Source organism: Neomonachus schauinslandi, chromosome 7 (assembly GCF_002201575.2).
Source record: "Neomonachus schauinslandi chromosome 7, ASM220157v2, whole genome shotgun sequence".
NCBI lineage: Eukaryota > Metazoa > Chordata > Mammalia > Carnivora > Phocidae > Neomonachus > Neomonachus schauinslandi.
The window spans coordinates 20,066,030-20,138,118 of NC_058409.1; the positions used below are offsets into that span (position 1 = coordinate 20,066,030).

The 72,089-nt window shown below is 40.3% G+C and overlaps 1 non-coding gene across 1 annotated transcript; it reads right to left on the reverse strand.

Annotated features, from left to right (window-relative positions):
• Nucleotides 1-28,538: 28,538 nt before the first annotated feature.
• TRNAR-CCU lies at nt 28,539-28,611 on the reverse strand. The gene has a single exon. It is a non-coding gene; the product is annotated as a tRNA-Arg (tRNA).
• Between the last annotated feature and the right edge of the window lie 43,478 nt (nt 28,612-72,089).

Sequence of the window (72,089 nt, forward strand, 5' to 3'; positions counted from 1 at the left end):
CTACTTTATAGTATTGCTAAAGATCTTCAAGACCTAGTTCAAGGCCCCTTCTTCCTCTGAATCTTCAATTTTTCCCTGAATTATTTTGTTCATTCCCATGACCTTAAATATCACTGATAGCCTAATAATTCTTAGATTGTAACTCGCGTTCTCTTTCACTCTTTGACTCCAGATTCATATGCTTGCAGGTGACCTTTATATTTCCTCTTGTTTATCTAACCTTCCAACTTAACTGTGCTTCAAACATGGTCTTTCCCTATCTTCTCCCATACTAGGCAATGGCATCACAACCTACCCAATTGCTCAATCAAAATACATTGGTAAGAAGAAAAGCTACGGATTGAGATCATTGCAATAAATAAGTGGAACTCTATGATATAAAGTAAAGGTTGGAATAGAAGGGAAGAAGACGTTGATGAGGTAGGTCAGCAAAAAACTGTTTAAGAAGGAGAGGACATTTCAACTGAAACATGAATTATAAGAAAAAGTCAAGCAAGCAGAGAGGCAGAAGAAAACACATTCCAAAAGGAAATCACAAGGTTTTCTTTCTTTCTTTTTTTATTATTATGTTCAATTAGCCAAGATATAGTACATCATTAGTTTTTGATGTAGTGTTCAACGATTCATTAGTTGTGTATAACACCCAGTGCCCATTACCACCCATGTCCTCCTTAATACCCATCACCTGGTTACCCCATCCCCCCCAACCCCTCCTTTCTGTAACCCTCAGTTTGCTTCCTGGAGTCCAGAGTCTCTCATAGTTTGTCTTCCTCTCTGATTTCTTCCCATTCAGTTTTCCCTCCCTTCCCCTGCAGTCCTCTGCACTATTCCTTATGTTCTGCATATGAGTGAAATCATATGATAATTGTCTTTCTCTGCTTGACTTAGCCTAATCCCCTCCAGTTCCATCCATGTTGCTGCAAATGGTGGGTATTTGCAAACGGTGGGCTTTTAGCAGAATATCATTATTAGGAATGGGAATAAAAAATGTTATGTCAGGGCACCTGGGTGGCTCAGTCAGTTAAGCATCCAGCTCTTGATTTCTTCTCAGGTCATGATCTCACAGTCTTGAGATCAGTCCAGTGTCAGGCTCTGTGCTGAGTGTGGAGCCTGCTTAGGATTCTCTCTCTCCCTTTCCCTCTACCCCTCCACCCGCCACTTGCGCACACGCACACTCTCTAAAAAAAAAAAAAAGTGTTATGCTAATTACTAAGTGTAAAACAAGCCAAGTGGCTATGAAGAATGGGTTTCAAAAATTATTTGAAGACGTTTAAGTTCTTTTTTTCTAAAGATTTATTTATTTTAGAGAGAGAGAGAGAGCACACAAAGGGCAAGGGAGAGGGGCAAAGGGAAAGAGAGAGAGAGAATCTCAGGCAGACTCCCCTCTGAGTGCAGAGCCCGACCCCAAGACCCCAAGATCATGACCTGAGCCGAAACCAAGAGGTTTCGGACACTTAGTGGACTGAGCCACCCAGGTGCCCAACTTAAGTTCTTTATTATCAGAATTAAGTTGTACAATTATTTGATGTCATTACAGTTTTGGAGCAGTGGAGAAAGCCCCCAAGTTACAAGTAAACATCATAGAACCTTGTTATCTCAAGAGAAAAGGTAGACAATCCTGAGATAATTAAGGGACTGTGTTTTGCTCTTGTCATTGTTTAGTTTTGTTACCGTGTAAATCTAAGCATCAGAAAGATCAAGTCCTGGATGGACTGAGCAGTAGAGAAAATACAGATGTAGTCATTTCTAATTTATATCAAAATTGGTTTAGTATCTAAGTTTCTCACCTTAGTTGAGATGCAGCTTAGATTTCCAAATGCCTTAGAATAATCTATGTGAGCTTAATATGAATTCATATTATAATTAGAAGTACTTTCAAGTGCGTACATAGATTTCAGATACATCAGTGATACAGAGAGAAATTAATCTCCATCAATCTAACAGTTCACTTGGCAACTTGCAGTGGTTCTCCAAATCACATTATCATTGTTATCCAGTCTCATGAAGATGTAGCATTGTTTCATGTGATGTTCTAAAAGAACCTAGATAATTATGGATTTTTAAAAAAACTTAGAAATCTGTATGAGAGTTGGTCAAATGTGCAAATAAAGATTTAAAAAAAAGTCAAGAGTCTGGTTAAATATAAACCCATGGCTCAGGGTTAGGAAAAGAAACAGTAGAGAAGTAGGTTTATGTGAAAATAAAAGAACAGAGAAAATAATGCTCTCCATTGTTCAGAGTGACAAAGAATTGGCAGGCACCCAAATGCCATGGGAGACAAGATTAATACTAAGTATATCTGTCAACATCCTGTTTGAAAATCTTAGCCAGGATCAGAGGTATCTGAAAACATCCAAAGGGGGTTTTGCCTAAGAATGAGTCATATTCTCTGCAGCACAGAGCCCTAAAATATCAGTATAGGATGTTAGAAGTCAAACAGAACTTAGTGATCATCCTGTCCAATTCCTATGTTTTACAGATGAGAAAAATGGGGCCTAGAAAACCCTTTCTCCACTCTGCAGCGCTGGGAGGCACCAGCAAGTTATGTACAGAATATGGACTTTTAGAGCCATACAGAATTAGGTCTGAAACCCAGCTTAGTCACTCAGACAGTCCCTTACTATCTCTGACCCTAATTTCCTCAGCTACAACATAGGAGTAACTATTCTGGAGAGTGGCTGTGATATCAGAAATAAAGTGCACAAAGCATCTGGCGCCTAGAGAATCAACAAATGCTAAGTCTTATTCTCCCTAATCCTGGGATTAGTGGCAGAACAAGGAAACCCACCTCAATCCAAGTGTATCCTCAATATACCCTCAGAGATCCCCAGTGACACTTCCTCCCACCTCCCCCACCGAAAAAAGAATGAGTGCGGTAAGGGCAATACACCATTCTATAAATACTTAGGCTTTTAATAATCTGGAAATATTTAATGAGTCACTACTGTATAAAATGTCAAATGGAACTTTCAGATTTTTCCAGTTCTTAAACATAGCAAAGGACCGTTGAACACAAGGGGCAGAAATCTAATAACTTGGTGCAAACATTCTAAATACTACTGAGGGAATCTTTTTGAACTGAATCTTTCACACATAAATATGTGTGGAGATGGGGTGTCAATGTTTCATATATGGATGCCAAACTTGTTTTCTTTTTTTTTAAGATTTATTTATTTATTTTAGCGGGGGAGGGGCAGAAGGAGAGGGAGAAAGAGAGAATCCCAAGCGGCCTCCACGCTGAGGGAGCCTGACACGGGGCTCGATCCCACGACCCTGAGATTATGACCTGAGCGGAAATCAAGAGACAGACACTTAATCAGATGAGCCACCCAGGCCCCCAGGATGCCAAACTAGGTTTTCTAAGTACAACGGCCTTTTTTTTTTTTAATTCAACAAGATTGTGTTAGATTTATCTAACCTCTAAGACAGAAAAAAGAAAATTCAAAACTTCAAAGACTGAATGAATTTATAGGAAGGTAAAGGAAGATTTCTAAAGACTTAATGATTTGCCAAAGAATGAGACACAGCTAAAACGTGTATCTGTCCTAAATAGCTATCTCCATTGTGAATGTACATAACATGGAAATACAGGCCCACCACTGAGACGGTAGACTTAATGAATCACAGGCAATCTGATTGCTGAGACCTTTTGGTCCCATCTAATTCTAACCTATCTGTATAGACACAGTCATTAGTCATGACATATTAAATGAAGAGGGACAATTAAAGTTTCTACAACCAGGCATCTGCTCTGTTGAACACCCTCTTAGGCTCGCCCTTTTAAAAATGAATATGAGTCTTTTAAAATGAGTCAGGATTACGTCTTTAGGGAAATATCCCATAACTAGTTTCTGCTAGTTACCATTTAGGTAGTCACCTGGTGCCTAGAGTTGCCAATATGGTAGTTTAGATCTGGGTAGCTGAGAAAGGTAGGAGATATAAAGGATTTCATAACTAGAAAGGATCCTAAGGAGGCCTACAGGCTAAATCTCATTAACCAAAGTGCTCTATTTACTCCTTAAAGTATGGGCCTGTGCTATATGTTAGATATTTTGCATTAGCTTCAATCATTTAACAATCAGGAGATTTCCCATTATTTTTTTTTTTAAAGATTTTATTTATTTATTTGACAGAGAGAGACATAGCGAGAGAGGGAACACAAGCAGGGGGAGGGGGAGAGGGAGAAGCAGACTCCCCGCTGAGTGGGGAGCCCGATGCGGGACTCGATCCCGGGACTCCAGGATCATGACCTGAGCCGAAGGCAGTCGCTTAACCGACTGAGCCACCCAGGTGCCCGAGATTTCCCATTATAAGCAGGACTTCCAGCTCCCCTGGAAAAGCAGGACACTGTGGCAATTCTGGGTCTTGAATTCTTGCCTGCCAACCTTTTGTTAGAACTGAACAGTCATGTTCCCCTTAAATGCAGTGAGTTCGCTCCAGTGGCCCATCTCCCATCACTCCTGATGGGCTTACCCAGGTCAGTTCCACTCACTGGCCTTCCCTTCACAGCTCCTGATAGAGTCCAAACCATATCTGAGAGGCGAGAAAAACCAAAGCCCAGAGAGATCAAAAGACTGATACTGGCTCCAAGACCTAGTTCTCACAGACAACTATATCTTTTCCCATTTAGGAAAGTCTTTGATGGGTAGTAGAGTGTTGGTTACTTCCTAAGAGATCAAGTAAACAAAAAAATACAATCCAGAGCAATATCTATAAGGAACAAAAGACCTAGGTAAAAAGTAATGGCACCACAGACAAAATGTTACTAATTATAATCTTAGGTTACAAATGTATTCTTAAAAGGAGGCCTAATTATTATCAGGCAATTGGCTCAAATAATTTTTAATTTCTAAACTGGCTTTAGTTGGGTTTCAAATGTTAACATACACTAAGAGTCACATGGAGTCTTAGGGGAATTTAAATTTCTAGGCCCTTTTTTGAGGAGGTCCTGATTTAGTAAATCTAGGTGAAATGCAGGAATTTGCATTTTTGATGAGTATCATAGGTGATTTATTATACTTACTTGTCATAGTAAGAGGTCACTTTCAGATACTCAGTTCTGATCTCAAGCTCCAGACCTTAAGCATGGGACTCCGTCCTCTTCACACAGAGGAAGTTTACCATGGTCCCTGCATTATTTTCCTTCTTTCTGTGTTCTCTGTGTTGTGGTTTATGAAAGAAAAACCCAAAGAAGATATGACTGACAGAGTATGGGGGCTCTGAGTGTAATTACCTAAATATAATTGCTCAATTGAATGTTTTTTCCATGGTGACTAGGTTAATAATTACAGTATCTCCTACCCACTCTATGGACTCAGCTCCTCTTCCTAAAGAAAACTTCCTTTGAATTGAAAAAAATTCAACTCGAATTGAAAAAAAAAATGTCCTTTATGAACCAAGTCTACCATGAATTTTTAAAAATTTAGTTTGAAACACGAAGTCAACTTGTTTTGTGTTTCTTCCCTAAAATTTGTATCTTTTACAGGTTTTATACTTTGTCTCCTATGCCTGTTAAACAGACTTTTAATATAACCAAACAAGCAAAATAAATATTGTTACACAGTAGTTCCCTCCCATGTAACCATCATTTGATTCCACCTAGTTGAACTAGATCTCATATGCTATATTAGAGCAGAATCCACTTAAGCTTAACTTACTTAAAGCAGTTTTGAAGAGAAAATTTCTTTAAAAAAAAAAGATTTTATTTATTTATTTGACAGAGAGAGACATAGCGACAGCAGGAACACAAGCGGGGGGAGTGGGAGAGGGAGAAGCAGGCTTCCCGCCGAGCAGGGAGCCCGATGCGGGGCTCGATCCCAGGACCCTGGGATCATGACCTGAGCCGAAGGCAGACGCTTAACGACTGAGCCACCCAGGCACCCCGTAAAGTAAGGAAAATTCTATATTCAGTCTAAAAAGGTAAAAAAAAAAAAAAAAGTGAGATAAAAAAATTAGTTTCTTAGAGAGGAGAGGTTGCCAAAAAGGAATATAATATCTGTCTCCAATTAATCCATACTGAAAGTCTGCAGAAGTAATACCACGTTACAGAAGATAACGAGAAGGAAGAAGAATTTCATAGAAGCAGAGCTGAATTCCCAGTAAGGTAGTTTTGAATGTGTAAGTTCAGGTTCTCAGGTTATAAGTGCAAACAATAAAGCAATTCTTGACATAAAAGCAGGCATATCTAATCAGGCCACTCTTATAAGAAGAGATAAAGGCCTTGGAGGACTTTTGATATCATTTAATGGAAACCAACCTTATGTATATATGGAATAATACGGTTTTAAGAGAAGGGCATGGGGGCACCTGGGTGGCTCAGTCGTTAAGCGTCTGCCTTCGGCTCAGGTCGTGATTCCAGGTCCTGGGATCGAGCCCCACATCGGGCTCCCTGCTCCTTAGGAAGCCTGCTTCTCCCTCTCCCACTCCCCCTGCTTGTATTCCCTCTCTCGCTGTGTCTCTCTCTGTCAAATAAATAAATAAATAAATAAATAAATAAATAAATAAATAAAAAGAGAAGGGCATGTATAATGTTTTCTCTTCTCAGTTTTTCTCCTAAGAATTAACTTTAGAGGATTTTCTCATTCCTTTGTTATCTTTCAAAATTTTGCTTTAGAATAGATGTTTTACTTTAGGAAAACCCTTTTAAAAATTACTTGAGAATGTGAAAATATTTAAGAGTCTTTCAGCTTCTAATGTGTTTTACTTCAAAAGTAACTTTTATAATACTAAAACATAGGTTAATGTGCTTCAGAGATAATTAACTGACACGATTCTATCCAGTAATTTAACCCCTCCCTGATATCAAAGAAGTTTAAGGTACTGCGTAGTACCTTAAACTAGTAACTGGGTTAGTTACTAGAATCAGAGTTCCCTATGTAATAGAGGGCTTGTTTATAGGTGCAGAATTTATGAAAAGAAAAGAAAAAAAATATGCCCTACTTTAGGCAACATTAAGTAGCCCTGTTTTGCAGGAATGATGAAGTGGGGGAAGAAGGTCCAAGTAGGATAGACTGGGAGGAGATGGGCATTAACACAGCACAGCAAGCAGGAAAGGTTGCTGGATCCCATGAAATATCCAGGATATGGAAGGACCAGCCTTACAGGGGAGCCCATTTCCAGATGTGCATCCTCAGCACTGTCCTACCAGCTGACAGGCTTGGGGTGGGGTAGGGGGATGGGGTAGAAGGATGGAGGCTATTGTGGCCAAAAAAGGTTGCAGGGTAAATCGTAGCAATTCAGTATTTAGGACAGAATTATGGTTTCTAAACAAGACTTGGGGCTCTGGGGCACGTGGGTCACATCCGAGAAGGACAGACTTGCTCTGTGAGCAGGGGTCCCTGACCTCAGTTTTGCCTTCTCTGTGGTGCCTGCTCTGGATTCCAGGGCAGTGATAACATCCAGAGAGTGGGTTTCATAGAATCAGCTAGCTTTTTAGGAAGAAAATAAAAATTTAATAAATGACTCATGAGTCACGGATGTGTTTTGAAATTGAGTCCCAAATGTCACAGAATGCTGATAATTTTAAACTCTAGATTAAAAGTTAGAATTATGTCTTTATTTTTCTGTGCTGCATTTTTTTTTTTTTTAGAGGGTAGAGGTGGGATGGGGGAGACTTCTTTCCAATAAAACAAAAGAAATGGTACAAGACAGGTTGAAAGAGGGCTAAAAAGCAACCATTCTAAACTGACATTTGCCTGAGGAGAAAAGATGTACAAGACAAGCAGTGGAAAGATGAAGACACCCAGAAGCAGAGACACAGGCCCTGCTCTGAGGCTGCTGACTGAGCCTCCATCAGCTCACACAACATTTGCAGAAGAGGAAATGTTGAGAGAGTTTCTGGAACAACAGGGGGCTGGCTTAGTCATAAAGCTCCCGTGTCAGCAAGCAGAAGGCCTGCTTCGGAATTTACAAGGCATATATACAACTTCTCCAATGCCAGCCATAAATATGAAAGGTGGTTATACACGACCTCCCACCAAAGATAGAGAAATAAACAAGAAAAAGGATCAAGGAGAAAAAGGAGACCTCGGCTATTGTCCATTCAAACCCAGTCACCCAGCAGAGACCCTGCAGATTCAGAGCTCATCTGTGAGCTTGCAAATAGCCCCGCTGGAGAATTCGGGCCTGATCGTGATCTTGCAGGACCAGGCTCATTATGTGCAGTGTCTTCAAAAATATAATGAGTTCTCAAAAGAACCCGCAAGTTTATCTTTGAGTATTTACCCAAATATCATGGATGTGTGTATGTTCCAAAGGAAATGGAATGGACATAATAAGGAGGAATGGGCTCTAAATTCCATGTGGGATGGCAGGTGTCCTTAGTGGTTAACCTCAATCAAGTTCACGTTTCCACTGATGCTCAAGTAGTAGCTTCAGATCCCCAGAGAGAAGTGTCCAGCCAGATCCAAGAAGCACCTGCATTCACAGGTGTTTAGTTGAAGTTTTTCATTATTTGTTAGAGACATTTTAACATTTGTCTTGTATATCTAATTGTCTTGTATATCTAATTCTGAATCCCAGCTCTGCTAATCCTAATAGGTTGGCTGTGCCTCAGTATCCTCATTGCTCTAAAACCGAAATAGCGTTGTAAGAGTTTGTTGGAAAAAACATACAGAAACTTTCACGCCACTTCCTTTTCCTGGACGTGTCTCTTCCTCTTAGAGATGCTACACCTATAAAGCAGGGTTGCTTATTTCAGCTCATCCTAAAGTCAGATGTACAGGTAAAATGGAATTGTGTTTATTCTACTAGTTACCGGAGAGTCCCTAAGGCTGGTCCAGTTTTGAGGGGAGGGAAATTAGATTCCACCTCTTGATAGGGGGTAGCCAGTTCACAGTTCAGCACAGTATGTGAGACAGGATCTTTGGAAAATATGGTCATCCACACGCAGCTGGCTGCGTAACATAATTTTGAAGGTCAAAAGCGGAGTATAGTCTGCTGGTATTTTCTCTGTAACAAATTCCAATTATTCCTCAGGCAGATACATACTTAGAGTGGATGAGTACAAAGGATTTTGGGGTCAGGAAGACAAAAGAGAAAAGCACATTAAATATTGTAAAACATTCTCACAAGTGCACCTAAGACTCAGATAAATTGATAAGGATCCTGAGCCTCAACCTCTTGGACATATTTGATCGGCCTCCTCCAGGCTTAGCTACCAAGTAAGAGAAGCAGAGCAAGCTCTTTTATTTAATTGGGTTTTCTTTCAAATTATTTTTTATTAAAGCAGTATTCTGTATAAAAGATGATACTGCTGTGTGGCTCAAGTCTTACTAAATAGCTGGTGTCTCGTCTGCAAAAGACTGATTTGAGAAAAAAACTTAAACTTCTGGATTCAGGATAAAACTTTTTTCCCAGACAACATACAATTTGGTTAAAAAGTATGTTTAAGTCTTGAATAGGTTATTTTTTTTTTAAAGATTTTTTTTTTTTATTTGAGAGAGAGAATGAGAGAGAGAGAGAGCACATGAGAGGGGGGAGGGTCAGAGGGAGAAGCAGACTCCCTGCCGAGCAGGGAGCCCGACGTGGGACTCGATCCCGGGACTCCAGGATCATGACCTGAGCCGAAGGCAGTCGCTCAACCAACTGAGCCACCCACGTGCCCCTTGAATAGGTTATTTTTTAAGGAGAAATATGAATTAATCTAAACAATGAGACATGATTATCAATTTTATTTCACACAATAAAAGAAAGCATCTACTTGGAGCAAACAAAAAACACACATTCCTTGCTTTCGTGAAGCTTATTATGTAGTGGAACTCATTCCATGTTGTTTCACTGAAATATTCCTCAAGAAATTAAACTGTTTTGTTAAATTATAGCATTGCAAGATAATGGCATGAAAAATCACTCCATTCCACAGGCGCCTGGGTGGCTCCGTCGGTTAAGCATCTGCCTTCGGCTCAGGTCGTGATCCCAGGGTCCTGGGATTGAGACCCATGTCCATCTCTGTACTCAGTGGGGAGTCTGCTTCTCCCTCTACGGCTCCCCCCAGTCCTCCTGCTCTCTTTCTCTGTCTCTCCCAAATAAATAAACAAAATCTTAAAAAAAAAAAATCGTTCCATTCCAAATGGCAAAAAATCAATCATTCCAAAAACCTAAGTGGCATGAACAATCATCAGTAATTCGCAGTTCTTCTGGATAGACCTAGGCCAAAGGAGGAGGGCCTAGGAGGCTGGTGCCAAACCTGTGGATCGTTTGCCTTTTCATGAATGATTAGTAAAAGGTTTTGCTGATGAGAAAAATATATATGTGAGGTGCCAGACACCTTATAAAACTATATTCACGTCCCTACTGAATTTAATTGATTAGAAAAGTAAACAAATATAAACAGTCCGGAAATTAATAGAGAAATCAGAGACATTAGTTTAGATATGAAATGCAAACACAATTAAAAATAAAACCAAAAATAATTAAAAGGTGATGGAAGAATTGAGAGAAGAGAAGGAGGTTGTTTTTACACCAGCTTTGAAGAAAGATAAGGGAAGCCAAGAATCTTCCTTACGCTCTAAATCAGGCCTTTTTTACCTTTTGTATATCCCCAATCACACACAATTTTGATGGTTCATCTCAAACCCCACCACCGAAGCAACTGCAACATTCCAATCCTACTTTAACTTGGTCCTTCCCTGACCTATAGTCCTGATCATACGCTTTGTATTTGACCTGTGTTTCTGCTCTATTCTCTACCACTTCCTAATTGTCATATTTGTAAGTTTTGTCAAACCAGCCCCAGTGCCCAAAGTACGCAGTCTACCTACAGGACTAGTCGGTCAATCACCGAGAGTTAGAGGAGCAGTGAGCAACCTTGTTTTCTCAACGTGGAAATGTGCCAAGTGGAATGAGGTACAGATGAAGAGTATTGGAGTAAACATGAGGATGAAACGTATGAACTTTTCTTCAAGGTATTCTTTTTATAAAGGTCCTTGGAGCACATTCCTGCACCAAGGCCAAAGTCGCAAGTGGGCAATACTAACCGGGCACCATCCCCAGCCTTAGTCCAGCAAAAATAAATAAAACTCAATTTTTCCTGACCTCCCTGCCCACACACATCTTACTCAGGGAGTTGGAGGCCTGGGGCTGCACCACAGATAGATAATGGTCTTAAATGGTTTAGGCAGGGTGGTCAAGGAGCTGGCAGAGAATTCATCCCTCAACTAGGTGAAGACTAGTTGGGGGGCGGTGGGGAGCTATTCCTCTACCCTCTTGGGTTTTGTAATCGGAGCCTGTAAATTAAACTGAAACAAGATGATTAACAGGAGAAAAGCATACAAATATATTTGATGTTAATATTTTTACATGACACGGGGCTTCGCAGGAAAGAAGTGAAAACCTCAAAGATGTGGTTAGTCCTGGGAGCTTAGACCCCATTTTAACAAAGGGTGATACCCTGGAGACAAAGAACAGAGGGTTTGGGCTTTTAGAAACAGTCAGTTGTGGAAAGGTAAATGTATAGGGAAAATTAATGAAGGATTAGAGTCATTTAGTAAGGTTTGTTTGTACAGATTCCGCTCAGATCAACTCCACATTTCTAGTGATAAGGACGGTACAAAGAGGGTACCTTTCTCCTGGGAGATTTTCACTCTGCTCTGGGGGAGAAAGAGGGAGGGGACAAAGCCCTTCCTGAATCTGCTGTTTCTCAACTTCCTTCAGCTCCGAATAACCAACATGCCAAAGTAGCATATTTTGGGGTAGCACGTTCTGATCTCCTTCACTAGCTACCAGTTAAAACCTGAGAAGTTCTGTTCAATCATTCAGTCTGTATCTTTCAAGAGTGTTTTTCAAAGAAGGATTCTGGGATCCTTGGCATCAAAATTACTTTGGATGAGAGACACAAATACAGAATCCTGGGCCCACCCCAGACCAGTCAAATTAGACTATCTGGGGTGGGCCTGGAATCCACATGTTTAACAAGCTTCCAAACAATTCTCAGATTTTGTGTTTTTTTTCGTGCACGGGGCTGCTTTCACGCACAGAGAGGAATGGCAAGAGCTGTGTGTCGCCTCCTTTTGAGATTGCGTGTGTTCCAGAGTCCAACTACAATCCTCACTGGCCCCCTTCACTCACTCACATTTACCTCACTGGCCTGTATAGGAATTCGTATTTTCAACCCATGGTTGAGGAGACTTCTGGGTTTTGTGATGAGGGAAGACCGGCAGCCTCTGGTAAATCTAAGAGATGTTTCTGAAAACCTCTTCTGCCTAGTTTACTTCAGTTCAGAAAACAAAACAAAACAAAACAAAACAAAACCCCAAATTAGAAACATAGGGACTCTAATATGGCAGACAGCTACATTTATCCTCTTGGGACTTGAGGAAGGCTTATGGCCCTTCTCTCTACACCAAATTCTTGTCAGGAAGCTAAGAACTAATTCCCAGAGACTTATTCTTGTTTCAGGGCTGGAACAAGGGGATCAATACAAAGTATCTTTATGTCACTTCTTCTACAACTGCTCAGAAGTCATGAGGGAATTTAAGAGGCAAACTTAGGACAGTTTCCCAAGACCATGTTCATTCTGACCCTTAGGAAACAGAGGTCAGGGGAAAATGTCATAGGAGTAAGAGAAAGGCAGCACTGCTTGAAAGTTAATGATAGTCCACTTTAAATCAATGACCCGTGGAACTGTTACATACATCCAAACAACCAGAGCATATTTAGATATCATTCTTACATATAAGCTGATTATTCTTATCTCTACCAAAAAATATAGTACTTAACAACTATTTCATTTATAATATTAACCAAATTTTTAAGATAAAAATAACTCATAATCTGATTGTCCCAACAAAATATTATTTTTTTCATATTAGCTCTTTCTAAATAAATATACTTACATACATACACAGTTTTATAATTAAAATACTGTGTTATATATTCTGCTATTTTAATAAGATCTTTTAAACTTCAGTACTATGGGGATCCCAAATATAGTGACTAAATTATATATATATAAGAGAATAATCACCAAGGGATATAAATCTTTCTTTTAACAATAATTAAAAAATCTAGCAACAGCAGGAAATAGAAAACAGTATATTCAATTCTTGAATCTGGGTCTTGACATTGACAACATACTTGTTAAAAAAAAAACTTCCTGCCCTCCTTCAAATAGTTTACTAAATGCTCTTCAAATGACTTTCATAAGCATCGCTTACTTGATCATTACCCCATTTCAAAATGCCTCCTATCTCTATGTGTTTGTGGAACACATATCATACTTGGCAATGAAACTACTGCTGGACTGGTCGTCAACAGAGCATTCAACACCCCACATGAGTATAAAGAGAGAAGTAAATGCCCACAAAGATTGCTGACTGCCACGGCTGTAGACAATTTTCTGGGTCTGTGTGGCATTGCGGAGAGAATTATCAATGATGACACGAGTTATTCTGGGCAGGCAGAACCGAGGAAGTACCCTAATGCCCCAGTGATTATTTTAAGTGTGTGAGTCAAAGTTGTTAATTACCTGAAGTTGTTCTGGAGAGTGTGACTTTAACTTGACTAACTATTCAACTCTATTGGCTCATTAGTCAAGGCACATGTGGTTGCAAGTGTCAGGAACCCAAATTAAACTTGTTTAAACAAAAAAAGAGCAAGCTTAGACTTTTGTAATAAAAAAATCTCAAGCATGGCTAGATCCAGATGCTTGGATAATGTCAATGGGATCCGGGACTCTGTGTCTTCCTACCCTGCTTTCCTCTACAGCGGGGTGTAGACTGAGGTGGACACCAGCAGCATCACACTTGGCAATGTATATGCTTAGCAACCCCAGTCAGACAAGAACTCCTTTTTTAGAGCTGTCTCACCTAAGTCCTGCAATTCACTCTCTTGGGGGAATTTTTTTAAATAAATCATTAAAATTGGATAATGTAAAGTTTTAGATGGGTATGCTCGGTCTATATGGGCACCAATGGAGCCTCCAGCAAGGTCAGCTGCACCCGAGTTATGTAGCCTGAGAGCAGAAAAGGGGAAATTACCCAAAGTTAAACTGGTTTTACTAATAGTAGTATCACTAAAAGGAACAAACAAAAAATAGCTGTATACTGCAAATAGACATGATAAAACCTTGGTCTCAAGTCCTATCTTATGGGACCATATTTAAACCAGTAGGTTTTAAAAGAAATAAAATCCAGGGACATGGAAACTTCTACCGAAAATTGTATTGTTCTAAGATGGCAACCAGTTATTAACATTAAATTTAAATGAGTGAATTTCATCATGACAAAAAGTGGCTGTGATAGATAATGACTTGCCCTGCTCCCGACCACCTGCCCATGATATTCTAATCCTAAACCCTGGAACCTGGGAATATGTTACTTTACATGGCAAGAGGGACTTTGCAGATGTGATTAATATTAAGGTCCTTGAGAAGTGGAGATTATCCTGGATGATCCAGGTGGGCACTGAGGACATGACTCCTTAAAAACACGGTACTTTGCTTGGCTGTGGTCAGAGGGAAATGTGATCACAAAGAAGGGTCAGGGGGATGTAACATTAATGGCATTAATGTTAGATAGAGAATGGGAATCAGGAGCCAAGGAATGTGGACAGCCTCTGGAATATGGAACATGTGAGAAAGGGATTCTCTTCTGTAGCTTCTAAGAAGGAACACAGCCCGGCTATCACTGTGATTTTAGCTCAGTGGCACCTATGTTAGTCTTCTGACCTCCAGAACTGTAAGAGAGTAAATTTGTGTTGTTTAAGCTGCTGTTTGTGGCATTTTGTTAGGCAGCAACAGAAAACTCACACAACTATTTTGGCACTCAGGACGTAGTCAGTTCACACCACTTGGAATAGCTCAGGCTGAAGAACCCCATTTTGGCAGAGACATTTCTTACTCACTGAAGGTGCATGCATCAGCCACCTTTCCCAGGCTCTGTGCAGTCGGGTAGGGTCCTATGATTTTGAGTTTAAGTAGCATAGATCACATCTCGGGCTGAGACAAGGAAATGCCCCATGCTCTTCCCCTGCCCAGCTCTTTAGTTCTCTGCCTGGGCAAATTGGAAGGCTCTTGAAGAAATGGTGGTGCCCAAGACACAAACATCCTGCCCGGACCCCTGAGACTCTGCTGGAAAAGGAGCTGACTGGAGAACTACTTGCAACAGATTGTTCACGAGTGAAAAACAAATTTTTGTATTTTAAGCTACTGACATTTCCAGGTGTATTTGTTCCTATAGACTAATCAAGACTACCCTGACTGGTATGCTTACTCAGAATAAGGCTATCTCAGGAGCTGAAGGATCAAAGCTATCTAGCTCAACATGGAAACTACTTTGCAATTCCCTCTCTTATTAACCTATTAAGTTGTATCATTTATGCTTCAATTTATCTGTACGAACGAATGGGAGATAAGTAATTTTATACAGCACTTGGGAAAATATTCAATATTCTATAAATGACTATTCCTTTCATTTGTGTTGTTTTCATCAGACAATAATGAATTTTAATTTAGAAAATAGAAAGGAATTTTGTGTTTTGTTAAGAAACATTAGTCTTGTTTTTCTGTCATTGGCTGGTAATGATAATGGAGATTCTACACTTTCAATGTTAAGCTTATATGATAAAGATTTATATTTGTGTGATGAAAATCGCTGTTTCCTATCAATATTTTACATTTAAGACATCTGCCAAGATATTAAGGAATTTTAGCAGAACTGCATGCTTATGGCCATCAAAAAGTATAACTGACAAGAAAAAGTAAACTCACAGTCTGAGATGCTTTCCTCAGACAACTGGAATGCAAAAAAATTAAAACTGAAATACAGTCCATTTTAAATAGAGTAATGGCTTAATATTTTCCATTCAATCATCCAGGGTGATAATAACAGCTCAAGGAGAGCCAGAGATTACCGAATTCCTCTCCTTTATTTGATAGAAGACAAAACTGAGGACTATTAATTTATGCCAGTAACCAATAGGGACAGAGATCATACCTGAGGGCAAATCTAAGCGAAGTCAGAAAGTAGCTATGTTGTTAAGGCTAAGCTAGATTTATATGACCAAAATTCACATCTTTCTAATTGTGGTAAAATACATGCAATATAAAAATTCACCATTTCAACCATTTTCATGTGTATAATTTGGTGGCATTACATATATTTGCATTAAGTGTAGCCAGCATTACCACCATCCATCTCCAGAACTTTTCCCTCATCCCAAACGGAAACTCTGTGCCCACTAAATTATTCCCTCCCATGGCCCTTGGTAACCAGATTCTATTTCCTGTCTCTATAAATGTGACACTTTTACATACCTCTTCTAAATGGACTCAATCACTATTTGTCCTCTTGTGACTGGCCTATTTCTCTAAGCACAATGTCTTCAAGGTTCATCCATGTTGGAGCATGTGTTGGTATTGCCTTCCTTTTTAAGGCCAAGTAATCATCTGTCGCAGGCATATACCACATTTCTTCAGCTATTCACCTGTCCACAGAAATTAGCTTGTTTCCACGTTTTGGCTATCATGAGTAATGCTGCTGTGACCAGTGGTGTATAAATATCTGTTGAGTTTTTCCTTTAATTTTTTTGGGGGGGGGGGAATGTATATCTAAAAGTGCAGTTGCTGGATCATACGGTAATTTTATTTTTTGTTTGTTGAGGAATTGCCATACCGTTTTCGGCAGATGCTGCGCCATCTTACATTCCCACCAACAATGTGCAAGTGTTCAATTTCCCCATATCCTTGCCAACATTTGGTATTCTCTGGGATTTTGGGGGGTGGTTTTCTTTTGTTTCATAGTAGCCATCCTAATGGGTACGAAATATTATCTTGTTGTGGTTTTGAAAAAAATCACATCTTCTTACCACTGAGAAATCCTTCCACTGGCTTTGTATGTGTGTGTCACTTGTTTTTTGAATTTGAAAACGTCTGACTTGCTGCTTACAAGAGGAATCATACCAATGAACAACGTCAAACTAACCCACAAGTTAGCATTTTAATCCTTTTAAAGCAACAGAAGTAAATAATTCATTTATGTAGGGGCAAATTTTTTCTCAAATTTTCTCTTTTAGAACAAATTGAAGTGTTTCGTTTATCTTAAAGCCTTAGATTTAGATTATAAATTTGTCTCAAGTCATTCACATTGAAAACTTCTTTTGCACATTATAATTTTTTAGCTAGTATAATTTAGTGTATCACAGAATTTTTAGATACATCCCAAAATCTTTCAATTGTTTTTTTTCTTGAAAGATTTAGATACTTAGATGTTAGTCTAACAACTATTTCAAATTTTTACTTTAAATTGGCTCTATTTTAATCAACGATTTCAAATAATTAAATATTTAACTTCAATTTTACTTCAAGAGGTTTTGAGTTTCCATTAACTATACTACCAGCAGCTAAAACCTGTAGGCACAGCATGGAAAAAAAATACGTCACCAAAAATCTTTGGTATTGTGGTGACTCTTCACTAAATGGCACAACCAACGAAACCTATAATAATCCTTATCCCCTTTGTAATCAACTGAGTCAATATGAAATGACCGACGAGATACTTGATTCAGTGACCCACAGCATTCTGCCCTTCTAGACACAATAGCAATAGTGTATAAACTCTGCAGATATAGCAGCCAGATTGTAATAAATAGGAAGTATATTTGTGAAGGAATGTAGGTGCTTATTGTCTACTTAGGGTTGGTGCTTTCTAAGAATATGATCACAATTCAGCGTGGCTTAATGTCATCATTTTGTTCTTCTGAAGAAGAGTCACGCCATCTGATGCCTCATCTTACGCACACACTGCTGATACACATCTCATTGCTTTTTCATCTCTAGGACAGCAAACTTTATGGTTCTCTCTCAGGACAGATGATTTTTTTTTTAAAGAAGGAAATATTTAAAACATAGTAAAACTCTAAGCTCAGTCATTTCCCCGGGTAATGTAATTTGAGAGCTCTTTGACTTGGACCGGATCAGGTTTTCCCTTAGGAACTTAAAGGTCTAAGGATTTCTACTAAGAACTAAATGAAATAAAGTTTATATGAAGATGTTTTTCTAAATCTGAATTTTTACAGAAGTATAAAGGAATATTACTCATGGACTAACATTATCATTCATTCTTGTCTCATCTTTCACTTTACCAAAACAGAATAAAAACTTCAAATAAATTAGGTCAGAAATAAGTTTTAACAACACTTCTCCCTGATAAAATCTAAGTACATTAGTGCTATCATATCACTTGCTCAAGGAACTTAGAACTGTTATACTGGTTTCTGATTTGAATTTTTGTAGTAGTAGAAAAGTGTTTTGAAATATCCTGATATAGTTTCTAGTCTTAGTAACTTATTTTTATTTTTATTTCTCCTCAAATTTCCATTTGCCATTAAAAGTGGGACCTTGAGACAAAGACTTACTCCTCAAAAGAGGGCAGAGTAACAACTCTATAGTACAAAGAATAATTGTTTCACTGTGACATTCAAAGCGAGATTTTTAAAGCTCCATAAGAAGATAATAGTTTTGGGCACCTGGGTGGCTCAGTTGGTTAAGCAACTGCCTTCGGCTCAGGTCATGATCCTGGAGTCCTAGGATCGAGTCCCGCATCGGGCTCCCTGCTCGGCGGGGAGTCTGCTTCTCCCTCTGACCCTCCCCCCTCTCATGTGCTCTCTCATTCTCTCTCTCTCAAATAAATAAATAAAATCTTTAAAAAAAAAAAAAAGAAGATAATAGTTTTGAAAATCAGGCTTTGAAGAGGAAGAGTAATTTTTTCAGACTCTCAAAATCATATTCTTTCATAGGTTAAATCACATGAAACTTCTAATATTCAATCATTTTTTACCAATAGGAATGGAAACCTGTTATTATTCATCCTATAACATATTTTAAGAACACAAGCTTGGAGAGCTGGCTCAAGATTGTACCACAGAAAAAGAAAGGAGATTAGGTGATGTGACATAAAGAAAATTCTTACTTTACTGTCCCTGGGAGGAAGAGCCAAAGAGAGAAGAGAAAGAAAAAGTCTGTGAAGACAGACACAAGGTCAAACCTCTAGGAGAAAGCAATAGGCAGTAGTATAAACACCCCGTTAGACTGGGGCAAGTTCACTGCTTTACCACGTAGCCTGAAACAGTGTGCCCTCCAAGATACCCCATGCTGAATGGCTGGAAGTGGGAGCACTTCTGATCCTCTATGTCTTAGATATTAGTCAAGGAAATACAGGCGTTCTCTTGTGCCCCATCTGGGGCGAGGAGTCAGGGGCAAAAGAGCTGAGAGGGCTAGGGCTGGGGCAAGAAGACAGCTTTGACATTTAGAGAAGAAATCAGGGAATAGATCCAGTGCAATGCCCAGTTCCACTGCAACATCTGAAAAGCAGGCGAAACCAGCTATATCTCAGCAGACAGCCATCAGCAAAGGACACAAGAGAGCAGTGAGACCACAGTGACCACAGCAGGACTATACAAGTATCAGGCACCTTTCTGTCAAACCACAGCAATGGGGTAGTCACTATGGCAAAGTATGAAAGAAGGAGGTGAGAAGACCCCAGAAATGACCTGAATCCTATAGGGACAGAGAGATGACTGTTTTCACCTGCAAGGAAATAGCAGCTCTGAGTGGGCAAGATTAGGTTCACTATTCTTCCCTGGCTTCCAAGTGAGAATGGGAGATCAATAAAAACAAGACATCAATTAAATTTTCAGGCATACCACACTAGACATGGATAAATAGGTTCTTCAAGATTCGTTGCATTTAGGAAACATTCTTTCTATTTTTATCCTATTTGCAACCTTTTAATTTGCTGCCTTCTTTGTAGTCTTCTGTGCCCTTTGTATTCAATGGTCCCAATCTCAACAGCTATACATGCTGGAAAGTTAAACAATTTGTCCATCGTCATATGGCTGGTTAATGAAAGAACTAGAAACCGCAGTGGCATTTTCTGACACTAGAAAGCCCAAGAGTGCTTTCTAATAAACAGAGAGTTTGGTTGTTTTGTTTTGTTTGTTTGTTTTTTAAGTTTTAATTATAAAGTGCAAAGATGACGATACACTGAAGTTTACTGAGTCAATGATAAATGGCTTCTTTTGTTTTTTTATTTTTCTGGTGAAGATAGACAAATAGAACAGTTCAGGACTTGATTAAATGACTTATATATATTGTTTCACTTCTCAAAGACCAGAATCTCAATTCATCTTTAAGATGTCTTTTTATTAGCTCTCCTATGAATAAGCATCAATATAAGGATCAAATTTCAGTATTTTCAAAATGTGCTCATTTTAATTTGGCACAGTTTCCTTACTTCCGCTATGTCTGCCAAGACAAGCACCTGTGTGAGAGACGTGGCAAATAGATCAAACAGAGGGAGTGACTGACCGTAAGAAGATGGAGAGGATCAGAATGTGTTACAAAGAGAAGTTGACCTTCCTGAGTCTCCAGAGCCTCAAGGTGATTTCAGGTCTACAACTTCTCCCTGAAGCTAGAGGCTAGACCCTTCCTGTCTTGTTTGTACATCTGTAAAATGATATATGCCTACATGGCTTTCGAGGTGATGTATTGTAAAGTTCTCTATTTATTTACTTTATTTATTTATTCTTTCTTTCTTTATTATTTATTATTCCAGTTTAAGGATCACTATGTAGTGGGTCCCTAGAAGCCTTTGACATCCTCCCGTAATAGAAAATTCAAAAGCTCAACGGGCAAGAATGAGTGGCAGCCCTTGATATTGGCTTCCTAAGTAATTACAAAGAATTCACGATCAAATGAACCAATGCTGTACCTTTCTCAGATGTATTGGTCAATGTATCCATCTTCATTAGCAAGTGAGTGGTGCAGAATGACATAACTTAAAAGCAAACTTCCAGCTGTGCTTCTAAATGGTTGGGTGTGTACTAGGGAAATCCAGACAATAAGCTCCCAGCGTTGAACTAGTAATTATTCAGAACTGAATAAATATACAGGAGTTTAAATAGTTGTATGTAGCACAATTGCCCCAAACATTCCCATTGTTTTCCTGTTGCAGCAAACATAGGGATTTCTGTTCCCATGCAGGAGCCATAAGAAAGGTAGTATCCAGTAGTAAACAGTGGACCACTGACTATCCAGATCACAGTATTTCACATGACCCCATAGACAGGCTAACAGCAGTGTTCTGCCAAAGTATAACCCATGGGGAATAGGCCTTTGAGGTTGTTTAAAAGTGGCAGGCTGTGAGAGAGAAGCCTATTTCCTTTCTTGGAGCCTAATTTAGCTTGAAAATGAAGATAGAATATGAGTTTCCTGTAGCTTCATGCATTGTGTAATTTTATTGGACATAAACAAACTTGCTCTGAATGACTGACAGTAGCCCACTGAGATATTCACTTTTATGTAAAACGTGACCTTCAAGCTATATATAGCACATCATCCACCAAGAACACAAAATAGCTCCCCACGGTGCCCCTTTACAACCAGTCGCACCATCAAATCCTAGAACGGAGACTGCTTTCTTAAATTTCACAAGGCGTCTAGGGAGTCCTAAAATATTGCGACGACATCAACCCACATTTGTGGAATACAACTGTGGGCCCCATAAGTGTTCGAGCCCTGGAGGTAAGAAGCCAGGTGACACACTGTCTCTACCCGCAAGGAGTTTACATGCCAGATGAGGAACACAGATGTAGATACTCAAATACTAATAATCATCCACCATGTTCTGATGCCTGAAGAAAAGCTGGGCGATAAACCTGCTGCCGTTATTTCAACTCGGAAAGTCCTCGTGATTCCAGAGACACTGCCATTTATTTGTCATCAAAATGGACATATCCTATACCCTCTCCCATAAAGTGATCCCGGGAGGCTAAATGAGCACACATATATGGTATTCCTCTCAGCACAAGTTGGTATGCTCCATAATTTATACATACTCATTGACAGATATTCACACAGAGACTCTTTTCTTCTAGGCCCACAGAGCGGATGACCACATAGAGTAAAAGTGAGACAGAGGGAAAGAACTGATACCACAATCCCCTATTTTTGCCTCATTTTAAGCCCTTTACCCATTTATTCTAAGTCCTATACCCACTCATCCCCCAACTCCCCCACCCCCTTGCCAAAAGAAGTTTTTGTAAGGAAACATCAAGCAAGGAAATGCTACTAACGTATGGTGGTGTCTTCCGACTGCTCTTCCAGTAACGCAGAAGATGAGCATCTTCGTTGATGTGTGTAAAAACGGGTTGTATAGCTGTTTTCCTATTATCGCCAATGAGAACAAGTTCCTGGGGTTAGGGGGGAGAAAAAGGTTGTACTTCACACCTTTTTCTTTTAAATATGATATTTAAAGGTTATACCAGAGAGACTGTGGAATTTAAAGTATTCCAGGTAGCCAAGGACTTCTGCGTTTGCAGAAAGCACAGGAGAAAACTGGCTCCTTGATAATGGGTGCAGCCTCTTATCTTGATTGGATTCCTTTGGGTGATAAGAAGGTGTTTCAAGGGAGCTATAATAGTAGGGACAGCTGGGATTGTTCAGGAAGAGGGACTCTTCACTCTCTGTTCAGATTTTTATAAGCAACTGACATTTCTGCTACAGTTTCTTCTCTTCTGGTCAGCTCTCAGTGAGTTCCGCAATGCTTCCAATAAGACTTTTTAAGGTTTGCTATGTGGTGCCGTTATCACTGGGTTTCCGTCTATCCATTAAAGACCCAGAGTCAGCTCCTGACTGCTTTTCCTGTTACTTAGGACAAGGTTGTCTTTGAAATTTAAGAGTAAATTAAAACCGACTACAGCTATGTTCTGCATGTAGCCCTGATCAACACTGTGTCCTATCACCAAAAGTTACACAGTCCAAAAGCTCTCTTACACTCTATTAATATGTACCCATGGTGTTCAGCAGCGGCAGAAATGTTGTGTTTTATGTGTGAACTTTCCAGAGGTAGCATGATGGGATCAGTGGTTTTGGGGTCAAAGAGATCTAAATTTGAATTCCAGCTGAGTAATTTTCTGCTGTGATATGGGGCAATTCTCTAAAAGCAGTATGAGGATGCCTATTTCACAGACCAAGAAAATGAAGCCCAGAGAAGTACTTTACTCCAGGATACATAACGAGTAAATGGCCCAGGGAGAATGCAAATGCAGACATCACTTTACCATACTTCCTTTAAAACTGGGTCTGTACCTCACTGGGGCTTGAACGCCCCACTCATTTGGATGAATGTTTGTTATAAGCCTACATTTACCTCTTGACTGTTGGCCACCTTGTTAACTACGTAGTTGTACATCTTGAGGCTTCCCTGACCACAAAAGAAAAAGAAAACATCCTGAGCACACTGGAAAAAAGATCTTCAGGTTCAGTTCTACCTAGACTGCTGCTTTCTCCAAGTAATGTGAGTGAGATCAGATTTTGAAACCCAGCTGTAGTTACTGCAGTTAATCTGATGTGAAAATTGTCTATTTTGGAGAGTTGTAAAACATATGACTTTAAATCCCCTGGAGACACACAGGAAGGAGCTGTAGAATTTTCTCCTAGACATCTCTGAAGATCTTAGGAGTCATTAACAAGAATAGGCCTTTTAGATTGAGATCTACTGTCAACTTCCTAAGATAAAACCAGTTGAATTGCCTGAAGACTAGACAATTCTTCCAACCAATAGCTCACGCATAATAGGACATTTGCTGGAGGGCAAAATGGAGTTCATATGCTTAGTAAGACCCATTCTTCTTGAATCCTTCACTTATCTCAGCTTGAGGAAGGTGGAAAAAGCAATCAAGAATAGGGCTGAGGGAATACGTACCTACCACCACCAATTTGAGGGTTTTTTTTTTTTTTTTAAGATTTTATTTATTTATTTGAGACAGAGAGAATGAGAGAGAGAGAGCACATGAGAGGGGGGAGGGTCAGAGGGAGAAGCAGGCTCCCTGCCGAGCAGGGAGCCCGATGCGGGACTCGATCCAGGGACTCCAGGATCATGACCTGAGCCGAAGGCAGTCGCTTAACCAACTGAGCCACCCAGGCGCCCGAGGGTTTTTTTTAATTGAAGTACAGTGGACTAAAATGTTATATTAGTTTCAGGTGTACAACATAGTGATTGGACAACAATTTGAATCTGTTTTGACCTGTACTTTATGATGTGTTTGTATGAATGTGGACAGAGATTGGAGAAGGTGGTAAGAGAATACAAGTGGAGGGGGTAGAATTATAATTTAATGTACGTTCCCAAACCAAAATAACTGCCCCTTGGAAATTACAGCAGGAAGAACAAATAGGAGGGAAGACTGATCTAGTGATAATGAATGTCATGGAGGAAACAAGTTTCATATTTTGGGGATCTAGAGAGCTGATTGGTTCAGGATGTTTATAATTGGAGAAACTCACATCCTTCCTTAATAAATCTTGCCTTGAGAGCCACAGATGGAAATACCTTCTATACTGTCTGTCCTAATAGTAGCTCTACAATCACTTAACTGAATCTTGGCGGTCAAATATGCTTCAGAATGCAGAATTTTTCAAATTTGAAAGATAACCCCTATAGGGACAATATTCCGTAATCAAATATATTCACACAGTATTTACACCGAATGGGTTATATAAATGCTAGAAATAGCTTCCCATCAGCTCAAATCAGATTTTGTTGCCAAATGAATTCAGATCAGGTCAGGTCAGATTTTGCCACCAGATGAGCTATGAAAAACTTTCTTTTTCCAAAGCTTTTAGGATTTCAAAAATAGAGCTATGGGATTGTGAACCTATACAAATAGAGACTTCTGAGCATTCTGCTAGATAGAAACATCAGCTAACGTATAGGAAGATGGAAAACTTTGATTCAGGGAATATGCCTAGAAAATATAAGTAGACAATAATAATAATAATAATACAGTTAACATTTCTTTAGCAATTATTAGGTGGCAGGCACTATCCTAAGAGCTTAACATGAATTAACCTACCTAAGTCTCTTACAGTTCTATGAGGTACTATACTGATGTATTGATAGGCCTATTTACAGATGAACAAACTGAAGCACAGTTTTAGTAATTCTTCCATGCTCACACAGCAAGTTGATTGGTAGGGCCCTGGTTTGAACACAGATTTCTCCTTTCCGTGAATCCTAATACTCTGGTGTGAGGTTCCGCAGAAAGGAAACAGTTCTTATACATCATTCTACTCACATTCCTCTTGACTATAGGAAACTAAGGTATATATAGTACATGTACAGTTATTTTAATACTTCTCAAGATGCTTGCTTTCATCATAGAATGTTTTTGGTACTGGAGAACATTGGCAATTCTCTGTCTTGCAACTGAGACAATTAACAGAATGTTGACACAAACAAGCTTATTATGACTAATAGAAGAAGAACTGGGCATTTATATTTTCCCTTTCGGGGTATATTGGTTTCCAATCACTGTTTTATCTCTAAGGTCTAACTAAGAGGTTCGGGTATAATAGGCACTTTGCCGGATGAATGAATGCATCCATATTTCCAAAACAAGTAAGTCCCATTCAGAAATGCTCATTTATATTATTCCATTTGTTTACACTTTTCTCTTAACTGATGTTAATCCATTAGAATTTTGTATGAAATCAAACTTTTACGTCAATTTGGTTTTGTATAAAAGTATAGCCTTGATGGAAGGGTGGTTAACAACTTTGCATTTGGTTGACTGTGATTTTACTGGTCTCTACCAACTTCTAGCCATGCTTATCTGTATGTACATATATAATGTACATATGCACATGGAATGTGTGACACATCCAGATAGGATCAGGACTTATTCAACCAGCACTTGGAAAATGATGCTGCTTATCCAGTTTTACCACTCCAGATGCTTGATTGCTATAGTCACATGCTTCCACCTGGTTCCCATGACTATCTCTAACACTGTCTAAAGGGTTCTTTGACTCAGAATGTTGTAACGATGAAAGATCGGGAAGGCCTAAAGCCATACTATGGAACACACTCTACATACTTTTCTAAAGTTACCTTGAGCAAAGCATGTAGTCCTTATATTAATTTCCAATCCTATTCATTAAGAAATTTGTGGGTAAGGAAATAACTCCTTTCTGGTTCTGTCCATATTTTGCATCATTACCTTTGATCTGCAAGATCCACTGTTCTTTCCTAACCCTTGCACTGTCAGTTTCAGACGTATATGGTAGAGACATTCTCTTGTATCAGAGCTTCTGTACACAAAGCATAGAATTCTTAGTCTCTCTATCCACAGTTGTACGGAGTTCTCCCTCAAGACATAAAGTCTTCGTCACTGGGGTTTTAGAGCAGATTCTACATTGCTACTATCTAAGACAGTGCTGAGACTTTAAAGAATCACTATTTTCCAAAGCATCCTCTGCAAAATTTGCCCAATGACTACTCAGTCCTGTAGCTTTTCCCCCTACCACGGTGCCTTGCTAGATCTCGTTCTCCTTCTCTCCTTTCTGTCTCTTTCTCTATCTCTGTCTCTCTCTGTCCCTCTGTACTTCTATCTGTCTTGTACTACAGGGGTAGGATCAGCTATTTCGACAGAGAGGAAGCAGATAGTGTGACACAGGAAGTAACAGAGGGTAAGTGGCTATTACCCAATGGGGAATCCTTTATCTGGACTTAACCCCCTTGAAAGGGGGTTACTTGCTGTGTCACACTATCTGCTTCCTCTCTGGATATTTTTGGACCATGCAGACAATTGCTTACACATGCACAGATATACACACCTGCACCCTTATGTCACCCTTGCAGAGAGATGTTAATCTGAGGATTTAAGTTGTCCTATAGTTTTTTCAAACATTTATTATAGTAGTTATTACTATAGAACCAATTTTAAAAGTGTTTTTTACAATTGTAATTGAAATTCTTACTTGGCAGCACTCTTATTTTCCACACTTGAGAGATTCATGCTCTTATGCAAATATGTAACTTTGTGGTTTATCATCAATCGGGCTTATAATTTCCAGGAAGCAGAAAAAGCTAAAGAAGTATTATTTCTGCCCAATTTTGGTCTTTTTGGCTGTTTTCCCATAAGAAAAGACTGACAAGTAGTTTGGGGGCTCATAGTGACATTAAAGGAATACTAAATAAGCTATTCACTCCTACCATTCCATCTATTAAAGAAGACAAGGTCATAATCACCATCATTGCTTCCAATTTAACTCAACAAGAATCTGGCACTTAACGCGTACCCACTACTAGGCAATAAGTATGTAGCATGGGCTGTTATACCAAGCATAAGGAGCTTAAATGCCAACAGGTAAACCAACAATGCAACACACTGTGTTAATGCAAAATAGTTTAGAATGTATGCCTGGAAGTTCAATGTTTTTAATACAATCGTAGGACTCTGTAGTCAAAAAAAAAAAAAAAAAAAGATTAACATATTTGTTTTATAAATGAAGAGACCCATACACAGAGGGGCTGATTTGTCCACAAGTTTAAGTAATTACTGCAGTGGCAATCCATGTAAGTGTAGGCTCTGAACCCTCCCCTTGCATCTTTTGGGAGCTACCCTCTCTCCCTATACTGAATTACGTAATTCACTGACTGGCTCTTAGACACTATTAATTTGTCCAAGGGTATATTTTAGAATGTATAAATACATACACACACATACACACACACACATATATATTTTACTTTGTGGCGTGTATAGTTGTCATTTTAGAAATGTTGACATTTCTGGCATTAAACATCGTCGTACACTAAAAAGTACATACTACTAAAAGCATTTCTTCTTATTTATTTAGATTTAAAAAGTCTCTTCAAACGATAAACAAATATCAAAGGCAAATTTAAACGTAAACTAATTGAATTCTGTGTGTGTTCTTTAGCCAAGAAATAATTAATCCAATTTCCTCAATATCAAAATGTCACAATGAATAACTTCATCTTTTTCAAAACCAACAATTGCATCCAAAACGACCAGCTTCTTATTCTGCTAGGATTTTGATGCTGATGTGGCTTTTACTAGATGTTTCTTATAAATTCAATGTTTATGATTTGCTTGGTTTTAAGCTATCTTCCAGACAACAATTATTCAATTTATTGAGACTCTTGCTAGGGAAATGGCTACTCGTAATAATTGAAAGAGGTCTTTATTCATCATTCATTCATTTATTTTGTCTTCCTGATTTTTTTTTCTACTTCTGCCAGAAAAATCACTATTATAAATAACATTGCTTTAAATATATTACAGTCTTATAAGCTTAAACATCAATTGCATAGTCCATGCACTGGTTCAGAGATGAGCTTATTATAATCTAATATAAGCCAATGGAATGTGAGGGATATTTGTTGAAGATTAAGGGGTAAAAAGCCTCCTGTTTTTCTATAGTAAATAAGGTAGAGACCCTAGACAGAAAGAAGGAGTCATCCCAGGAAGACAGTGGCAGTCATCTGGCTACAAGAATAGTGCTAGGCTCAGGAAGAAGCTCACCTTGTAAAGAGCAGAAAGACCAAATGATCTTCAGTTACATCATTGGGACTAGTAGTTCAATTATTGCCTGAAACTAGCCCTTATCTCTGGAGTTAACACATTCTCTATTACTTAAGCCAGTTAGAGGTGGGCTTTCAGCTTTTCTGCAGCACAAATATTACTGAATGATACACTATTATTGGCTTTTTTTTTTTTTTTTTTGGTAAGTTCTACACCCAATGTGGGGCTTGAACTCATGACCCTGAGATCAGGAGTCTCATGCTCTACCAACTGAGCCAGCCAGGCAACCCTATTCGCATTTTTTTTTTTTAAGATTTTATTTATTTATTTGAGAGAGAGACAATGAGAGACAGAGAGCATGAGAGGGAGGAGGGCCAGAGGGAGAAGCAGACTCCCTGCCGAGCAGGGAGCCCGATGTGGGACTCGATCCCGGGACTCCAGGATCATGACCTGAGCCGAAGGCAGTCGCTTAACCAACTGAGCCACCCAGGCGCCCCCTATTCGCATTTTTAATAAAATATTTTGTTCACTGTAGCAGATGCTATTTGTCACCTACATAAAAGATACTATTCTTCATCCTTCTTAACACAACTCCAACTTTATTCATCATTTGGGTAGACAATGTGTTTCAGGGACCCTCCCCACCCACCCCAGAACATTAATATTTATTAGTCTTAAACAATCATAGTAATTCTGTTTCCTTGTCAAGGGCTTCTTTAGGAATATGATATAACTATGGACAAAAATATATAAGGTAGGGGCGCCTGGGTGGCTCAGTTGGTTAAGCGACTGCCTTCAGCTCAGGTCATGATCCCAGGGTCCTGGGATCGAGTCCCGCATCGGGCTCCCTGCTCTGCGGGGAGCCTGCTTCTCCCTCTCCCACTCCCCGTGCTTGTGTTCCCTCTCTCGCTGTGTCTCTCTCTGTCAAATAAATAAATAAAATCTTAAAAAAAAAAAAAAATATATATATATATATATAAGGTAAATTCTGCTGAGAGCATCATGGAGGGCTTAACTCTTAAAAAGGGAAGACAAGGGGCACCTGGGTGGCTCAGTCGGTTAAGCGTCGTCCTTTGGCTCAGGTCATGATCTCGGGGTCCTGGGATTGAGCCCCATGTCGGGTTCCCTGCTCAGCGGGGAGTCTACTTCTCCCTCTCCCTCTGCTGCTCTCCCTGCTTGTATACGCACTCTCTTTCTCTCTCTCTCTCAAAAAGAAATAAAAAATCTTTTAAAAAAACAGTGGGCACAGAAATCAGTTGCTCTTCTATACACTAACAATGTAACTGTAGAAAGAGAAATTAAGGAATCAATTCCATTTACAATAGCACCAAAAACCATAAGATACCTAGGAATAAACCTAACGAAAGAGGTAAAGGATCTATACTCTAGAAACTACAGAACACTTATGATGAAAGAAATTGAGGAAGACACAAAAAGATGGAAAAACATTCCATGCTCATGGATGAGAAGAATAAACATTGTTAAAATGTCTATGCTGCCTAGAGCAATCTACACTTTCAATACCATCCCTATTAAAATACCATTGGCATTTTTCAAGAACTGGAACAAACAATCCTAAAATTTGTATGGAACCACAAAAGACCCTAAATCGCCAAGGGAATATTGAAAAAGAAAAACAAAGCTGGGGGCATCACGTTGCCTGACTTCATGCCATATTACAAAGCTGTGATCACCAAGACAGCATGGTATTGGCACAAAAACAGACACATAGATCCATGCAACAGAATAGAGACTCCAGATATGGACCCTCAACTCTATGGTCAACTAATCTCTGACAAATAAGGAAAAAATATCCAATGGACAAAAAGACAGTCTCTTCAATAAATGGTGCTGAGAAAATTGGACAGCTATATACAAAAGAATGAAACTGGACCATTCTCTTACACCATACACAAAGATAAACTCAAAATGGATGAAAGATCTCAATGTGAGACAGGAATCCATCAAAATCCTAGAGGAAAACATAGGCAGTAACCTCTTCGACATTGGCCACAGCAATTTCTTTCAAGACGTGACTCCAAAGGCAAGGGAAACAAAAGCAAAAATGAACTTTTGGGACTTCATCAAGATAAAAAGCTTCTGCACAGCAAAGGAAACAGTCAACAAAACTAAGAGGCAACCCACAGAATCGGAGAAGATATTTGCAAATTATAGTACAGATGGAAGGCTGGTATCCAAGATCTCTAAAGAACTTCTCAAACTCAACACCCAAAAAAACAAATAATCAAATCAAAAAATGGGCAGAAGACATGAACAGATACTTCTCCAAAGAAGACATACAAATGGCTAACAGACACATGAAAAAATGTTCAACATCACTAGCCATCAGGGAAATTCAAATCAAAACCACAATGAGAAAGCACCTTACACCAGTTAGAATGGCAAAAACTAACAAGGCAGGAAACAAGAAATGTTGGTGAGGTTGTGGAGAAAGGGGAACCCTCTTACACTGTTGGTGGGACTGCAAGCTGGTACAGCCACTCTGGAAAACAGTATGGAGGTTCCTCAAAAAGTTAAAAATAGAGCTACCCTATGACCCAGCAATTGCACTACTAGGTATTTACCCCAAAGATACAGATGTAGTAAGAAGAAGGGGCACATGCACCCCAATGCTCATAGCAGCAATATCCACAATGGCCAAACTGTGGAAGGAGCCGAGATGCCCTTCGGCAGATGAATGGATAAAGAAGATGTGGTCCACATATACGATGGAATACTACTCAGCCATCAGAAAGGATGAATATCCACCATTCGCATCAACATAGATGGAACTGGAGGGGATTATGCTAAATGAAATAAGCCAAGCAGAGAAAGACAATTATATGGTTTCACTCATGTGTGGAACATAAGGAATAGCACGGAAGACCATAGGGGAAGGGAGGGAAAACTGAAGGGAGAGGAATCAGAAAGGGAGACAAACCATGAGAGACTATGGACTCCGGGAAACAAACTTAGGGTTTCAGAGGGGAGGGGGGTGGGGAGATGGGGTAGCCAGGTGATGGGTATTAAGGAGGGCATGTGTTGTGTTGAGCACTGGGTGTTATATGCAACTTCTGAATCACTGAACACTACATCGAAAACTCATGATGCACTATATGGTGGCTAACTGAACATAATAAAAAAAACTTTTTTAATTAAAAAAAATTAAAAAAAAAAAGGCTGGGTGGAGACAAGACTTTCTTTTCTCTTCCAACTTTTAAACAACATTCTGTGAAGAGTACAGCCACCTTTTGCAAATAGGAGAGAAAAACAAGAGAAGCCAACCTGGCTTCCTTGAGTCACAAAAGGAGCTGTCCCTGGAATTCCCCAGACTTCACCTTAGATGCAATAATAAACTCCCCATTGTCTAGGTTGGCAATAGCCACGTGTTCTCTTATTTGGAGTTGAAATCACCCTGACTAATGTACAGATCTTCCTTGACTTATAATGAGATTATGATAGTTCTGATAAACCCATCATAAATTAAAAACACTGTTAATCAGGAATGTGTTTAATATACCTAACCTACAGAACACCCATGGTAGTTTAGCCTAGACAAATGTAAATGTGCTCAGAATACACTAGCCTACAACTGGGAAACATCATCTAACACAAGGACTACTTTATAATAAAGTGTGGAATATCTCATGTAATATATTGAATACTGCACTGAAAGTAAAAAATAGAATGGCTCTATGGGTAAAGAGTGGTTGTAAGTGTATCAGTTATTTATCTTCAAGGTCATGTGGCTGACTGGGAGCTGTGACTCACTGCCACTTACCCAACATCAAGAGAGAGTATCATACCCCATATCACTAGCCCTGAAAAAGATCAAAATTCAGAATCTGAAGTGTGGTTTCTACTGAATGTATATCACTTTCACACCATCATAAAGTTGAAAAATCATCAAGTTGAGCCATCATAACTTGAGGACCACCTGTATTCATAGACAATAGTAATCCTTTGAGGCTAGCTCCAAGTAAGAATAATCTTACTTAATTGATTAAACCCAATCTGAGTCTTAAAAAGTAACAGATACTTTCACAATTTTAGGTATACTTTATCATTTGAAGGTTCAGTTTAAGTAGTTTGAAGAAAAGACATAACCAATTAATTCACAATGCAGATGAAATTTAACTAATTTAAATAATAATTAAATGATGTACCTTAAGCCAGAAACAAAAGGAGAACTTACCCTGCTGAAAATTAATGTGTCCCTAAGCTTTTGTTTATCCAGGTGGTTCAAACCAGAAGACGATGGGAGGGTCGTCTTGGAAAGTAGCTAGAACAAATGCCCACAAGTCTTAATGGTAATCCAGCTGCCAATTCCTACGATTCCTATTATCTCAGCATTCTTTTAGATAAGAAATTAGTAATAGATGGAAACAAAAAAGAATGAGACACATAGCCTGTTGTTCTCTTGCTTTAAAGCCAGGAATATTCCATAAACAGCTGAGAAATGGGGCGCCTGGGTGGCTCAGTTGGTTAAGCGACTGCCTTCGGCTCAGGTCATGATCCTGGAGTCCCAGGATCGAGTCCCGCATCGGGCTCCCTGCTCGGCAGGGAGTCTGCTTCTTCCTCTGACCCTCCCCCCTCTCATGTGCTCTCTGTCTCTCTCATTCTCTCTGTCTCAAATAAATAAATAAAAATCTTTAAAAAAAAAAAAACAAAACAAAACAGCTGAGAAATGCTAAGAATATAACTCCCAATGGATAAATTGTGACTCCAGATCAGAAAAGTGGCCTACATACTTCAGAACTGTGTCTATACAAGTATTGTGGTGGTATTATTGGTCATAATAATGGAAACAAGATGTAAGCATTTACTCTGCTTCGTATGCTTGCTGAGGAAGTTCTTAGTAAAATAACACAGTAGGTGCTATGGAAATGTTTATTTCTTTTCCCACTTCCGTTTTCTCTCTCTTTTCCTCCTGTCTTACAAGTACGGAGGGGAGTTGCATGGAAAGAGGAGAAAGTGAAAGTGTAGTTCTGGGAGTTCTTTGATATCTCTAAAAATTATAAATATTATTTTTCAAATACTATACATAATACATCCAAAATAAACCACGAAACTTCCCAGTATCAGAAGCATATTTCTCAAGAATTTCAACAGTCTCCAGACATTTTTTTGTGCTTCTCTATGGTACCTTCAAATTAAGCCCACCCTGAAAAGAACTCCTTTGCCATTAGCTTTGATAATGTTCTGAAGGCATATAAATTACATGATAAAGGAGGTTAATTAATGGGGAAAACATCTATGAAAGTTAACATTTGTACCAAATATCAGAAGATTTCCTAAATAAAGAAAAGCTTGTTTGAATTCCCTCATGGGGAATTTCTCCATCACTTCTGAATTATCTTTTGTAATTTCTTGAAATTTCAAAAAAATAAAATAAAGCTGATAAAATTGGAATGGCATTCCAATGGGAGGAGGAATTGAAAGAACCGTGTTTCATAGGCTGTTGTCAAGAACAGGGCATTTTTTAAGCTGCCGATTTAAGTTAGCAGAGACATCCCTGGCACTCACCCTTCCCCGAGTCCATTTCTTACCGTTGTCTTCTTACCGTGAAACGTAAACTAACAACAAGTTGCATAAAAGTAAAAGAAAGTTAATAAAAACAAAGTTAGACTTGTATAGGAGGTGACACTGATAAGCAATGCTTGTTTCTGTGAGCTATTCCTCTCAAGGGTGCACTTTGATATTTCCTACCCACTTCAACTCCACTGTTGTCTCTCATGCACTTAAAAGAACTTCAGGGCTTCTTCTCTAAAACCCACATTTCTCTTGGTCTCTTCTGAACTGAACCTTGGAGATTCCAACAATAAATGTCCAAATGCTCAGGGGGTCATTATAAAGCCCATTTGTGTCATCTGAAAAGTAGGTCCCACCAACCGTTAGTTCCTTATGGCCATCTATTATAGTTCCATCAGGTGACTAAAACTGAGGAAGAAATAATGGAGTTTGGGAAAGTCCTTGATAAAATAGTACTCCATGGATTTTAAGAACATAATTTTTGAATAAGAATTACAAGCTGAAAGATGTTACAGGAATACATAGCCTGATCTAATGGGTATGGAGACAGTGAGACAAAGTTAAGAGTTATTTAGATGTTTGAATCAACAGCACTTAGGGATAAGAGAGATGTAAGAGCATGAGAGTAAAGGAGAAATCTAAAGCAATGCTGAGCTTTCTGACTTTAGCAAGGAGAGGCATGGTGATGCCACTTTACTCAGCTAGGGAATACTAAAAAGGAAATCAATTTTGGAGATTAGGTAATGAGTTCAGTTTAGGATGTACTGCATCTGAGATGTTTGTGAGAGGTCTCAAAGGAGGGGGGTCCCAGGTCCAGGGCTCAGCTCTCATCTAGAGTTGTAAACTGGGGCATCATTCACACAAATAGATTGCCACCAAGGCCACAGAAAAGACCTATAGAGAGGAAGAAGAAAGCTTAAGACCAGGAGTTTAAGGATCTCCATGCAGTAATTACTCTGAGGAGGAGCCCACAAAATGAGACCAAAGGAGCAGTCAGAAAGTTTGAGGGAAAACAGTGTCATATTACAGAAGTCAAGGAAAGAGTGTCTTGTGGGAGGCTGTCAACAACCGCCAATGTTCAGAGGCCCTAGAAGATCAACATTAAGTCCAGTGGATTTAGTGACATCAGTAAGGTCAGCAAGGCGAAGTTGAAAAGTGTAATGGAAAACAAAAGCTAGAGAGCACTGGGTTGACAAGGAGAAAGGGAGTCAGAGTAGAGATAACCCTTTCAAGAGATCTGATAGTAAAGGGGAGAACAGTTATAGAGCAATAGCTGAAGGGGCATTAGGTAGTGAAAGGGTTTTATTTCCTTTTTAAGATGGTACCAAATGAGTACATTTAAATGCTAATGGCTTGGAGTCGGTGGAAAGGTTAACATTTATAAGGAACAGAGAATAACAAAGGCATGAGATTCCAGAGGATGCAGGAGGGCCTGGAATCCAGACCTCTCTGGATGTTTGGAAACCTTTAGTTGCCCTTAGCTGAAATCCAAGTCCATTGGTGACTTTGCACCTAAATGAGCTTTCTGGGAATCCTATCATGGATAGATTTTCCTCATTACTCAGATGTTCCTTAGTTTTCCCTTCTTTATTTGCTTCCCATTAGTGCTGTAACACATTACCACAAATTTAGTGGATGAAAACAGCGCAAATTTATTATCTCAAAGTTCTGGAGGCCAGAAGTCTAAAACAGGTGTCACTGGGTTAAAATCAAGGCATCAACAGACTGTGTTCCTTGTGGCAGCTCTAGAGTAGAATCTGTTTCTTTGCCTTTTCCAGCTTCTATAGGCCACGTGTATTCCTTGGCTTGTGGTTCCTTTCTCCATCTTCAAAGCCAGCAGTATAGCATCTTCAGAAACATATTCACAGGTCTGGGGACATCTTTGGGGGCCCATTATTCTAGATAACTTTGTGGACATCTTTGGGGAGGGGCATTATTTTGCCTACCATACCTCCCTATTTCTAAAGTGCTCTGAGAAGCTTGTTGAGAAAATTATGGACGGACCAGAAGAGCAGCCTCTGCTTAACGTTTTACATAATTAAAAATCTCAGTAATTAATCTCAGCAATGTCATTCTCAAAAGAAGGAGTGTTCATACTTGGAGAACTGTTCTGCATGATGTGAAAATTGACAGTACTAGCAGCAGTTGATATTACCATTTTTAGGATTCCAGGGTAAAATACATCAACAATCTGAATAAATTCTGTGTGATCCTTCAGCTGCTATTTTTAAGGGAAGAAAAAAAAAAAACCCAACCATTGTGACACTTGGGAAAACAGTGAGGAAGACTCTATTGAGGGCTACTGATTGCAATTAGTGTTCCACAGTAGGAAAGAGAGGGTGGCTCCACTCTACATATGACAAGGAAAAGTGGGAATTTATAGTAAGGGGTGTGGGTGGGGTTTGTTGGTGGGAGATGAGTAAGAGGGGAGGCAGGCCAGGGTGACCAGATGTCACCTGGGGTGTGGTGGAGGATAAGGAATTTCTTCAGATATGGAGGATGATCAGATACCAAGGGTGGGGATTCTCGAAAAGTGATTTAGCAGACTTCTCTCTGCAACTGGGCGCTTGAAGACAGGGTTTAAGGATGAGTTTCAGAGGACCCTAACTAAAGTTTAGTTAGGAAAGAGTCTTTGTCACTATAGTATTTTTTTTTGCAATTTGTTTTTAAAGATTTTATTTATTTATTTGAGAGAGAGAATGAGATAGAGTGAGCATGAGAGGGGGGAGGGTCAGAGGGAGAAGCAGACTCCCCGCTGAGCAGGGAGCCCGCCCGGGACTCCAGGATCACGACCTGAGCCGAAGGCAGTCGTTTAACCAACTGAGCCACCCAGGTGCCCTTTTTTTTTTTTTTTGCAATTTGTTACATCTTATGCATAGATTTCTTATCTTCATCCAAGAAGTACTGAGTCTAGACCTAGCACTGAATCTAGAAGGCTGGTAAAATTCAGTGATGCCATCATTGTCATCCCAGGGCTATGCAAAAGGAAGAAATTTAGGGACGGGCTAAGACTTAAGGAAGAGAAGAAGCCGTATGTGGTGAGGTATAGCTGCCATGTCACTCAAATGACTGCAGCCAAGTGTCCTGTTGTCCGGGACATTAAATAGCACCGTCAAGTCAACTAAATCAAAATGACTTACACACCCTCTCCACAAAACCCATTCTTCTGCAGAGTTTATACAAGCAAATCCCTAATCCACAAAAATGAAGAATTATTTATCCTATCTTTCTCCATGAAAAAACATTGATTTGCATTGCCCTGTCAAAGAATAACACTGCCAATACTATTCTTACTACAGCATCATATAATTTCTCAAAGCCATGCAACACTAGAAATTATAACAAATAACTGCTTGAAAATTAATGCAAACAACTAAATTGGTGTTCATCATTCTATAGACTTAGCCTCATATAACCCCTGTGCATGGAGAAGAAAAGCAGGAGTCTCACTGTTACACTCTAGTGCAACATGCAGTCTAAATGATATAAAACCTTATCTTTACTCATATTCCTCCAATTGACTTTGAGTCCATACTGATTCTACTGCAGATAAACATAGAAATGGTCCTTCATCTACTATCTCTTCTTTTTCTTCTTTTCTCACAGTCTCCTACGTATCTCCCCCTCACCTCACCCCCACCCCAGTGTGATTTTCCTTTTCCCCTACCAGAGTCCATTTTCACCTTTAGGCCTCTGGCCAGGCATCAGTCATTGTGCTTGAACCACTCTTCAATGGAGCCAGATTTACAGGAGGGGACTTCAGGTCCTTCTCACTGGAAAAGGTAAAAGACATTCCAAAAAAAAACCTTTCTTCTGCTTAGATTGATTTCCTCTAGGCATAACTCATGAGCATTGTGATGCTAACAGTGTTTGTGCTGTTTTCCTAATCTGGTTGAAGAACTCCTTCTGTAGAACAATCTGATAAGATCTGAGACCCTGCCCTGAAAGGGAGCAACAGACTAAGTTAACCTACGGTGTCCTACCCTCACCCTAGTAAAACAATTTACCCTACTGGTGTAGAGAGAAGGTGGGACACAGCACTGCACTAGGTCCCCACCTAGTGTCTGGCCACTGGTTGCTTCCCCCATCTCCCATCATGGACCAGCCTATATTCATTTTGTGGCACCGTCTTTGAGATGTCCCCACTTGCTTTTCCACACAAACAAATCTCTCCCACCTCCCAATCTAGTACCAAGGTATTCACACACCTTTCTATTATTATAATGTTCTTAGTTTTTGGGAGGCAGATCAGTTGACTTCAGGAAGCTCCAGAAAGAAGATCCTGGATTCAGATCTGCTGAAGGGGATTCACTTGCTCCCTATGTGGTTGTGGTAGCTGTTAAACCCTTATGGAAGCTGAGGAGTCATTGTGCTTGCCCTCAAGGCATCATCTCTCAGGAAATGAGATCTCTCAAAAGAGAGACCTCCTTTCCTTTCCAGACTAGCTTGTGAGGAAATGGATCTATCCATTCACTGAGAAACAGAAACAAAAGCAAAAACAAAACAAACCTCCAAACTCATCATTTTCTCTGGATTCTAGAGATGATTCAGCCAAGTTAGACCTGGCAAGATGTCGCAGAGATTTAAGCTAATTGTGGAGGGAGGGAGGGGAAGACCATGGATACATTCAGTCAGTGGTAACATTCACAGGCAGAGCCATGTCCGGTAACCAGGGAGAGGCACTGAGAATATAATAGATGTGATCTCTCTTCTGCTGTGTGTACTGCAGTCTTGTCAAGAAGAGGCATGCCTGGAAGATTTCTGACCTACCTTTAAGGATTTAGCCAGAAATTTAGTTCCCTGTTCCTATTACAGGTCAGAAATTCAACTGCCAAAACCTGGCCAATCATCAGAACCACCTAGGGCACTCTGTAAAACTATAGATTCCCAGACACCCTCCTAGATTCACTCAAGTGGAATTTCAGCAGTGAGACCTTGGATTCTCTGTACTGATTAAACTCCCCAGGTGCCAGTGTGAAGAACCATTTTTATAGCTCATAGTATCTGAGTCACAGATCTGGAAGAGAGCTATCCTAACTTTTCCATTTTTCCATTTAACAAAAACTTAAATTCACAGATGTTAAGTGCAACGTTGTACAATCACAATAGTTTATTATCTGGGGTGGGGGAGGGTAGGCGGGGAATGCAGTAGTGGTAAGTTTTGTGTGAAGAAAATATGTGCCTGGGGGCGCCTGGGTGGCTCAGTCATTAAGCGTCTGCCTTCAGCTCAGGTCATGATCCCAGGGTCCTGGGGTCGAGCCCCACATCGGGCTCCCTGCTCTGTAGGAAGACTGCCTCTCCCTCTCCCACTCCCCCTGCTTGTGTTCCCTCTCTCGCTGTGTCTCTCTCTGTCAAATAAAGAAAATCTTTAAAAAAAAGAAAATATGTGCCTGGGGAGGAAATCTGGGAACCATCCTAACGATGCACCAATGAAAACCTTTGGACTGGCCATTGCTACCGTGGTTTTTTATCATATATGCACTTGATGTTCATCCATTTATTCACTTAACAAATGACTTAAGACATGTGCCAGGCACTGCTTTAGGTAGAGAAGACACAGTAGTGAACAAAATAGTCAAAGATTTCTGCCCTCATGGAGCTTTCATTCTAGCGGGGTAGGAAGAGACTACCAAGAAGATAAACATAAAATAGTCAGACAAAGAATTTCAGAAAAAAAAGCAAAGCAGGGAACAAGGATCTGACTTGTCCAGCAGTGGGGGCTGCATTGAAATTGTAGGCAAGACGACTGGGAGACGCTTCACTGGATGAAGGTGACTTTGGAGAGGAGAGACCTGAAGGAACCGAGGGAGCTAGCCATGTATGCATCAAAGCTGCAGTTATCCAGGCAGAGGAAGTAGCAGATATAAAGGCCCTGAGGTGGAAACATGCCTAGTCTGTTAGGAACAAGGAAAGGAAGAATAGATGTGCCTGTGAAGTAAAGGGGGGCCAAATCACATAGTATGTTAGCAGGTGGGCTTTTAGTCTACGTGAGATGAAGAATCATTGGAAGATTTCAGACAAAAGACTGTCAAGACCCAACTTAAAGTTCAATGAGACCTCTCTGTGCAGAGTTGAAACCAGACTGAAAGGGCAGGTCGCAGAAGCAGTAGGAGCAGACGTGAAGCTATTGCAATACTTCAACTACGGTATTTGTGCTGGGCAAGAGAGAATTAGCCATTTCAATAAACGCTAACCCTGGGCGTCACGGTGCATTTATGCCTCCGAGTCAGCAAGGGAAGGAGGGTAGCGATCTGCAGTTCCCCCAGTCCCTTTACATCCTAGACGTGTCTCCCGGTGAGAGCATCCTTACTGCCACAAGAGCAATGTTAACAGTGGCAGGTGCATGTTTTTCATCCTACCTGGTCCTCAAACACCATCCAAGTCCTCAAAGCATCCACATCAGCCAGACCCTTCATGCTGGTTCTAGAGACTGGCATGGGCCCAGCATCTGCGGGAGCCCCCCAAAACTTGAAGCAACAAGTGCTTCCTATAGACTCTCTCTCAGTCCTTGTTTTTCCTGAGTGTTTTCTTCATCAAGTGCTCTATAAGCTCTTTGATCGCTCTCCAGAGCACTTCCCCATGTCATCAGCATTGCGTCCCTGCCATCGTTGTTTTAAGCCAAGTATTTTGTTCCTTCCAAAGCATTTACTAAAACACATGTGTTCAGGATCTAAGGTGTGGGGCTATTGGACTGTAGCTAGGTGAAAATATAGAGTTGCTCCAGTCTGCCATTGCACCTTAGATTTTTCTGCTAATATAAAATCCTATTGTAACAGTGGTCATCACTAAGATGTGGGAAGTTTTCTGATATGCACTGAAAATTTCTTTTTTTTTTCTTTTTTTCAAAGATTTTATTTTATTATTTATTTGAGACAGAGAGAATGAGAGACAGAGAGCATGAGAGGGAGGAGGGTCAGAGGGAGAAGCAGACTCCCCCGCCGAGCAGGGAGCCCGATGCAGGACTCGATCCCGGGACTCCAGGATCATGACCTGAGCCGAAGGCAGTCGCCTAACCAACTGAGCCACCCAGGCGCCCTACACTGAACATTTCTAAGCATATATCAAACTACATTTCAGTTCTTTTAACTGACCAAACTTATTTGCCAATTAAATCTATTCTTTTTTTAAAAAAAATACGTATTTCTTCATTGGAGAGGGAGAGAGCGCACGGGGGGGAGTGGGGGTTAGAGGGGTAGGGAGAGAGAATCGCCAAGCAGATTCCCCACTGAGCTTGGAGCCCAACACGGCACTCCATCCCAGGACCCCAAGATCATGACCTGAGCTGAAACCAAGAGCCAGACGCCAAATCAACTAAGCCACCCAGGTACCCCAATCAACTCTCTTCTCTTAATGCCGCTCTTATTTCCAAATCAACAAACACATGCCAACTTCATATGTACTCTAAGCATTCACGGCATTAATGGTAAGTAGTTGAAACCTCTTTGAAGTTGGCCATTTGTCACTAGAGACACTGGTCCCCGTATGAATAAAAACACCAAAGGGAGAAAACAGAGAAAACTTCAAGTAGTAAGAATAATCTGACTTTTAAGATGTAAAATACTTGCACTATAAGAATCCCCCAAATAAGCAAATCATTTATTTCAGAGACGTACTATTCTCAGATGGTAATTGTGAAAGTCTAGAAAAGGACAGAAAACTAGGAAGGTTATTATTGAAGTTTTGTTTATTATTCAAATAGTGAGAGAGAGAGATTTACAAGGATGAGCCAGTTTTCAAGTCCAAGTATGGCAATAGATGAAACTGGACTCCCTTGCGGTTACTGAGAAATATACACAGCTTCCAAAACCACATGAAGGTGAGTCAGAGTGATGGGCATTTGTACAGAGAAGGAAGCTGACATAGTCTTTTAGGCCAAACAGTAATCCTGGGTAGCTCTGATGAAATAAAGCATTTAATCACCTCACTGGGAAGAGTCTTTCTTATTGAGTAAACACTTGGCAGCCTCGGTCATTAGCTTGAAAAGCAGAGAGAAAAGTAAACATTCATGAGGTAGTACGTAGCTGAGGTGTTTGTTTAGGCTAAATCCTGAATGTTCTTTGGGGCCTAACTCAATGCTTCCTCTCCCCTCCCCAAGCGTGGAACTGTCAATGTGGAAGCCAACAGCGCATCTGACTCGTTCTCCATGTGCAGGGTCCCAGTGACTAATTACTGATGAGTTCATTTTTATTTTTATTTTTATTTTTTTAAAGATTTTATTTATTTATTTGACAGAGAGAGACACAGCGAGAGAGGGAACACAAGCAGGGGGAGTGGGAGAGGGAGAAGCAGGCTTCCTGCCGAGCAGGGAGCCCGATGCGGGGCTCGATCCCAGGACCCTGAGATCATGACCTGAGCCAAAGGCAGACGCTTAACGACTGAGCCACCCAGGCGCCCCTGATGAGTTAATTTTTAAAATGACCATGGAGACCTGCCTGGGGAGAAGTGTGCTTCCCATCATGAGAGGCATGTGAAGCAGAAACTAGATCAGTGGTTCTTAGCATTCCTGTGTTCATTGAACACTTCCCGGTGGTGGCATCAGTGAAGGGATCAAAAGGGGAAATGCCCATTTTTAGAAACAAATGTTTAGAAAATCTAAAAAAAGCCTCCCGGACACTCACTGGGTCACCCTTCAGCAATGCATCACTTCGGCGGCAGAACTATTAACTTCCCGGATGCGCGAAGCAATGTTTTCAGGTGATTTAGGTCTTTGAACCTAGTATTACACCACGCGTCCTTTCTCTGATTAGCAACCAGCTGTATCCTGCTCTCCTCTAGTCTGTCCATCACAGCTCTCCATCCACCAGGTATCTAACAATGTGTAGCTGTACTGATGGTAAAAAGCAAATTTTATTCATTGATTACAACTGGCAGCTGACCTATTAAGAGCTGGAGGGACACTCATGTCCGGGAGCCGCTTACTCAGAAAAGCATCAGTTAGGGATGTTGCAGATGTAAATCCTGTGCAGGTGAGATCAGATGGTGCCCAAATACACATTCTAAGTTAAGTCTAAGTCTCTAAGCTACTCAAACTATAATGACCTCTGCTGTTACCTCTTTAGTTACTAGTGTTTTTAATATAACTCACATATGGCACTTTGCTAAGAGCACGAAGGGTTTAAGGCTACTAAGAATGAGAAGCTGGGGGACGCCTGGGTGGCTCAGTCATTAAGCATCTGCCTTCGGCTCAGGTCATGATCCCAGCATCCTGGGATCGAGTCCCGCATCGGGCTCCCTGCTCCGTGGGGAGCCTGCTTCTCCCTCTGCCTCTGTCTCTCTCTCTGTCTCTCATGAATAAATAAATAAAATCTTTGAAAAAAAAAAAAAAGAATGAGAAGCTGGAAATGGTCAAAAGCAAATGTCACAATTTCTTCTGGGCCCTTTGTCTTTTCAAGGCTACATAGAAAAGTGAGCCTAGCCGGCCCCAGCTGCAAGCAAAAGAATGCTCCTGTTGTCTGTCTTCTTTCTAAACCTTCTTAAGCATGCACAACGGCCACCTTCTGTCATCTCCTCTTTGCCATGACCCTAAGCCGTCATTCTCATTTGGGCTTCACACCTATTTTAAGTTGAAGCAGAAGGAGGGGAAATCATGAAAAACGGCATGTACTTGTAAAAACCTCTGCTACGGTAGCAATTGGGATTTCATACCCTGACTGTGGCTAATCAGGTTGGCTCCCTCCCTGTGACAGAAGAATTTCTCTTGTCTCTGTGTCTCCTGGAGGTCCCTGGGAATGGGGCTAAACCTAAGATTATGCAATCAGATGACAGAACCCTCCATGCTTCAGGCAGATGTGACCTTGGCAAGACTATATGAGCTGCTAATGAAAATCTAGGAAGGACCACCAGTGTTTGAGATGTGGGGATGGGTAGAGCTGTCAGGAGCTTCCAGATAAGGGAGCCTGGATTCAAGGAGAATGGTGCATATCAGATCATGCAGAGCTTAGTGGTAGAGTCTGGACAAATCACTGGGGTGGCCTTGGGCTAATTCCACTACAAGTAGGATATGAGACTCCTGGAGCCCCCACTTTGTTGAAGAGTTTAAAACATTTCTGTGATTTGTAATGTGTTTAGAAATGGAACAAAAATATTTTTTTAAAGATTTTATTTATTTATTTATTTGAGAGAGAGAGAGAGAGAAACAGCACAAGAGGGGAGAGGGTCAGAGGGAGAAGCAGGCTCCCTGCTGAGCCGGGAGCCTGATGTGGGACTCGATCCCAGGACTCCGGGACCATGACCTGAGCCGAAGGCAGTCGCTTAACCAACTGAGCCACCCAGGCGCCCCCAAAATATTTTTATTGTATGTGTAAAGAGGTCATTAAATAGTAAAATATAGCTGTATGAGAAATTTCCTTCTTGGTGTATATACTTCTTTTTTTCTCAGTTTTACTGAGATATAATTGACCTATAAGATGGTGTAACTTTAAAGTGCACCGTGTGTTCACTGGATACATGTGTATTTTGCAAAATGATTGCCACCACAACGTTAGCTAAGAATACCATCCCATCACAGAATTACCATGTCTATTTTGTGGAGCGAACATTTAAGATCTACTCTCCCAGCAACTTTCAAGTATGCAATACAGTATTTTTTTTTAAGATTTTATTTATTTATTTGCGAGAGAGACAATGAGAGACAGAGAGCATGAGAGGGAGGAGGGTCAGAGGGAGAAGCAGACTCCCCGCGGAGCAGGGAGCCCGATGCGGGACTCGATCCTGGGACTCCAGGATCATGACCTGAGCCAAAGGCAGTCGCTTAACCGACTGAGCCACCCAGGTGCCCCTGCAATACAGTATTATTAATTATAATCATTATGCTACACATTACTCAGAATTTAAGTTTATAACTAGAAATTTGTACACTTTGACCAATACTTCTCCAATTCCTCCCTCCCCATCCCCCATCCTCTCAGTAAACACCACTCCACTCTTTCTCGATCAATTCAGCTTTTAAGTACATTCTGCTTGGTCAAATGCATCAGACAAAGACAAATACTATATGATATCACTTATATGTGGAATCTAAAAAAGCTGGTATATAGATGCACTTTAGCTTATCTCCTTATCAGCGTTTTCATTTAATACATGAAAACAATACAGTGAGAACCAAGGTCCTTGTACTATCTCTCCTTTTCCAATTGTCTTTTCCCTGTGCTATTGTCTGAATTGTGTCCTCAGTGTAATTCATGTGTTGAAGCCCTAACCCCAGTGTGATAGCATTTGGAGATGGTGCCTTTGGGAGTGATTAAGTTTCAATGAGGTCATAAGGGTCGGGTCCTGAGACGAGTGCCCCGTAGAAGAAAACATCAGAGAGCTTGTGGTCTCTGCTGCGCCCTGTAAGGACACAGTGGGAAGGTGGTCCTCTGCAAACCAGGCAGAGTTCTCACCAGAACCCAACTAGGCTGCCACCCAGATCTCAAACTATCAGCCTCCAGAATTGTGAGAAAATAAATCTCTGCTGTTTAAGCCCCTGAGTCAATATTTGGTATTGTGTTATGGCAGCCTGCGCTAACCAAGACTCCCTGCCTCTCTTTCCCTCATTCTCTTTCTACCTTCTCTCTCTCGACTACTCTCTTCTGGGACGGCAGAGACAGAAAATGTAGACCTAGTAACAGCAATTGCCTAGGTAATGCCATCCTGCTGCATTTTTACCCCTTTATCACTAGAATTAGATGAACAACGTATTCCACCTATATTGCCTTATTAAAAAAACACTTTTTTGACCAGTTTGCCTTCTGTAGTGGCACTAAACGCCTTTTTTTAGTTGTGTAAATTGGTAGGAAATAAGTCCTCCTGAAACAAGAGGAAAAACTGGAGAAAGAAAAGTTGGAAGAAGAGGTCAAAGAGAAAGAGGACAAGCCAGCACAACAAGGAGGGAGGCTCCTGATGCCCTTCTCCAGCCCTGAGCCTCACGGAGGCCCAGCCTTCCCTATCCTGCCCACCATTTCCTTCCTATCTTCTCGCTGCCTCTGGTTGACACTTTCTCTCTTTTCTTTCCTCTCCCGTGGAAACTCACTTCAGCCCACAAGAACCCACTCTCCCAAGCCCAGATTTCCATGCCTCCACCATCGGGAGTAACAGAAAAATGATCTGTGTGCTAACAGTTGAGGGTCAACAATTCTCCCTCCCAAGTAACAACAATACATGTTGACGAGAGCCACCTACGAGGAACCCATCCACCTGGGTGTCAGAGAATGCTCATCCAAACAGAAACTCGAGCCCAGCACCAGCCAACAGAAAAGTGAGAGCCACCAAGGCAGGCCACCTATGATATTTTAAATTTTCTAGGAGCCATGTTTTGAAAACAGGAAGAAATGAATGAGTGAATGTTGTCCTAAAATGTATTTTATTTTATACAATAGATCCAAAATTTTACTGTTTTCATACATAACCAAATTTTAAAAATTTAATGAGATAGTTCATGTTTCTTTCACACTAAGTCTTCAAATCAAATGTGTATTTTATACTTAACAGTACATCTCATTTCAGACTAGCCACACTTAATTGCTTAATGTCACACATGGCTAGTGGCTTCCGTATTGGACAGCACAGCTCTGGCCAGATAAAAGGTGAGAAGGCCCTGGCGTATCAGAGATGATGAAAGCCTCCTGCCGAATGGACTGACTCGCCTGGGCCTAAAATCACTGGCCTATTGCAGAGGCAACAAACTACATGTTCCTTTGAGATGTGGAGATGTTTTTCGTTGCTTGCAAAGAAAGGTAGACAAACTACCATCTCCTTCAATATGAGTGCTAAAATTTCACATATTCAGAACAAAAACTTCTCCACAGATTCTTGAAATGTAGGACATCGCCAAGCACAATTACTAAGAGCAGAGGACATCCTGATCTTTCCTCTCATCACTTTTCGGAGGCCCAAAACATCCTGCCCCCCCATGCAAGTCAGTGTTCAAGCTTTCATCCCATGATCCCTGGGGGAAAATTAGGAAAAAAAAAAAAAGGCAAATGAGTTTTATTTGCTGAGAAGTGGGAGATTCCCTGCCTGCATGGACCATCCCAGCAAAACTGCCCCATCTTCATACAATAGTAGCAGGCATCCGTCTCCTGGACTGGCAGTTAGGTTTCCCTCAGGTGCAGCTGTGGGGTTTGTGTTCACTGAGGACCGAGTAAATGCCGGACTTTTAATTATAGTAATCGGCTGTCAATACCTTTCATTCCTATGCTATTAGCTCGAGTAATCCTACAATGACACCCAAGCCAACTGACATCACTTATAGCTGATGTCTGCCCTTTATATAACTCAGACATGATTTTAATGGTGGAAATTTCAGGATGAGAGCGGTAAAGGAGGGTGATCCTGCTAAAGTCTAGTAGGATGAGGTTTGCTTTCAGCAGCTACATTTTTTGATGGTCTACTGGGATTTTTTTTTTTCAAGGTTTCCCTGATGCCAGCCACCAATATTTTATCTCTTTATTGGAGCCTCCCTCTCCCTCTTTACTCAGGCTTTTATCCTTATCTGAGGGGTCAGAAATTATAAAGGATAAGCTTTTCTATCCAGGAGATACTAGTGATTTTTATTAAGAAATGCTGAAAAAGCTTCAAACCTTTAAAAAAGAATCTCTGTGGCAGATACTATGCTAATAGCTTTCCCGGATCACCTCAAATTATACCCCTGCCAACTGTAAAGCTGACTTGGGTTAAAAAACTAGTCTTTTCTCATCACATCTTCCAGAAAGGGCCATAACAACTTTTTTTTTTCCTAGTTGAGTTAAAATTCAATTCAAAGTATATCTCTACTCGATTGTCGCTCTTGTGAAAGATTCTCAGGCCAAAAGATACCGTGAAACTTGGGATGGCTCTTGTTCATAGATTGGATTTTCAAGGAGGGCTCATTCCCATGGTTAATTAAAAGCTAAATGTGTACAAAAAAGAGTTGGCAAAGACTGATTCTCCTCCCTCTCTGGAGGCTTCCAAGTTCTTTTTTCATGAACACCCAGAAACTTTCCCCTCACCGGATCCAGATTCCATTCTCAGTATATCTGACCAGATGACGCAACATCTGTGTTCCCTTTTAAGAACGTGAGAAATAAAGCTTTTTCATCTTCCCTCTCTTTGAGTTCTGGGAAATCCAATTAAAACTGCTCAGCCTTTCTTTTTCTTCTTTGCTCTAGAAGACAACTCTTGGGAAGAGTCCTGTGGGGGTCTCCCGCCTGTCGAAGAAGGTGATCGAAAAATTAACCTGATTATGGAGTTGTCGACGCAGGTTTCCCTTCAGACTGAGAAGATCACCCAGCTGGAAGATGTTTTAGAGGAAAAGGAAAGGAAAATTCAGCAGCTGGAAGCTGAGCGGGGATCCCAGCCCTTCCAAGAGGCTGAGGCCTCTCCAGAATGTTTACAAGAAGCCCCGATTTCCTTTAATAATATTGTCACCCCTGTGGTCTCTGATGAAGATATGTAAGGATTCTCAGTAAGAAAATAATAAATGTTTATTAAGTGTCACCAGTGTAAAGTCCAGAACCCAGCTAGCCTCCCCTTTAGCAAACTCAAGTTCAGGATGATGGGTTTGAATATATCCTATAACGTTCATATTGGAAGGAAACAAAACCAAGGGGAGTCTTTAGAAGCAATTCCTGAATATTTCCCCTTCAGACATCAGCAGTCAGGTAACCCACACACTTGAGGAATACCAGGTTTTTAGACATCCCAGATAACCATGGGACAGAGAAAAACACCCAACTAGACCGATGGTCAAAGAACGTAGTATCTTTTTCTTATCAGAGGTTTGTCACTCTTCAAGGTGGCACCACACCTGTATCCATAAGCAGCTCATCTGTGCACAGAAAACTGTCGTGGAAGGCAAGCTTTAAACTGGGGAATGTTAGGGTCCTGAAGAGGAGAATCATTGCCAGCAGGGTAAACAGACACGAGGTCTGCTTTTTCATGTCCTCTGGAATATATTTCTTTATGGCATGTATCTTATTAGCATTTAACGAGGGTAGAAATGAAATAAAATTAAAGCAATAAAAATAAATAAAGAATGGATGAATCAGCACTGTGGTCCTTTGGGAAAAGTGTCCTGGGACAACATCTCCTTGGGAAAACAGACAACACTGATCTTTCCTGTTGGATCAAAACTCAGACCAAAACAAAATATACTCTTCTGTTATTATTGTATCAAGGAGGTGTGGACAGCACAAAATCATGTCGGGAAAAATAAGAGGATGGGCAAAGGAAAGCTACCCTACAATTAATGCGCTAGAAGGAATCATATTATGTTCCTCTCTCACGCATCCCCTTCAAGTAAACTATTCCCCACACAAAGGGAGCAGCTAGGCACTAACTTTGCGGAAGACTTTGGTACTTAATTCTTACTGTCTTAGTACAGAATGACTCAGGCAAACAGCTCTACTCTCCCGTGAATCTGACTACATCACTACTTCTTGATTTAATTAGACCACTTCAACAAATACTCACTGAAACTCTTCTATCTACCAGAGACAACAAGAGATGTCAGAAATATCATAGCAAACATGAGAATCACCACTTGTATCATGCAAGAGTTCATAGACACACATGAGTCTCCTCAAATGGAAGGGAGGTAAGAAATGGAAGAGGGAATGTAACACAGAGTAAACCTAACTAACGCCGCTTAATAAAGGTTCTCAAATTTACTGAGCATGAGTAATCAGTAAGAATTCATATTCCTGGTCTTTGGTTTAGGCCCCAGGAACATGCATTTTAACAAACACAGGTGGTATTCCTGATGAAAGTTATTTCAGGACCTACAATTTAAGACACATTGGTTTAGGGCTGGATTCGTGCAGAGCTGTCACACTTTTATTCCCCTACTAAAGACTATTCCCAAAAGGAGAATTGCTCCTTGCAAACCAGTGGGAGATGGCTTCTACAAAATGCAACTAGTGCATAATCTGATTATGGATCCTGACTATCTACAAAACAAAGATTCCAAATCTGACTTTAAAAAAAAAAAAAAGGAAGTTATTGAATTTCGGGCTCATAATAGCTTTACAACACGGACTCTAGATGTTCATTCCAAAACAAAACAAAACACACAGATTTTACCAGTAAGTACTGCTTCATACAAAGCTAGAATCTTCCTATATTTGTATATAATCTCAAAGTTTCACATGTAATGCCAGCAAGTATGTACAGGTACAGTCCATGATCTGAAATGAAACCAATTTACAACTCCCTGATCATGAATACACACCTACCCCAGAAGATGACTCAAGGTACTTTTCCATGGTTCCAAAAAGAACTTTTTCCATGGAGTGTGCTTCAGCCCTTACAGAATCCACTTCAGAAATCCCCTTTCTGGTCCCTTCTCCTTCTCACCTCCTCAAGCCCCATGATGTCCTTGGTCTTTCTATTTCTCTGGCCCCAGGTCTCTCTGTTCCAACCTTGAAGTTTTGCCCATTGTTTTGGAGAACATGGCTGAGGGTTGGCATGTCCTCACTGTGTATTTCTGCGAGAAAGCTTTACATCTTTTTGTTTCTGAAGAGTGGATTATCTCCAAGACAAACTACCATCTCCACAATTTTGAGCTGTTATTATGATCATCAAGTTTCCAGCTCTTTATTTTACCAGAGATTGTCTTAATCCCAAGGGATATGGTGGGGGGCGGGGGGGAGTGAGAAAGATGGAAAGTAGGGAAGGAGAGAAAAGAAAATCCCATCATATCCCAGAGAGGGGGATGTTAACTTCTAGGTCAGTTTTCCCTGGCTAATGCCCTGGCTAGCCCTCCGAAGGAAAGCAGACTGACAGTGGAGATAAAATGACAGGCGGAGCTGGAACTGCAGGTAATAATTAATGGAGACTGTTACCTCAAAATATTCAGGACAAGCCAGTGAAGAAGCAAGCATCAGGGCTCCCATTACCCGGCAAAACCATCCTTACAAGAAGCTCATCTGGGTTACTAGACTCAGGTCCAGGTGATCTCCAGATCAGAAAGGGGAAAAGATTCCACCCAAAGGTGAAAAGACTAATCTCTGCTGGTGAATCTTAGTAACAAGCATTCTTTAAATATCCAGGTTTTATGGGGTGGTGTGGGGATAGTTGTGGGGGGTGGGGTGGAAGAAAGGTAGTGGGAAGAGGTATTGCTGGCCTCTGAGGCTTTTCTAAGTGGAAGATTCACATTCCCAGCTGGATAGTTACACCACTGCATGTCCCCCAAGTTCATTTCCATTTTCCGCCATTCCTCCAAAGAAGTAAATGGTAATCTTCGATTGTGTTCAACATCTGGTTCAGATGAACTAAAAATCAGATTATGCCCCGCACTGTAGCAAAGTCTATTTTCTTACAAGCCAGTTAGGTTGCTGAAGCAGCCTAATAATCTTTCAAATATCTGGTGTAAATATCACAAGACAATTAGCATGCTGAGGACCCTACTTCTTAGTGAAAATTTAGCAAATCTTCAGGTAACATATCTGGTTGATAATGAGAAATTCAGAAAATTAAAACACTTAACAAGTAAGTCAAGCCATTCTCTAACATTCTAAACATTTACAGAAATATATGCATAGTTTTAATTCTCTTTTGTCACCAGTCATTAAATTTTCTCAGCAAGAAAGTTTAATTGAATGTGCAATGTGTCTAATTTAAATAAATGTTATTATTATGTCAGTGTTCTTCCGAATACTTTCATGACAAGCTGAAATCACAGCAAAGGACTTGTTAAAGACTATGAGGAACCCATGTCATTGGAGAAACCAGCTCAGAAATGTGAAGGGGGTGCCCTAGGGTTCCTTGAAGTTCAGCAAAAGCAAAGAAACTATGATATTTTCTGCCTAAATGCATTTCAGGGAAAGAATGAATTGAATCAAGGTTTAATTATCTCCTACACTCCTCCCTGCTTATCCCCAAATCCAACCATTCCCTTCCACATTACACTGAAATAAAGAATTTGGGGTTTAATGCAACAAATGGAGAAGTGTTGATGAATGTTACAGGCCTAAGCCAAAATAATATTTATTTGGCAATTATCAAGTACAGGGACTGCAGAGACAACATTATTCCAAAAGATGTAAGTAAGAAAACATTTTTAAAGGACTTGGTAAATCAAATGCCTGAGATTCAAAAAGTCTAACTCTTGGGCGCCTGGGTGGCTCAGTCGTTAAGCGTCTGCCTTCGGCTCGGGTCATGATCCCAGGGTCCTGGGATCGAGTCCCACATCGGGCTCCCTGCTCGGCAGGAAGCCTGCTTCTCGCTCTCCCACTCCCTCTGCTTGTGTTCCTGCTCTCGCTCTCTCTCTCTCTGTCAAATAAATAAATAAAAATCTAAAAAAAAAAAAAAGTCTAACTCTTATAATTTGAAAAACAAGAGAGAAAAAAAAGGAAAAATGAAATTGTAAAGAGTACATCAGTATGATGATTTTCCCGTGCTATTATAACATCTTTTATTAAGATTTCCCAGACACAAGAGAGCTTTTTTGCTCAACAGAGGAGAATCAAGTTCAAGTAGGAAATAACCTTTTTAAAATAAAAGTACTAGTACACTAGGACAAAGTTCACAGCAAAAGACAGGGCTAGCCATGAGATTTCCCATACCTAATGAAATGAGAACTTTTATGGTAAAACAAAACAAAACCAAAACCAGTTCTTATTCCCAGCTTCCCAAAGATTTCGAACATCTGGAGTCAGGTCCTCAATACATTCCCATTAACACGAACCTGTGGCAAGATGCCATTTAACTGACCATTTCCATCTATAAGATATACATATATTTATTTGCTTTTTGTTTAACGAAGAAGGACCCTTAGTACTCAAATCCAAAAATGCCCAATTCTTGGGGCGCCTGGGTGGCTCAGTTGGTTAAGCGACTGCCTTCGGCTCAGGTCATGATCCTGGAGTCCCGGGATCGAGTCCCGCGTCAGGCTCTCTGCTTGGCAGGGAGTCTGCTTCGTCCTCTGACCCTATCCCCTCTCATGTGTTCTCTCTCTCTTATTCTCTCTCTCTCAAATAAATAAATAAAATCTTAAAAAAAAAAAAAGTGTGCCTTCTTGCCTAGCTGCTAATTTAATCAAATTGGTATGAAAGAAACCACAAATAGTGGAAGCCCTTGTCAGGGACCCATACTTACTAGCCATTAGTTATGTATATAGGAATATAGCTAACAGTTACATTGCAATTTATAAAGTATTTTCAAATCAATGATTTTAGGGCGCCTGGGTGGCTCAGTTGGTTAAGCGACTGCCTTCGGCTCAGGTCATGATCCTGGAGTCCTGGGATCGAGTCCCACATCAGGCTCCCTGCTGAGCAGGGAGTCTGCTTCTCCCTCTGACCCTCTTCCCTCTCGTGCTCTCTCTCATTCTCTCTCTCGCAAAAAAAAAAAAAAAAAAAAATTTATAAAAAAAAATCAATGATTTTATTTAATCCTCATAAGGTAGGTTTTAACCAAATATCTAATCCCAAGTTTACAACTAGGAAATGTCAGAGCCAAGACCTGTGCCCCCAGGACTGCATAACTTTTGCAACACTCGCCATCTCTGCGTAGTTACAGAAACAAAGACCTTCAACTGACCAACTTATTGGGTTTAGCCAGGATAGTGTTTTGGGTTTTGTTTCCTCATTACATTTTTTGCTTTTTATTTTTATTTATTTTTTTAAAGATTTTATTTATTTATTTGTCAGAGAGAGAGAGAGTGAGAACACAAGCAGCAGGAGCGGCAGGGGGAGAGGGAGAAGCAGACTCCCCGCCGAGCAAGGAGCCCGATGCGGAACTTGATCCCAGGACCCCGGGATCATGTCCCCAGCCAAAGGCAGACGCTTAACCGACTGAGCCACCCAGGCGCCCCACGTTTTTTGCTTTTTAAATTGATTTTTAAGTAAATGCTTTTAAGAGGCTGGGGCAGCACTATACAGTTCTCACTAGACCTTACCATTTCCAGTTGTCTCATTCCTTAAGGCTCCTTAAGATATTTACCTGGCTGGCCCTGTAAATAAATGGGTTTGGAAATCCTGCTGGAAATATTCACAGTGTGTACGCCAGATGAATTTGGTATGTTGTGGTTATCACCAAAAAATGCCAACACCTTGATCTTTTCATTTAGAATCTAATATATACACTCAAAATTAGTATATTACAGCCTACATTCAATGTTCATGCATATTCTCATATGCATAACAGAGACAACACAACAAAGACCTAAAGAAAGTAACTAAGCAAGAATCCTCAACAGGTTTAAGACAATTTCTGAATCTTTCTGTTTTGATGTGCTGTGTAGAAAACAGGAATTCTGATAGTAAAAAGTCATCTTGTCCACATCACCAACACAAGTAAGCAAGTAAATGATGACTACCAGAACTGGCATTTTCTAAAAGAAAGAATCCCACACATAGTCTACTTTTTAAGACCACAAAACTCTCCTTTCGAGTCAGTGGCGTGGATTCTATGCTACACAGGTGGAGAAACAAAGAAACAAAAATCAGTTAAGTGACATCTGCAAAGATTATCAGTTGTAGCTCTATCTGCGTTTGTCTTCTGCTTACGTGAAAATGCAGGAATTGGGTCTCCTCAGCACACAGAGCATAGTGAGCAATAATGCCTTAAATTTATCAAGCAAAGTAAAAAATTATGCCTCTATTTATCCTGATGACCCTGTGAGTCACGGGGTTCTCATTTACACGTGGGCAAACAGAGCTCTAGATGTTAGAGCGACAATCTTAGAGTCCCCGACAGGAGTCAACAGACTAGAGCCACAGGCCAAATCCAGTTTGCCACCTGTTTTAGCGTGGCCAGTGAGCCCAGAATAGTTTTTGTATTTTTCAGTGATTGAACAACAACAACAACAACAACAATCAAAGAATAACATTTATGAAACAAAAATTATATGATATTCAAATTTTGCTGTCCCTAAATTAAGTTTTACTGGAAAGCAATCATGTTCATTCATTTAGGTGTTGTCTCGGCTCTGTTTTTGCTACAATGGCAGAATTGAGTAGTTGTGACAGAGATCTATGGCCAGCAAGCCTAAAGAGCTGAGCCTTTACAACAAAAGTGAAGTAAAGTTAAGTGAACTACTCAAAGTCATAGAGCTAGTAAGTTTCAGAGCTAGGCTTGCGTCTGATGTTCTTACTCCAATTGGAGTACTCCTTGGGATCAGGGAACTAACACTTTTACACAGATTCTGTCTCAACTTGGCATCCTAAACAATGTATGTTATCCAGGGCTCCTCAAATCCCACTAGACTATGGCTGAAAAATAGGCTCATGTATCTTTTATCATCCTGTAGCAGAATGCTTTTTCAGATTATTAATACATTTTCTCCATGTATTGATCTATTTTATTCCCACAATAGAAAGGTAGCTTGCTCTGTGTGATTTTTGCCTAAGACCCAGAAGCTCTGTGTAAAAGGAGCAGAGTATAAGGAGAAGCTGACCACAAGATATTTCCTTTCTAGATTGTTCTTTCCAAAGCCTAAGCCCACTGAAGTAAGAAGGGATGAAAAAGTGCCTCTGACAGGAGCATGGGAAACATGGAAGGATTCCCACCCCTACTGAAAGGAGAACGAGAGAGGCATGTGTGTCTCAGCTGTAGCAGAAGCCTGTCCCTGCTCTCCGACATTGTTTTAGGGATGTAACACAATCTCAAAAGGACTGGCTACATGGAACACCAGGAAGGTCGGATTCTGGAGGCCCAGGACGTTAGGCCCTGCTCAGAGCCCCATGCATGTATGCGCCTTGGATGTGACCACACAGCAGACCTGAGGAGACCAAGCTGACTGGGAAGATACGGAACTCAGCATCATCAGGTGACAGAGAAGGATCTCAGAACCAAGAATCCTGGCATAAAGCCAGGGAAATGGAAGACTCAAAATGACTGAGGGTGAATTTCCTGCCTCCCTCACAGGATAAGGGCTTAGAGTTAACATTCAGTTAATTTATAGAAAATAAAGAAAAGGAATTAGTGTGGACGTGAGTTTGCAGATTGAGATTCACATGAGCCATACTATTCAAAGTCCTCATTAAAAATGCAAATCACAAAGCCTCCATACCTCTATCCAGAAATTCTTGTTGGGTCCAACATTTCATTAAGTTCTGCTCCCCTAAAAATTTATGAAGATCCCACTGTTGTTGGTGACTCAACACCTCAGGCCACCATCCTCACTCTGAACCTCTGCAGCTTCAGAGAATGGCTGTCACCTCTTGCCACATTATGACTGCCTTCCCCCCTCCCCATGCCTCTACTCTAGTACTGGGATGGGCTCAGGCCACAAGCAGAAGCATCTCCCTCATCCCCCTAAAACATAGACAAACCAGACTGTGGTATTTAACAAAACTTTATTAAATGTTTGGGAACACCCAAAATATGGTGTAAAATACCACACAGTTAGTTCAAGTGACTCATAGGCCTGAACTTAAGATCTCAAGTTCTTGCTTTGTTCTTTCCATGTGGTAGACATCAGGTTACCTACCACCATTGACATTTCACTACAGACGTTCTGTTCCTTTCTCAGAGAGAGGAGCCGGTCAACAGTTCACCCAACCCAAAGCTGTTCACTTTGAATCCCAGAATGATTAATGGTAACAATATTCTTCTGGAGATAACTCCATCCCACCCACAAGTTGTAGTCTGACTTCATGGACTCTAAGCATATGTCCTAGAACCTGAGTTATTCAAGCTTAAATAACACTCTCTGTGGGATACTGACAATCTTATAGATATCTATACTTAGGAGGAAATATTCTCAATATATACTACTTTACAGAATACTAAGTTTCTTAGCCTGCATATCTATATTCATATATAAAGTGACTTTACCGCCAAAAAAGAGAAGTGGGTATTTACTTTACACCCCAGCAATTAAATGACCATTTTTGTGACCCTTCTAATACAAAGGAAGGCTTCTCTGAAGATGAATTAAAACTGTAACTCCAGAAATAGAGCTGCTGATAATTTATATGACAGCTTTTGTGGTAAAACAAAGTCTCTTTCTCTGTCATATCATCCTCTCCTATTTCAAAGACTATATGGAGCACTATAAATTGAAGTCAAAATCTCCTCATCACACTGTCACTTTTGGTAAAATTTCCCATTTCTTGATAGATTAATACCCAGAGCTTATTTCCCCCTCACTCAACAAATACTTACTGAGTACTTGTTATGAGCTTGTACTTACTGTATGCTCTATCAATCATGTCAGATGTGTAGATTTATCCCAAATTTATATAAAGAATCAAAGAGAGTTCACTACCACCTCAGAGGTATTTACTTTACCTTTTAAGTTTATTAAATAATGAGTTCAAGAAATGCCTGGTAAAAAAGAAATCAGGAGGGGGGAGTTTTTCTATGCCACAGTTCCTCTTATAAATACATTTGAAATTGGTGAAAGGGATTTTTTTTTGAAAGCCTCCATGGACTTTCTTGAGTGGATGAACGCTACTTTGCAGGGGCGAACGACCTTCCGAGAGGCAGGCCATGTGCAATCTGCAGCAGATTACAGACTCAGAAGCCTGCAGGAACGTCTCAGATGGAGAAGGGCTGTGGTTCCCTTTGTTCGCTTTACCTCCAGCCTCACAAAGATGCCAAGAATTTAAATTAATCTGATTATCCTCTGGGAGTTATTCAATCCTACTATTTTACCATAGAAACTTTGACCCATTCCATGCAGTTGTTTTTCTAGATTGCTTTTTCCTAAGAACTTGAACAAATGGACATCCTAAGTCAGAGAAAAAAAAATTTTTTTTTCCATATTGTTATTCCCTCCCTAATTTTGAAACATGGTACTTATCTCCTAAAACGTTAGAATCAGGAGCTCAGGTTGTGGAAGGGGGTATCCATAACAGTGGGAGTTATTTCGAGCCTCAGACCATACTGACAGATCCCTGAGACCTCATCAAATATTGAAACTGAATAGGCCTCTAGAGTGATGTATAACTTCAGGGAACTAATTCCCATCTGTTACTTTTTCAGTAAGACCTGGAGAACTCAGTACATACTGAGAAAACAGAATTAGATTTAAAAAGTGAGCCTGTTGTCTATACTGAAATTTTTTTTTCTTTAGTAATTAAAATCAGAAAATAAAATACTTAAATTACAAACCAAAGATGGAAAACCCTTTTGGAGGATGAACCCCTCAAAAAACATCTGTTCTCTCTAGTACTATTGTTAACCTTTAACGGGTTGCAATATTTATGGTATTTCCCCCCCCAGGAAAATGTGTGGCAAATCTGTAAGAGTTTTAAGTCCCAACATACAAACGTTCTATTGTTTTAATGAACGTTCTATAGGAGTAATAAGTCCTTAGATGAAATGACAAATTTTTTGTTACTAAAGGGCAAATAGTTTCCCCTCACTCCTGCCCTTGGCACTATCATAATTAGCCTTCGATATGTATGATTAAATTACGGTTCTTTCAGATGTGTCTTGAGTAGGCATAATTAACTATGATAGCTAAAGCCTGGACAGGGAACTGTCAATCTGAACTTCTTAGCACTTCTCCAGGTAAAGGGAAAGAGAGAGTTTAATGTTTTATGTCATTTCCAGCCAGCATTAGTAACAGTGAGGTTTTTTGGTTTTTTTTTTTTAAAGATTTTATGTATTCATTTGAGACCCAGAGAGAGAAAGCATGAGCAGGGAGAGAGGCGGAGGGAGAGGGAGAAGCAGGCTCCCCGCTGAGCCAGGAGCCCTATGTGGGGCTGGATCCCAGGACCCTGGGATCATGACCTGAGCTGAAGGCAGACGCTTAACCATCTGAGCCACCCAGGTGCCCCAGTGAGGTTTGTTCTAAGATGAATGTGGTGTAATTTCCCCCCAGAGTAAAGTTAATTAGAATTTGCCATAAAGTGAGACAACTTGAGAAAGCACATGTCTTATATATATTAGATATTCCTAAATGCTTTTTCATTCTTCCTGGTGACCTAAGCTGTACTGAACTAAACGGAGTATCATGGAAGCCTTATAAAATTAGCAACTTACCTTTCCTTCCAGTTGGAGAATACCTTGTGAGAGTCTTCATTGTGTTACAATTCTTTGAAAGAATCTTATAGAATCACAGTGGATAAAATTTCTTTGAAAGAATTTTAAAGAATCACAGGGTGCTGGGTAATGAAATGGCACTATCATACTGCTCACCTTGAAAATTATCCACACATGATTAAGAGAACTATCATTTAAAATGCATCCGATAATGTGCAATATTTTCTCATCTCCAACAACAGAATTTGATAAGTTATGTATGTATAAGGTAATATCTAGAGTAACCATGAAAAAAGCTGTACAAAACGATATACTCAAAACTGGCATAGATGAATCAAAATGGAATTCTAAAAAATGCTCAAATAACCCAAAGGAAAGCAGGAAAAAGAAAACAGAAGGGCACCTGGCTGGCTCATTTGGAAGAGCACACAACTCTTGATCGCGGGGTCATGAGTTTAAGCCCCACGTTCAGTGTAGAGATTATTTAAATAAATAAACCTAAAAAAACCCCAGAGAAACAGGTAAGCAAACAAACAAAAAACCAAGGAGAACAAACAGAAAATTAAAAAATAAAACAGCAGGATGAAACCTAACATAGCAGCAGTTAAATATAAATGCAAGTGGTCTAAATATACCAATTAAAACAGAGAAAGGCAATGTGGATTTAAAACCATGTCTGAACTATCTGCTGCCTCTAAGAGACTCATTTAAATGTAATGGTATAGACAAATGGAAACTTAAAAAGTAAAAAGATACATAAACACTGATCAAACAAAAGCAGTGGTTGCTATATTAATATCAGATAAAGTAGACTTCAGGGCAGGGAAAATTACCAGAGCTGGAGAGGGGCAGTGTATTGTGATAAGAGTTGATCCACCAAGAAAATATAGCAATACTAAATGTATATATGCCAAACAAAAGAGCTGCAAAATATGAGAACAAAACATGATAGAACTAAAAAGAGAATAAAATCATGATTTTAGTTGAAGATTTCAATACTGCTTTTTCAACAACTGGTAGAGCAACTAGGCAAAAAATCAGCAAAGATACAGAAGAACTCAACAACACCAATAACCATCAGGATCTAATCAACACTTCATAGAACACTCCATCAAACAAGAGAACAAACATTATTCTCAAGTGCCCGTGGAACATATACTAAGACAGACCATATCCTGGACCATAAAACAAATCTCAACACATCTAAAAGAAATGAAATCACATGAAGAGTATTCTCTGACCGCTATGATATCAAACTAGAAATCAATAACAAAATTACAATAGGAAAATCTCCAACTTGAAAACTCAATAAACAATCCATGAGATAAAGAAGTTCCAAAAGAAATTGAAAAATACCCTGAACTGAATGAAAATGAAAATATAACACATCAAAATTTGTGGGACATTGCTGAAGCAGTGCTAAGATAGAAATCTGTAACATCAAGTGCATCTATTATAAAAAAGGAAAAGTCCCAAATCAGAAATTAAGTTCTCATAGGAAGAGCCTAGAAATAAATAAACCAAAGCAAGTGGAAAAAAATAAAATCCTACCATAAGAGCAAAAATCAATGAAATTAAAAACAGAAAAAGAATAGAGATGATCAATGAAATAAGGAGCTGGTTTTTTGTTTCTATTTTTTTTAACATAACAATATAATTGACAACCTGTACAAGACTGACAAAAAAATAAAGAAGACACAGCATGGTATTTCAGGAACAAAACTGAGGATATCCATATGGACATGGAAGGGTAATGTAAGAACGTTGCTGACAACTCTGCACATCTAAATTTGACAATGTAGATGAAATGGATCAATTTCTTGAAAAATACAAACCACTACAACTCAGCCAGATTGAAATAGATAATAAGGGGGCGCCTGGGTGGCTCAGTTGGTTAAGCGACTGCCTTCGGCTCAGGTCATGATCCTGGAGTCCCTGGATCGAGTCCCGCATCGGGCTCCCTGCTCGGCAGGGAGTCTGCTTCTCCCTCTCCCACTCCCCGTTTGTGTTCCCTCTCTCGCTGTGTCTTTCTCTGTCAAATAAATAAATAAAATCTTTAAAAAAAATAAAAAAAAAAAAAAAAAAAAAAAAAAAAAAAAAAAAGAAATAGATAATAAGAATAGCTCTATAAACAGTAAGGAAACTGCATTAATAATTTTGAAATTCAAAAAAAGAAATCTTCAGGCCCAATGGGTTCACCAGCAAATTCTATCAAATATTTAAAGAAGTATTAACACCAGTTCTATGCAATCTCTTCCAGAATATATTGGAGTGCATTAGAATTCTCCAGAGAAATAGAACCGACAGGGTGTGTGTGTGTGTGTGTGTGTGTGTGTGTGTGTGTGTGGAGATGGGGAGGGATTTATTCTAAGAAAGTGGATCCTGGGATTGTGGAGGCTGTCAAGTCCAAAATCTACAGGGTGTGCTATGCAGAAGACCCAGGAATAGTTAATGTTGCAGTTTAAGTCCAAAGGCAGTCTACGGATAAAATTCCCCAACCTTTAAGGAAGGTTAACATTCTTCCATTAAGGCCTTTAACTGCTTGAATGAGGGCCACCCATATTATGGAGGGTAATCTCTTTACTCAAAGTCCGGTGATTTAAATGTTAATCTCATTTTTAAAATACTTCCACTGAAACATCTAGAATAATATTTGACCAAATATCTGGGTGCTGTGGACTAGCCAAGTTGACACAGGAAATTAACCATCACAAGGAAGGAACACTTTCCAAATCATTTTATAAAGTTAGTATTTCCCCCAATGTCAAAACCAGACAAAGAAAGCTATGATCAATATTCTTCATAAATAATGACTCAAAAATTCTTTTTTTTTTTAAAAGATTTTATTTATTTATTTGAGAGAGAGAATGAGATAGAGAGAGCAGAGGCTCAGAGGGAGAAGCAGACTCCCTGCTGAGCAGGGAGCCCGATGTGGGACTCGATCCCAGGACTCCAGGATCATGACCTGAGCCGAAGGCAGTTGCTTAACCAACTGAGCCACCCAGGCGCCAATGACTCAAAAATTCTTACAAAATATTAGCAACAGAGCATTTGGCAATAATGAAGAATAATGACATGTCGTGACCTAGTGAGATTTATTCCATGGATTCAAGACTGGTACAATAATCAAAACTCAATCAGTATAATCTACCATATTAAAAAGCTAAAGAAGAAAAACCACATGACCATATTAATTGATGTAGAAAAAAACATTTGGCAACATTTAATATGCATTTATGATTAAAGACTCTCAGAGATATAGTGATAGAGGGGAAAATTTTTCAGCTTGTGCTCTTATGAAGAACTTATTCTCTTGATTAAGAGCATCTACAAAAAAACGTAAGTATAATATTATACTTAATGATGAGAGATTAAGCATTTTTCCCCTAAGAATGGGAACAAGGCAAGGATGTCCGGTCTCACCACTATTATTCACCATAGTGCTGGAAGTTATAGCCGGTTCAATAAGGCAAGGAAGGGAAACAGAAGGCATGTAGACTGGAAAGAAAGAAAGAAAACTGTCACTAGTGCAGATGTATGGAGAAGTCCTAGGACTAATATGTGAGTTCAGCGAAGTATCAGGATACAAGATAAAAATACAAAAAATCACTTAAAATTTTTAAAAATTTCTACATGTAAATCTAAGAAAACATGTATAGGACTTGTGTACTGAAAACTAAATACTAGTTAAAGGAATTAAAGAAGACTTAAATAAATGGAGAGACACATTGTGTTTATGGATTGGAAGACTCAACATAGAAAAGACATCAAATCTCCCCAAAATGATATATAGGTTTACTGCAATTTTGATCAAATCTCAGGAGGACTTTTTGGATACATAGAGAAGATTGTTCTAAAATACGTAAATGGAAAGGAACTGGAATAGCTCAATAACTTGTAAATACTTGAGGTAACAATGGCCAAGAACTTTCCAAAATTAATGAAAGACACTGTATCACAAATCCGGGAAGGTCAGAGTATGCCAAGCAAGGTAAATGTAACACACACACACACCCATGCATATGCATATCATATTCGAACAGCAAAAAGCAGACAAAGAAAATCTTGAATGAACCTAGATGGAAAAAAAACACCTTACCGAGAGAGGAACAAGAATAAGAATTACACTGGGCTCCTCATCAGAAACCACACAAGTAAGATGATAGTGGAGTGAAATATTTAAACTATTGAAAGAAAAAAGTCACCAACCTAGCATTTTATATCAGCAACATTATTCTTCAAAGGTGACAGAGAAATACAGACTTCCTCAAAATAGCAAAATTATAGAAGAACAGATCAGTGGTGGCCAGATGTTAAGGATTGGGGAGGAAAGTAGGTATGGTTATAAAAGGGCAACATGAAGATCCTTATGGTGATGGAAATGTTCTGCACCTTGGCGGTAACAAGGTCAATGTCCTGCTTGTGACATTATACTGATTTTGCAAGCTGTTACCATTGGAGAGGTTGCGTACAGGATATTCAAGATCTCTCTGTATTATTTCTTCCAACAGCATGTGAATCTTCAATTATCTCAAATAAAAAGTCTAATAGGAAACAACCTCAGTCTGTTCTGGATGGTTTCCTCTTTATCCTCCCCTTGGCGTAGATGCTAATAAGTTCTGAGAGGACGGGACCAGGGGGCACCCCCCCCGCGGCAGCGGGCAATAGGCTTCTGCTTCGGTGTCAGGCCCCATCCAGGCTGGCTGCCCACTCCACGGGTGGCTCATCCTATCTTATTTCTTCTTCTTTTTTTTTAAATACATATTTTTATTTATTTATTTGAGAGAGAGAATGAGAGAGAGAGAGCATGAGAGGGGGGAGGGTCAGAGGGAGAAGCAGACTCCCCGCCGAGCAGGGAGCCCGATGTGGGACTGGATCCCGGGACTCCAGGATCATGACCTGAGCCGAAGGCAGTCGCTTAACCAACCGAGCCACCCAGGCGTCCCCCAATCTTATTTCAGTGGTGCTTGGAGGGGCTGCAGATGTTGACCTGGCTTTCACGTAGCATCCTGGTATCTATCTGCTAACATGTGGTAGTGATAGGACCCCTCATTCCAGCCACAGTACCTACAGAGGCCAGAGGCTCCCCTCCACTTACATCAGCAACCTGCTCTAGGGACTCGGGAGAATTTGAGTGCCCTGGCCCACGACTTCAACCGCACATAGAGCTAGCTCTCTCCACCCCCACTCCTGCCTAGAGCCACTATGCCACCAGTCCTCATGGATACCTGCCAGTTCTCACATCAAAATGGCATGGTTGGGGGCGGGGAGGGGACATTGCCCTGCGATTTGCTGCTTCCTGGTCCAAATCCTGGTTCTCGGTGTCTATTTTCCAAACTGCGCGCTTAAAAGGGGTTCCTTCATGTCTGCATTCACCCGGACCCGGTCTCAAGAGAAACGGGTTGATTCTACATGGGAGATTGTGAATTTCTCCATTTGCCATCAAAATCAGCCGTTTTCCAACGTAAGAAATAAGAATATGCTACTTGTTATTCAGCTTCTGAAACATCTTCGTTTCCCCAGGGCAATCGGCAACTTCTATCCAACTTATCCAAGGCTGAGGGGAAATACGTTTGGGTAAACAAGCGGAGGGATTGAAAGAGCCTAGCAAAAAGGACAAAGTACACCAATTAATTCATCGGTGGGTGGGGATTACACCAGTAAAGTACCCGGTATCGGATCAAGGGTACAAATCAGCAATGCTCCCGCCTCACCGTCCCTCAGAGAGCATGCAGGGCTTCAGCTATGAGTGCTGCCTACGACTTGCCTTTCAAACATAAACCCTGCCAGGGACCTCAAGACTGAAGAGGCTCTTTGGGAATACATACTAATGTGAATGTTTTCATGTTTCTTAAAGAGAAAGGAAGGAATACGTAAGGAAAAAAAAAAAAAAAGAGGAAAACCTTGAACACAAAACCTGAGGGAAATGGGCCATTTGCAAGCCCTTGTCTTAATTTTATCTTGACAATAAGGCTTTCCTTTTCCTTTCCTCTGTGCTGTCCTCCAACTTCCCGGTATCTTTCACCGCGCACTGAACCTCTGTTTCCATGTAGAGGCTTCGTGATGCTTTTGCACTGTGCACACAAAGGTCCTTTTCAGAAGCTCCGGCAACATACTTCTTTGGTGCTAACCAGCTGCTTGCTAAGTCACCTCACATCCTGGTGCACAGGGCGCTGTAGATCGTTCACGTTGCGAATTCCCTATGAAAATCCAAGCCGGTGTCCCCTTGGTCAAAGATTTCAAACACAAGAAAATCCTTTGTGTGAACAGGAAACTGATTTGCGTACTTACTGTTAACTAGACAAACAACTTGTGAGGGAACTGTATTTGTTCTCTTGGCTGCTCTGTTTGTATAAAGAGGCTTAACTGGAAGATTAAAACAAATTCTATCTTAAAATATTGCGCTGTAAAACCCTACACCTGCTCAGAGTTCAAAGGACTGTGATCTTATTACAGGTTGTATAAGCATCGGGAAAATTTTACATGGAAAATGGTTCAGAGTAACAAACCTGGAGGTCCAAGGCAAATCCTCCCCCAAGTCCAAGGTTTCTCGGTCTGGCAAACAGAAAAGAGAAGCCAGTCTTAGCAGCTTCCTGAAGGAAAGCCATCTAGACTGATAGTGTGAAGCATTTTGGAAACTTCCAAAATACTGGTAATAAGAGGAGCTGATGAACTTGAAAGAGAAGGGAAAACATGAAGTCATTTTTGCATTCCGTGTCAGAAGCCAACTTAGGATTTTGCTAATTCCAGCAAATAATTGTGGTCAGGAACAGTTGCTGCTTCCTCACCTATGTGGTGATTACCCTTCTTTTCTATCAAAGATGAGTGTAGGTTGAGAAAAATAGAAGATAGGAAACGTAGGAGAGGTTTTAGAGGCACGAGAGGCGGTTCAAGCTGTCACCATGACTGAAACTTTCTGAGAAACCACCCACATGCAAGATACCATTAACATAACCCAGGTGTGCAGCGGGCGATGCAGGGAGAGACCCATTCACCTAGGTGTGAAGAAAGTGCTGTTTTTGTTAACGATCTGCAGTTTTCGAACTAATGACCTAATGCTGTGCAGGATGAATAGACCACCTCTTAGAGATTGGTTGGGTTTATTTTTTTAACCCAGAGCAGGAAATGCTCTTTCTGAGCTCTGTCCCTCTCCTGAAGCTGCTCTGGGCACTCCGCCAAGGATTGCTCACCAGGGCCCTATTGTTCTTTTTTGATCTTCTCCAATCCTTTTGCCTTATGCTCTCACTTCTTTTCTCACTTTTCTCTTTAAGGTTCCTCCTGCATGTTAGGTAATAGAAGTGACCTGTGTGCCTTGGCTGCCTGCTCAGAGGAGGGAAAGATACCACTTGGGCAGATTAAAAAAAAATAAGTTGTTGGCTTTGTCCTCAGGGTAGAGGAACACATAAAAATCCACTACAAGGCAAGAGTGGATTGGGAATTCATTCATTCTGGGCTGACTGTGTTTCTCTTAGATGAAACAACTGGTCTTTGGGAGCTTGAGTTCTTCCTGTGGATCCTTCTTGTGTGGTGAGCAAATAGGTGGGTCTCTCACGGGCCCAAGGCCAGAGTCCCCAGTGGCAGTTTATAAGCTCTGGTCCCTTACATAACAAGGTACTCAAGATCCTGCTAAATTAGGCTCTGGTGTTTTTTCACTGAAAGAGTATTGTCTTCATCACTTTCCAGAGAAATTTTCTTTACAAAAGCTCTGAAGTTTAAGCCTCTTGGCAGTTTCTTGTCAGTTTTAACAGAGGTTTCACATAAGCCAGACTCAGAAACACATTCATTATTCAGTTCTGTCTCTCAAGCTCTCTCTCTCTCTCGGAATACCTGTTTGGCTTCTGAGTAACTAACTGAGTTCACTTTTAAATCCAGTTAAAATCTCCCCAAAATAAAACTCGCAGGGGTTTAGCTCAGGTAGGTGGGATCACGGCTGTTAAGTGGAAAGTCACCTGTCGCAGTCTTCCTCGCTGTTACTACAAAAGACACCGCACTGTGTGAGCTGCTCTCCAGAACGCACCCTCCACACATCAGCACGTTGCCCACTCATCCATCGCCTGCTGGTTCAGCAGATGGCGGAGCCCCCAGGTTCAAATTTCGATTGCACCGCTTGCTACCTGTGTTACTTTGGGGATGGTTCCTTTTACCTCCCCTAGCCTTGGTTTCTGGCTTAGTGCCATGCCAAACAGTCTTATCTGGTCTTCCTTTCTGGGTTTTCCTTTGGAGTCAGAGGCCATTTCCAGCTAAACTGAGAAAGACAAAGCATTGCCACGCAACTCACAAAGAATTAATGCCTGTTCCTTGACCCTCCCTTTATAAGATTTCCTATTTCCTGCTGCAGCTGCTGAAATTAGGGGTCCACTGACATGAACAGTTATTATTGACTCATTTCTCATCTTCCTGTGATGTCCACAACACTTATTTTATGTATTTATACATTTTTATATTTTTGTTACATATATTTATATATACATATGTGTGTCTATTTTTATCTATATTTACCTATATAGATGTCCATAGGTGGATATAGAGAGAAAATAGTTAATATGTCATGATGAGAACTTAATGCTTGCTCTATGAATAAATGACACTTACTTAATGGAAACCAGACAGCATACACGATTTTTAAAATGAAGATGGACATACCTGGACCCACAAATGCATGACTTAGCAAAATAGTTTGCAATGCCGAAATTGCACACCAAAATGACCAAATGACTTTAATGGAAAGATTTCACGTTTTGAACTGGGATGTTCCCTTGCCCGTTACATTTCCCTATCAATACTGTTCAATGATGAACCCAGAGAGGCCTGATACTCCAAGCTGAAGGAAGGTCAAGTTGTCTTTCTGGTTTGTGACACTTATCAGATGTTTCCTTATGTCATGTGTCAAAGGCTATTTTTATGCAGACTCAGAAGTCTTTTGTTCCTAAAGAATAGTACAACAAAATCCGGATACAAAATGACTTAGAAAACATTCAAAGTATAAAAACTGGTAACAGTAGCTCTTTCATATGGTCATAGTGGGTTTCAAACGACATCATATATATTACATACTGAGCACAAAGCCTAGTACATGCTAAGTACTCAGCAAATATTAGCCACTGTCATTTTACCAAAGTGCAAAAGGGCACTTTGAAATCTCATAGAGACTGCCACTAAACTAAAATACGCAACGTTGCTTATAAATATGTATTGATGATAAGGGTCTGCTGTCTTTTATCATCATATCATCATAAAACGTCTGTCATCGAAGGGATCCCTAGATGTAAGGCCTGAGTCAGGGAATTGGGAGTCTGTGAATGACCAGGGGAGTACTCTTCAGGAGGAACATGTAAAGGGATGAGGAAAGTAAGATAGGGAAGGGGTAAAAGCAGAGCACGGATATGGTCTCAGGTCCAGTCTAGTCTGGAAGCTTAAATCACACCACAGAGCGGTTGCCCCCTGGAGCAAAGGGGCTGGCCTTTTGTGTTCCAATATCCATCAGTCATTTGCTGAGGACCACATCTCCTTCCCTCACAGGAAAAATAGGGCATAATCTGTAGAACAAGGCAGCCCCTTTCAGCTGAGGGCAATTCTCCAGGAAAGGGGAGGCATCTGTGAGCCTTTAGCAGCTGAGGCATGAGTATAATGACCAGGTATGGTAGGTTGTTTGCAAAAATTAGCTTTTCGTGTGCAAAAAATTATTTTCCTCTATGTCCATGCTCCTTTCAATATGACTTTGCAGCTCCCTGCCCTTTTTATCTGGACTGCTTTATGATTTATTTTGACCAACAATATATAGTGGAAGTGACACTGTGCTGGTTCTAATCCTAGTAAGAAGAAAAAGCCTGGTAAGCCTCCACATACTCTCTTGGAACTCTGATCCTACCCCATGAAGGAGCCTGTGATGGTCTGCTAAATGATAAAAGACAGCTGCTCCAGCCAACAGCCTGCCAGCCAATCACGAGACATGTGGGTGGAGCAGCCAGCTCACCGTCAACACTCAAGCTGAAAACAGACACATGAGTGAGCCCAGCTGAGATCAGCCAAGCTTGGACAGATCAGCAGAATTTCCCAGCTGACTGGAAGGCTTTGGAGCGAGAGTAAATGGTGATTGTTTAAAGGTACAAGCTTCAGGGCAGGGAGTTTTTTGGTTTTTTTTTTTTAAAGTTTTTATTTATTTATTTGACAGAGAGAGATACAGTGAGAGAAGGAACACAAGCAGGGGGAGTGGGAGAGGGAGAAGCAGGCTTCCCGCTGAGCAGGGAGCCCGATGTGGGGCTTGATCCCAGGACCCTGGGATCATGACCTGAGCCGAAGGCAGACGCTTAACTGACTGAGCCACCCAGGCGCCCCAGGGCAGGGAGTTTTTAAAACAACAATAAATAACTGATACACTCAACAGAGGGAACCTGAACAGAAATATGGACTTAATGTAGGTGATCGAGCATTCTAAAGCAATTAATTCCTATAATCATGCTCGGAACTGTTCTTCTCAGGGGAGCTTTTTTTTTTTTTTAAGAGATTTATTTTTAAAGAGAGAGGTGTGGGGAGGGAGAATCTCAAGCAGACACCCCACTGAGTGTGGAGCTGGACATGGGGCTCAATCTCACAACCCCGAGATCATGACCTGAGCCGAAATCAAGAGTTGGATGCTTAACTGCCTGAGCCACCCAGGCACCCCTCAGGGGAGCTTTTTAAAGAAATCATTGATTCTGTGACTTTTTAGAATAATATAAAAACCTAATCTGTCATAATCAGGCACATTCTTCTCAATAAACATCGAATTCAACCCTACAGTCTTGTTTAATTCCTGTCTAGCCTGAAGGATACTTATCTAGATTTGAAATCAGCTTTTGTCTAAGGACATGGGTTTCATCTTGGTCATTAAAGAAGTCCACATGAGGTGTACTCAGATAAAGAATTTCAGCATTGGAGGACTGGCTCCCCCATTTTTTATTTGTCTAATTCAGCAAATAACCTGTCTGAATCCATTTTCCTGTGTGCTAAATGAGGATAATATTCCATATCTATGGAGACAATGTGTCAAGACGCTCAAATGAAGTATCAGTGTGAAAGTCTAGACAAAGTGCAAAGTGTTCCACAAACAGAAGTGAATTCAAGGGGACCTAATCTGTATAACCTCCCCAGAAACTCTGGAATGAAAGGATAAACAACTAGGAGTCCTTGTGGTGTAAAGGTCTTGAAACTTCCTGAGATACATGTGAAGTCAATTTTGAAAGACATTTTCTAAATTTGAGGCTTTGTCATTATATTCCCTACACAGTGATGTATGGTGGGTCTCCAAATTCTCACTCTGAGAAGGAGGACATCTAAGATGTGCCTCAGCAAGGGACTCTGATTGATCATGAGCAGGCAATAGCCCAAGAGGTGAAGCCCAAAATAATTCTGACCTGACCTTGAAATATTTGTTCTAAATTCTTCAACAGAGGGAACAATAAAATGGAAAATCCTGGTAACATATTGAAGGCCTAAACAAAAGAGTTGGCTTCCCCGTTCCAGTTGGCTAACTAAATACTAGAGTTACTCCCATTTAAAAAAATAATCCCATTAAAATGACAGAATTTTATATATACATATAAAAGATGGGAGTTTATATATAAAATATATATAAGAGTAAATCTTAGAGTGGCAAATTTGAAAGAGACACCATCAACTGTATCTCTGGAAGATACTCAGCAATTCAGACCAGATTGAAAGTAAAACCTGAAAACTAAGGAAGTCACAATCTCATATAGAAGCAAGAGAAGGTCAAACACAGTGTGTTTTCCCAACTGTGCCCCAGAATACTCCAAAGAGCAGCAACAGTGGGAACTAGGGGAAAGAGCAGGATGAAGGCCGTTGGTGAGGTGACTAATTAAGAATGATAAACATTTACATCAGTATCCACCCACGTCCCTGTTGTCATGAAGGGAGTGGTTACTTCTTAGAGCTACAGACTCTTGATTGGTCTGCAGATTCAAGTTGAGGCATAGGAAATTCCAGAGTAGCAGAGGCTGGAGTAGCAGAGCAATACTACAGGCAGCCTGTGGTTACCGGAGGGACCGGGACTCCTGGCACTATGGTCCCATACATGCTCCCCATCTCCCCATGTAAACTGCTGGAGCCAGGCTCCTGTACCCAAACCCTGTTTCAATGTTACATGAGCAGTGATTTTAATTCTGGCAAGGACTCACATCTGCAGCTGGGAACAGACAACCTGAATGTCTACATATTTGAGAAAGACCAACAGAAAAGACATCAGATATAATTTTGTAAAATAATAATAATCACAAAGTTCTAAACTCAACAAGTAGGAGGAAAGAGGCCCTGGGGAAATGATGGAATCACAGCAAATTCAACTATCATCAAATTAGATAAACAGAGGAAATCAAACTGCCAAATAAACATAATTAATTTCTTCAAGTTGGTTGGAAGGGATATTGTGTTCAAAAGGAAAGAATAGATTCCAATGAAAAAACAAGGGATATCACTGAAAATATGATCAAAATATGATGGCCCAAATAGCAAAATGTACATAGCTGGGAGTCAAAAATCATCAGAAGATAGAGACAAGTAATTCCCCTGCCATGTGGTTTGGAAAGATATAGAGGTGGGCAATGTGGAGGGAAACTTAAGGAACATGAGGAAGAAGAGATCTGGAAGAAGAATCATCCAGTTAGTAGCAATCCTAAAAACCAACCAACCCAGAAGCGTGACAATGGAGGGGAAGAAACACACTTATCAGATCTTTAGGTGAAAAGCCCCAAATTAAAACAACAACAACAAAACACGCAAGGCTCAACCTGGTCAATTTTCAGATCCCAGACAATAAAGAGACTATCCGTGAACACCTCAGAGAGACAAAGAGTATACCAATAAGAAAAAAGAATCAGATTAACACTGAACTTATCCGAAAATAGGGTTGCTAGAAAACAAAGGAACCATATCATCACAATTCTGAAAGCCAACTGAACCTAGAATTCCATATCTAGCCCAGCTCTCACGGAAAGATAAAAATAATGGTTCCTCAAGATGTTAAGAATAGAGCTACCCTATGACCCAGCAATTGCACTACTAGGTATTTACCCCAAAGATACAGATGCAGTGAAAAGAAGGGGCATGTGCACCCCAATGTTCATAGCAGCAATGTCCACAATAGCCAAACTGTGGAAGGAGCTGAGATGCCCTCAACAGAGGAATGCATAAAGAAGATGTGGTACATATACACAATGGAATGTTATTCAGCCATCAGAAACGATGAATACCCACCATTTGCATTGACATGGATGGAACCGGAGGGGATTATGTTAAGTGAAATAAGTCAAGCAGAGAAAGACAATTATCATATGGTTTCATTC